This window comes from Schistocerca nitens, chromosome 11 (assembly GCF_023898315.1).
Source record: "Schistocerca nitens isolate TAMUIC-IGC-003100 chromosome 11, iqSchNite1.1, whole genome shotgun sequence".
NCBI classification, from domain to species: domain Eukaryota; kingdom Metazoa; phylum Arthropoda; class Insecta; order Orthoptera; family Acrididae; genus Schistocerca; species Schistocerca nitens.
The window spans coordinates 211,812,553-211,884,641 of NC_064624.1; the positions used below are offsets into that span (position 1 = coordinate 211,812,553).

A 72,089-nucleotide genomic window follows, 5' to 3' on the forward strand; every position below is an offset into this window, starting at 1 on the left:
ATTGTTCACTACGAGCAGACGTACGTCAAAATTAACTGGTGCAAGTCTCAACGTGATTAATCCAATATTTTGGTCAGAATCTGTGTCTTTAAGAAAAATTGAAGGCGCTAAATATTGGACTTAGAAATATGAAAATTTGTATGAAGCTTCACTTCAACACAAAAACATTAATTATGTAACCCCATTAAGCTTTCTCTAACAGTTTTTGAGTAATTTGCAGAAAACTAAATTTGGAACTGTTGTTGTTGTCGTCGTCGTCGTCATCGTCTTCAGTCCAGAGACTGGTTTGATGCAGCTCTCCATGCTACTCTATCCTGTGCAAGCTTCTTCATCTCCCAGTACCTACTGCAGCCTACATCCTTCTCAATCTGCTTTGTGTATTCATCTCTCGGTCTCCCTCTACGATTTCTACCCTCCACGCAGCCCTCCAATACTAAATTGGTGATCCCTGGATGCCTCAGAACATGTCCTACCAACCGATCCCTTCTTCTAGTCAAGTTGTGCCACAAACTCCTCTTCTCCCCAAGTCTATTAAATACCTCCTCTTTAGTTATGTGATCTACCCATCTAATCTTCAGCATTCTTCAGTAGAACCACATTTCAAAAGCTTCTATTCTCTTCTCGTCCAAACTATTCCTCGTCCACGTTTCACTTCCATACATGGCTACACTCCATACAAATTGGAACTAAAACATTCTTATTTGTAGTAGTATCTGTTATATTAATGCTAGAAAGTTTTGTTTACAGCACATCATGAAACCTATTAATTATAGAGCTGTAACAAGTTTCAAGGTCTGGATGTAAATAATAAAAAGTACAAGGTCTGTTAAAGTTGTAGTTCAGAGGTCAGGTTCTACTGTCAGTTCCGTTCTGAAAATTCTAGACGGCAAAGTTTAAATGCAGGCAAGCTAAAATTTTTTCTGTGATTTTAACCAACTTACCTACATGCATACAAAAATTCAAAATTAATAGAAAACCGTCTCGTAAAATATTATAGGTCTGAGTAAGTGGCCATTTGGAGGCTACTACCGCGGACACAGAGTGGATGACAGCAGGTGTCCCCTCAGCCCTCCGCTGCGCCACATATACAAACACGGCCCGGGAGGCGAGACTGGGCCGTACTTCGCACCCAGCCGCCGTACGATCTGCGTCAGTCGAACACTGGAGTGCACGTCGCCTAGGATGACGTTACAGGCTGTCACTAAACCCACACTTACGAGGACTGTACACCGTCCCGGATCGCTCAGACTTCACTCGAGTAACTGTCAGTGTGGCGCCCCTAAGGTCGACAAACCCACACGGCTGGTGGCCAAACTTATTTTCCACTTTTGTGGCCAGCAATTATTGTGATTAGCAGAAGTCAGGGCGAAAGACAATTTAATAGAAACTTACAGTAGAGGTCGCATCTAAACTGCTCGTAGTGCTGTTTGGGATAGAGAGATTTACTGTCAGTACGAACGTAATGAATGTTACAATGTTGTGCACGTGAAACATTACCAAATTTACGTATCTATTAGAAATCAGAATCTCCATTTATAATCACGGTCCCGATCCCGCTGAGCAAATAGGGAATAGAAACATTTCTGTCGGTGGGCCGGACAAGAACGTGGACTCGCAGACCGGAAACTACGGCCAGTACGTTCTCCGTCGCTTCCCGGTCGATCGCAGAAACAGTTTCCGGGCTCTCGTAACAGTTATTAACCCGTCGCCCCACAGAGTGGATATCTCAGCAGAATCACTTTGTATTTTAACATTCTGTAAAAAACCTGCACACACAAGTGGTCGAGCACACTAAGAGTTCAATCAAACGTATCCAACTACAAAGCTCGCCTTCAGTGAAGTCGCACCGAGTCAACCACCCGTATAACGGCAAACGAGCAGTAGTTTAATGAAGTCGGACTCCTCGCAGTCTTTGCAAATTGATAACCTTACGAAACGTATTATCGGTGAGCCGATTATAGTCAGCGTACGTAGTGACAAATACGAAGCACACGAAAATTACCTCCGGTCTATCTGACAGTGACGTGAAGCACTCACCAGTCGTCCACTGGATGTCACAGGAGACGAAGGCCAGTAACCTCACGAATCAATTTCAAATTTTTCTCTGTTCTGAAGGTGGCGAATGTGTTTGTGCATTAAAAGTGAGAAGTGAATAATGCTGTTATACTATATGTTTACACTCTTCTCATATACTTTCCATTAAACTTTGTCACAATAACTCTGCAGTTTTGCTCTCAAATGCAATGCTTATTGACAAACATTAATTTTAGTAGTGCATATATTATCCGAAACGAATTTTAAGTAATCGAGATAAGCAGGAACTCGGAGAGACACTGCACACAATTCCGAGCGGACCCTTCGTGGCGTAGGGGTCGCTTTCGGAAAGGGGAGCAGTTTTCCACACGGAATTCTTCACTCCTCACGCAGACACACGTCGGCCGTGCCCGCAGACAAAATGCAGCTGCGAGCGAGTCGAGAGCTCGGGTCACGACGTGCGGGGCGCGCGGGCAGACCCCTCGATGGCGCGCGGCGGCTGCGTCACGTCGAAACGTGCGGCAGCGTCCTCTCCGGGCCCGAAGATATCCGCGACGGCGCGCGCCGCAGGCCGCGGGGGCCCCTCGTCTGCCGGCGTCCAACTGCGGTCCGCCTCGAGCCTGAACGAACCGCGGAACTCGTGCCCCGCCGGCGGGCCCTTCGGACCCCACTCCTGGAAGGAGACGTCGGAAGTCAGGAGGTGCGACCGCACGGGTGGTGACGGGACAGGAAAGTCACAATTCCTCTAGCATATTCGGCAGAGACCCGTATCTACCGTCTACGTCCGTCGTCACAGCTGTAGCCCTCCCCCTTTCCTCATACACTCCTGGAAATGGAAAAAAGAACACATTGACACCGGTGTGTCAGACCCACCATACTTGCTCCGGACACTGCGAGAGGGCTGTACAAGCAATGATCACACGCACGGCACAGCGGACACACCAGGAACCGCGGTGTTGGCCGTCGAATGGCGCTAGCTGCGCAGCATTTGTGCACCGCCGCCGTCAGTGTCAGCCAGTTTGCCGTGGCATACGGAGCTCCATCGCAGTCTTTAACACTGGTAGCATGCCCTGACAGTGTGGACGTGAACCGTATGTGCAGTTGACGGACTTTGAGCGAGGGCGTATAGTGGGCATGCGGGAGGCCGGGTGGACGTACCGCCGAATTGCTCAACACGTGGGGCGTGAGGTCTCCACAGTACATCGATGTTGTCGCCAGTGGTCGGCGGAAGGTGCACGTGTCCGTCGACCTGGGACCGGACCGCAGCGACGCACGGATGCACGCCAAGACCGTAGGATCCTACGCAGTGCCGTAGGGGACCGCACCGCCACTTCCCAGCAAATTAGGGACACTGTTGGTCCTGGGGTATTGGCGAGGTCCATTCGCAACCGTCTCCATGAAGCTGGGCTACGGTCCCGCACACCGTTAGGCCGTCTTCCGCTCACGCCCCAACATCGTGCAGCCCGCCTCCAGTGGTGTCGCGACAGGCGTGAATGGAGGGACGAATGGAGACGTGTCGTCTTCAGCGATGAGAGTCGCTTCTGCCTCGGTGCCAATGATGGTCGTATGCGTGTTTGGCGCCGTGCAGGTGAGCGCCACAATCGGGACTGCATACGACCGAGGCACACAGGGCCAACACCCGGCATCGTGGTGTGGGGAGCGATCTCCTACACTGGCCGTACACCACTGGTGATCGTCGAGGGGACACTGAATAGTGCACGGTACATCCAAACCGTCATCGAACCCATCGTTCTACCATTCCTAGACCGGCAAGGGAACTTGCTGTTCCAACAGGACAATGCACGTCCGCATGTATCCCGTGCCACCCAACGTGCTCTAGAAGGTGTAAGTCAACCACCCTGGCCAGCAAGATCTCTGGATCTGTCCCCCATTGAGCATGTTTGGGACTGGATGAAGCGTCGTCTCACGCGGTCTGCACGTCCAGCACGAACGCTGGTCCAACTGAGGCGCCAGGTGGAAATGGCATGGCAAGCCGTTCCACAGGACTACATCCAGCATCTCTACGATCGTCTCCATGGGAGAATAGCAGCCTGCATTGCTGCGAAAGGTGGATATACACTGTACTAGTGCCGACATTGTGCATGCTCTGTTGCCTGTGTCTATGTGCCTGTGGTTCTGTCAGTGTGATCATGTGATGTATCTGACCCCAGGAATGTGTCAATAAAGTTTCCCCTTCCTGGGACAATGAATTCACGGTGTTCTTATTTCAATTTCCAGGAGTGTATTTAGAGCACATTCACTAATTGTCACAGGAAGATAATTTGTAGTATATATCACTCGAATTTTGAGGCTTCACTGGTCGATTAAGAAGCGCTCTGATATCAATACTTTTTCATCACGCAGTTTCATATCACACACCACTAAAGAACTGTTTAAGAACAGGGAAACTTTATTCAGATTATTTACACTGGACAAATGTTAAACCGAGAGCAGGCACCGTAGTTACCGTGCGCACATACCTGCACTGCTGACACACCGGTCTACTTCCTTCCTCGCTCACCTAAACGAACGTGCTCTCCCGTGTCAAGTTACGACTGTAGACCTCCAGCTACCTATCTAACACAGTCTACTGTGAAGTACACGACAGAGGGTTTTTCCCCTCGTACCTGTCGCGTAGCTATAACGGTGGCTCGTACAGACACGTGTCGTGTTTGTGTGAAAAAAGTGAAAATTATACCAGTAACGCAGTATGTGCACAGATAGTAACAATGAAATCAGAAAGTTAAATGATTGTATAAGTAGTCTTCAATTAACAATTAACATCATAATGAGTGATATGAAAAATCTTACAACTGGAAAGTCTGAGCACTCACAAAAATCGCGTACACTTCCGGGTGGTAGCCAAACTGCTCCAAAAGTGAACGCGAAAAACACATAAAAAGTGTCGTGAACCGTCATTGCTACGAAAATCGCACACATTTCTGGATGACAATCAAACTCTTCCAAATAAGTGGACTGCAAGTACTACTAAACCGAGTATTCGCAATAAACGTGAAAGTGTGAAGCGTGATGGCAACGAAGTTTGTAAATAGTGCAGTGGCGTAACAAACTAAAAAATAGTGAGACACAGTGACAACAGAACCCAGAATCCGTCGCAGTGTTCTTTTCTTAGCAGACAGCCGCAGCAGAAATTTGGCGAGTATTTTACGAGCCGATCACAAAGACTTCCGAGTGGTGAGAGTAGTAAAACCGGGTGCAAGTACGAAAAACGTTACCGATGTTGACCTGCAGGAAAAAAGGAAAGGTGAAAATAAACATGTGTGCACAGCTGGTGCCAACAACGTCACAAGAAACTAGGCACTAAATTGCTTAGCACGCCTGGAAAAGTTCTCAGAAGCTAAAAAATCTCAATACACAATGATTACAATGCTACCTCACGAGCATGACGTAATATACTATATTTAATTGGATAGATAAAAAATCTACTCAGTGAGTGGAGGCAGAACACACACGTAAGGCAGTTGTAATTGGCAAGCTTTCGGAGCCAGTGGCTCCTCCTTCACGCAGAAGGGTTGAAGAGGAAGGAGGAGTGGTGAAGGGAAAGGACTGGAGAGTCCAGGGAAAGGGGCAGAGTTCGGAGAAGTAATCCGGAACCGCAGGTCAACGAGGACGTACTGTACGGGATGACATCCTGTACGGTGGCTTTTCTTTTCCTTCACCCCTCTTCCTTCCCCTTCAATCCTTCTGCCTGAAGATGTAGCCACTGGCTCTGAAATCTTGCCAATTACTACCATCTTATGTGTGCGTTCTGCCACCACTTGGTGAGTAGATTTTTTATCTACCCAATTAAATAATTTTGTCAATAATTGGTTGTTTTCATTGTTAATATACTATTTATATGCCAAGATACATACCGAGCTCAGGACGCATCTAAATTTCGAGTGCAATGAACTTATGTGAGAAAGTAAATAAAATTATCACAGAGAAAGACGATGTACAAAAAAAAAATATCAATCACGAAGGACATAAGGATGTTTTAGAGTAAAATGAGCAAATTAACCCTTACCTTCCAGAATGTTCAGTATATAATGAACAAAATAGATCACTTTGTGACATATACCTAAATGAGTCAAAACCTCTCATTTCTTCATACCAAGAAAATTAGGTTGCAAGGAAGAGGAAGCATATGGATACAGGCTAAGAAATTACAAACTCAAAAAGTTGTACTGTAGAAAGACACACAAATGTGGAGCGGTGGGCATTTGTAGCAGAAATTGTGTAGCACGTGAAAATGTCAAATGGATTGATGATCAGCATAAAGAAATGGTGCCGAGGTTGTGGCAATAAATTTAAAACTAGGGAACAACAGTCTGATTATAGCAGCTCTCTACAGGTCACCTGGAAATAGTATTGAAGAATTTTTCAACTGTCTCGAAAACCTGCTGTAGAAGAAATCAGTGCACGGAAAACACTTGCTGCTACGTAGACTCTTTAAATAATAGGATAAATAATTTGTGTTATGTTGACTATTACCACAAACTCTCAACCTACAGGAATTACTGTAGAAACACAGACAAACATGCATTGACCACATTCTCAAAAACATAAAGGAGAACATAAACATAACCACTGTAGATAACAACATATCTGACTGCAGAGCCCTTACTATGAAAATTTATATAGGGAAAATAAATATGACAAACTGATACGTTTATGTATAAAAGAAAATTTAATTATAATACACCTAAGAGGGCATTAGGCAATGAAAAATGGGAAGCAGTTTACAATGTCACAAATCTGAATGATAAATGGAAAAATTCCATAAACTATTCAATAAAACTTTAAATGAAACATGTCCTTAGGTAAAACAAGTAAACAAAGCTAATCACAAACTGTGAATTTCCGTCCTGAAATCACTGGACAGAGAGGACACGAAAGACTGTTTGATACTCTTTAGAGATATTAAATTATAATACTATTTAACAAAATACAAACTGTTCAGAAAAAAAATAGATTATTTGACTAACCTTAAAGCTCATAAATATGCGTATCAAATAAACAACTTCACTTGTGTTAGCAAAATGGGCTGGAAAACATTGTATAAAAATGTGGGAAACAGCAGCCTCACGAACACACCAGCATAGCACTTTAAGACAATGAATATTTAAGAAATGATCCAAAAGAAGTGTGCAAGAAATTCATACGGATGTTTAATACAATTAACACAAATGAAACATGTGACTGGGCACCCAATTTAAATGACACAAATAGTAGCCGATCTTTTTTCATCCGTGACATTACCGGGAGGGACCCCCTAGCAGTCATTTCGAAACTTCAAACTAAAATGTCTTTTAGCTGGGATGACATTTCACCTAAGCTGCTAAAAGAATGCAGAGGAGAATTAGTGAAGCTACTGACACACCTAATAAATATCTCCCTCTGCCACGGAGAATTCCCCGCCCTTCTGAAACTCACCGAAATTGTGTCGGTGTACGAGAAGGTAATAAAAACTGACACGAAAAACTGTAGGCCAATAGAATTAACTTCAGAGCTCAAGAAATTACTAGGGACAGTAATATTAAATCAATCGGAGGCATATTTCATCAAACACAATCTACTTAACAGTCTACAAGGTGGTTTTACAAAGGGAGGATCTACTGTAACAGCAGTCCCAATTTTTATACGTGAAATTGGAGAAGCTAGACGGAGGAGGTTCGGTAACAGGCATATTTCTGGACACGACTAAAGCTCTCGGTACAGTGAATCGTACAATTCTATTGCATAAATTAGAAGTGTACAGGTTGAGAGAGGCAGCCTTACAACTACTAACCTCCTATTTGAAGGACAGGGAACAATGTGTCAAACTAAGTTATAAAAGGAACGAACATTTGGCAGCAACCAAATCAGCCCACAAGATACTTCAATGCGATGTGCCCCGAGGAAGGCCTTTTTTGCCTCTGTTGTACGTTCACAATTTAACCGAATACCAAAACTGTAAGGTCGTAAGCTGTGCTGACGGCACATCTCGTCAGCTGGGGTCGCGGTATGCAAACTACTACAGACAGTACTGCGACCAATTCTAATTTTCTGTCAAGTTATCTTAAGCTACCTGAATAAAAAGAAGAAATACAAGTTTTTGGGTATAATTTGTTAAGGAACACATATCACAGGAAGAACATATAGATTATATTTGCAATAAAATCGGTACAAACGTGTACCTACGGGAAAGGGTCTCGGCGCTCGTGGACTACGACAGCTCGAGACAAATACACGATCCGCTCCACACCTCCGGTACAGTATAGAGATACTGGTGGGCCACCGGCTTCCTATACAGACAGGCTCTCCAGGCAGTAACAGTGGTAGCTAAGGAGAGAGCCCCGTAGAGAAAGCTTCAGAAAGTACAAAATACTAAGCATCTACTCTACGTACATCCTGTAGGCAATAATATTTGTGAAACAAAATCTAGAGTATCACGTAACAAACAGTAATGTACGTAGGCACAACACGGTGGGAAGGAAAAACTTTCACAGAATTGCAAATAAAAGAAAAGGCTGCAGGCTACCATCTGACCTCAAGACAGCTAATTTAAACATCTTAAAGAATAAACTTAAGGATTTATTAATAGAAATGAAATGAAATGATCGTACGGCACTGTCGGCCCCATGCGGGGGAAGTTCGGCCGCCGTATTGCGAGTCCTTTTTAGTTGACGCCACTTCGGCGACTTTGCGGGTCGATGATGCTGAAATGATGATGAAGAACACACGACACCCAGTCATCACGAGGCAGAGAAAATCCGTGACCCCGCCGGGAATGTGACCCGGGACCCCGTGCGCGGGAAGCGAGAACGCTACTGCGAGACCACGAGCTGTGGACTTATTAATAGAGAAAAGCTGTTATTTAGTAGACGATTTCAAATTATAATATCCCTTTCTAAAACACTTTATACAGCTTTAGTTTTTTTGTAACAAAAAAATGATATTTCTGATCTTCACAACTTATATCAATGTCCGCATTTACGTATATTAACTAAACCTTTGTATTCACAAACAGAGATCTGTGACAACGCCCGAAAATTGATTGTTATTAGGACAGCAAATAAACAGAAATAAATTAGGGTTTCTTCCCTGTCCATTCGCACAGGGAGAACCCGAAGAGTGACTGCTCAAACGCCCCCGTCTGTGCGAGCTCCGATCGGTCCGATCGCTCCTTTCCCGTCCTCTCGGGAGCGATACGTGGGGGACTGCAGTACCTTCTGAAGTTCTGCTCCCTATACCAGTCTCTGGACAGTAATGTTCCATTTTCGGGAGCTGAAGATTCCACTTTTACGCACGACATTTTGCCGACCTACCCCGCGATCTCGGGGTGTAGCTGTCCGTGCCGCTACGCTTCTTCGCGGTCTCGACCGACCGAACTAATTGCCGTCGGTACTCCAATGCCGTCCGTACTCGCGTTCGAGTACCGGTGCCCGCTACGTCCCGGATATCTCGATAAACAGATTGCCGGAACCCAAGCTTCGTTAAGTTGAGACTGTAATCTCCTTACCGTTTTATTAGGTTTTTTGACAACTCTTATTTCGGTAGACCCATTACTCGGACTGTCCGAGAAACTTTGCGTCCGCACAGCGAAACTCGTCTCATTTCATTTCACAAACACAGAAATTTACGGCACAACCTGACTACAACAAAGTGTCAGTAGGTAAGAGACACACTGAGGCATCAAGGAACGGTCAGTCTGGCAACGGAGGGGTGTGTGGGTGGCTAAAAGCTGTAGGGGGTGAGCGAGGTTTGGCTACAGTAAGCGGGTTAAAACACGGGCAGGAGGCAGCAGTTATGCGCAGGTGGAGAGGCCTGCACAGGATTTACCAGTGCGGAGAGCGGCATCGAACCAGTCTCAAGATTACAACAACAACAGCAACAACAAGAACAACAAAACAACAATCAAACAATGGAAAATTCAGGATGGAATGTTACAATATTATGAAAAGAAAAGACACCACTCACCATATAGTGGAGATGATGAGTCACAAAAACACACACACACACACACACACACACACACACACACACACACAGTGTTGGGAAACTGTAGCTACACTGTAGTGTGGCTACAGTTGCAACTCAGCATCTCCACCAATATGGTGAGTGGCAACTTTTCTTTTTACAAGAACAGCATATTCTTACCTTCCTCCACCCTTTGGACTTACTTACACAGCCAGTTATAGTACGGAGTCCCCACACTTTAACAAAGACTCTGAACTGCAGAGCAACCCAATGTGTTTTCTAGTAATATTCATTGTCAGGGCTGAAAGAAGTTGAATGTCTCAGTTAAAAATCCTATCTAATTTGAAAACCAGCTTATATATGGTGATTTTTTCCACCACATACAGACTCTAGGGACCGATCGACGAGAGCATTCGGAACGAGAAAGGTCCGACGCACTTATGTCCGGAAATGCACGGTTTCCGTGCTAGAGACCATTTAATCAATCGTACGTCGTTACAGAGACTGCACTTTAATACACACTGTAGCGTGCAGCCACAGTTACAGTCCGTGTGCCTCGGCGCGTGCACGTCCTCTCTCACGTGTTCGCATCGGCCAGGCTGCATCCGAACAGGGGAAAGGCGGTACAAATACGCTTCTGTACTGCTTTCACATCTGGAATCGGCTCTGCATAAACGATACTTTTGAGGTGGCCGCACATAACCAGAAATCACACGGATCGAGATCCGGCGAACGGTCAACCGGGGAAGACACTACCGAGATGCGTCCGGACGCTGACGGCGAACCGAGTCGGAGCGCCACCGAGTAGCGGCCACGTAACTTTTCGAACGATCGGTGGCACTACTTCTAGCGGGGGAGGAAAAGTCACTCGCAAGAAACGGAGATAGTTTCGACATGTAAGGTGACGTAGAAAGGAGACCGATCCCGACACGTGGTCGCCAATCGTCACAGCCCACACATTCCGGCTGCACCGGTGCCGACGATTCGCCGTCACCGCACGGTGGATGTTCTGCATACAGTCCCACTGGTAACTGTTACGAAAGCTGAAGATACCGTTCCGTGTAAAGGTGGCCCCGTCTGAATAGTACGGAGGACACAAATCCCAGAACCGCGGTTGCCCGGTAAAGAAACCTGTGACAAAACTGCTCCCGATACGGGAAGCCTGTCGCAAGTAGGCCCCGCACACGCTGTAACTGGTAAGGGCAGGTTTACCCTGTACTGGTGGGCCAACTGCCCGGTACTGGCACGGCAGTCAACTTCCACAGTGTCAATCACATTTTCCTCAGAGTCTGGATTTTGAACATTTCGGGTACGTCCTTCACAATTTCCTGCTTCCTGACACGACCTTGCCTCAGACAATGGGCAAGACAATGTTGTAAACATTGAATGCTGTACTCCAGCAGTCCAAAGGTGTACTGCCGGTACAGAGAGTCCGACAGGCACCGTATTTCGGCGACCGGACGTATCACCACCGTCAGCTGCGCTGACAAACTGAGCTCCCGAGGGAGGGCGGCCGTCCTAAATCCCCTTCCCCTGCGAGGCGTTCTATCCGCGGCCGCGCGTCGGAAGCCGGCGAGAGGCCGGCGTCGGCGTCTGTGGTGGCGTCAGTGTAACTGCCCCGTCCGCCCTGGTCGCTCGTTCGTTCGTATTCTTTGCCGAGCCTCTCGTCCCCGGTACAAATTTCGATAGCCTCTCTGACGACGCTGTCCCAGTATTTAGGTGTCTGTGCCGAGACCCCGGTATGTCGGTAGTCCGTTTCGTGATTTTCGGACAAACGGTGCTCTGCAACTGCCGACTCGTTTGGGTGCGTAAGTCGAGTGTGCCTCCGATGTTCTCGCCGACGATCTTCGACGGTGCGCACTGTCTGCCCAATTTAAGTCTTCCTACATTCGCGGGGAATCTGGTAAATACCGGCCTTCCGCAAACCGAGATCGTCATTGACACCTCCCGGTAATGCTCGTGTTTTATCGGGCGGGCGAGAGACAGTTCCTACTCGGTGTTTCCTCAATATTCGTCCTATTTTCTGCGATAGTGTGCCAGTATACGGCATATAGGCGGTGGCTATCTCTTCCTCCGTGACTTCGTCCGTCTCCACACGCTTTACTGTTAGAGGTTCCACGATACCATCTCTTCAAATGTCAGGTGGTAACGGTAAGACTTTTCTCAGGAGCAGCGAAGCTAAAGCAAAGCCAGTGACGGACGTTACCGTGTGTCTACGTCGCAAGGAAAAGACGCACTGATATCCACAGTACACTAGGTGGTGATGTGACAACTGATATTTATTGCAATTAAAGAATGCCATGTGGAAGCTACCAGTGCAGAGAGGCCAAATGGAACTGGTATTCAATATACACTGCATTCCGTACAGCCTCTTGACCCCTTCAGGCAATGCAACAACTGGACTTCCATTTGCACGGAACGGAAAATTGTTTGCAATAGAAGAACACAGTTATTTCACATTGTTGTTTGCGTGCTGACTAACACACATCACTTCATGTGATACAGCTTTTTGATCCACATCCTCAGATTTGAACTCTACTATCATGACAAACTTATCAAAAATTAAAAGACTGCTTTTTGAAGTGCATTATTAAAATTTTGTGGGTAATTTCTACGAAAAGTACCAGAAAATAACATTTAAAATTTTTACTTTATGTTTAAGTGTTTTATGTGTGACACAGTTGCTAACAGTGTGTTTATTGGCGTCACTGTGTTCCGCATCAAATTGTCATCTTGTGTGATACTCAAACAATGGGAAGCGTACATCCTAATATCAGAGAGCTAATCTTTCTTCGAGGCCTCACATAGTTGCTAAATTCGTTAACAGCAATTTTGTATGGAATAAATGTTTCAGTTTAATTACATCAATGAGAGAATAAAAACACCCCTTATTGCTTCACTAAATTAATGCACTTATCAGATACAATTGAGGAAAGAAATGATAATTGCAATTTGTAAATAAATACCATAACAAGACTGGTGACTGCTTTTAATTGCCACAAATTACATAAACTGTGTTTCTTGTGAGTAAAGTCACAATGAACTTGAGGTATTGTGTAGTTTTATGCACTTATTCATTTGGAATTGCCCTTCACAGACTGTGATAGTGAGATGGTATTGCTGTCAAGTTGCTTCTTCAATGTAACTGAAGTCCAGTTTTCCTGATCAAAAAATCAAGGCAATATGCACAGTGTCCCGAAAATCTTTTAAAGTTGTAGAAGCAACAAATAGGCAGAAAATTATACAGTACAGTAAGTTTCAGGTTTTTTTTTTCCACCAATAACAGTATATGCAAAAGCCAACAGAGAAGCCTGACAAAATGAAAAACACAGAAAATTCAAAAGAATATTACAAACCCTCAAAAGTACAAGCGAGAAATATGGTAACAGCTCTCACGAAGCATTTACAGCAAAAAGTGTTTTCCTATAAATAACAGAATTCATCATTCCAAATATGTGAGACAGCTTAGTGTGAGTACATATGTCAGTATATTATCCTCTGTGAAGGAATAACAGTCAAAGGAGAGGTTCATCTTACTATGTCCTAATTACAAGAATGGGATCTACATAACCAGAATCCAAACAACAGATAAAGTCTAGAATGATGTAACATGCAAACAATTTTGTGGCCACATTTGAAGGATACATGACTAAACCTGATAACTGTATCTTCAACATTTTTGACTAAACAGAAAACAAAAATATTCTGGCACATTCATATAAAAAAAGATACAGAGAAAATGGGCAGCTAATCACAAGATGGAGAGGGGAGGGGGGGGGGGGATGGACTAAAGTTTATTCATTGCATTCGGCCACAAAGAAGCACTGCCTATACTATACGGCATTATAACTTACATAGAAATTTGCAGGTTTCCGAGATGACGACCGGTGCCGAGTGGTTGAACAAATGCCTTAGACACGGCAGGCCGATGAAAAACATTGGGCATAAAAACAAATGAGAGAACAGGAAAGGAAAATGTGGGGCCCGTGCAAGAAAATGAAACTCCTCAGAGAAATGAAGAATGTGCACAACTTAAATGGGAATGATCACGTACATAATGTTGTTAAGAAGACAAACCATACACTGTGTTTTATTGGCGGAACACTTAGGATATGCGAGAAATCCACTGAAGAGGTTGCCCACTATACTTGTCTGTCCTCTTTAGAGCACTGTTGCAGGGTATAGGATCTGTACCAGATAGGATTGACAGATGACAAGAAGGGTCTACGAATGACAGCTCAATTTGTATTATTGCAAAGGGGAGAGAGTGTCACAGATACGATATGTGAATTGGGGGGGAATCATTAAAGCAACGGCTTCTTTTGTTGTGGCAGGATCTTCTCACAAAATTTTAATCACCAACTACCTCCTCCAAATGCGAAAAAGCTCACCTACATATGGAGAAACGATGACCGTAAAATAAGAGAAATCAAAGCTGGCACAGAAAGATTTAAGTATTCATTTTTCCCTACAAGCTGTTTGACAGTGGAACACAGAGGAAACGTGGTTCAATGAACCCTCTGCAGGGCACTTAAGTGTGAACTGTAGTGTTAACGTGCAGATGTAGGAGAGATTGTTTGCGCACTGCTCACAAGATAAACCCTAAAATACAGCTCGAGTGTGTCAAACCAGTAGCAAATAAGACTACCAGGGGATACCGGACACACGCAAAGACAGACGGCTCGAACAGTCACAGGTTCGTTCGATGCGAGACAGTATGTCACGGTAATGTCGAAAAATCAGTAATGGCAGACGTGAGATAGATACCAGTTAAATGACAAGAGCCCAGTGTTAACTGAAGACTAGCAGTATATTACATGACACTCTGTACCACTCTCGCAGACTGACTAAAGTAGACACAGAGGTGTTTAATTAGTCATTCTTCAAAACAGTGTACGCAAATGGAACAGGAAGAAATACCGAACGAATACATCGACGAACGAGTGAGTAAACGAACGAATGACGACCCCACACTATTGGCCGGGAGACCTGTCCGATGTGGTTTGGCCGACTTTCTACGTGCAGTCTCTCCGGTGCCTTTCACACATTTGTGACGGAGATGAGGAGAAACGATGAAGACGACAGAAACAACCAGTCTACGAGTAAAAAAAAATCTCTCCGACCCGGCCGGGAACCGCACCCGCGGCACGCCGACGTAGAGGCGGCGGCGCCGAGCACCGGAGCGGGAGCCGCGGAGGGGCAGAAACGCTACCGAGTGGCGACGTTCGAGACCCACTGTTTCACAGACCTGTGGTGCCAGCATGGAGAGGTACTCCTGTCCCGAGGGCCGGCGGTAGAGGTGGTAGACGGAGCCGGGCGCCTTGCGGAAGTTGCAGGCCGCGTGGTGCAGGCGGTGCGACTGCGCCGCCTCCGACAGCACGCGCTCCGCCTGCCGCCGCAGCACCGACACCTGCGACAGACGGCTGGTGGTGGAGTGCCGAAGGCAGCTGACGGAAAGGTAAAGGTAAAGACCCTCACAGTGGAACTGGTCAGTGGACCATTTTTTAACGTACCGGAGTACTCCGTACGATGGGAAACATTCCACGTAGGAAAAACATATCTAAAAACAAAGATGATGTGACTTACCAAATGAAAGTGCTGGCAGGTCGACAGACACACAAACAAACAAACACAAACATACACACAAAATTCAAGCTTTCGCAACAAACTGTTGCCTCATCAGGAAAGAGGGAAGGAGAGGGAAAGACGAAAGGATGTGGGTTTTAAGGGAGAGGGTAAGGAGTCATTCCAATCCCGGGAGCGGGAAGACTTACCTTAGGGGGAAAAAAGGACGGGTATACACTCGCGCACACACACACACACACACACACACACACACACACACACACACACACACACACACACACACACATATCCATCCACACATATACAGACACAAGCAGACATATTTAAAGACAAAGAATTTGGGCAGAGATGTTAGTCGAGGCAGAAGCAAAGATGTTGTTGAATGACAGGTGAGGTACGAGTGGCGGCAACTTGAAATTAGCGGAGATTGAGTCCTGGTGGATAACGGGAAGAGAGGATATATTGAAGAGCAAGTTCCCACCTCCGTAGTTCGGATAGGTTGGTGTTAGTGGGAAGTATCCAGATAACCCGGACGGTGTAACACTGTGCCAAGATGTGCTGGCCGTGCACCAAAGCATGTTTAGCCACAGGGTGATCCTCATTACCAACAAACACTGTCTGCCTGTCCGTTCATGCGAATGGACAGTTTGTTGCCGGTCATTCCCACATAGAATGCGTCACAGTGTAGGCAGGTCAGTTGGTAAATCACGTGGGTGCTTTCACACGTGGCTCTGCCTTTGATCGCGTACACCTTCCGGGTTACAGGACTGGAGTAGGTGGTGGTGGGAGGGTGCACGGGACAGGTTTTACACCGGGGGCGGTTACAAGGGTAGGAGCCAGAGGGTAGGGAAGGTGGTTTGGGGATTTCATAGGGATGAACTGAGAGGTTACGAAGGTTAGGTGGACGGCGGAAAGACACTCTTGGTGGAGTGGGGAGGATTTCATGAAGGATGGATCTCATTTCGCATATAATAGAGGGAAACATTCCACGTAGGAAAAATATATCTAAAAACAAAGATGATGTGACTCACCAAATGAAAGTGCTGACAGGTCGACAGACACACAAACAAACACAAACATACACACAAAATTCAAGCTTTCGCAACAAACTGTTGCCTCATCAGGAAAGAGTATGTCTGCTTGTGTCTGTATATGTGTGGATGGATGTGTGTGTGTGTGTGTGCGCGAGTGTATCCCCGTCCTTTTTTCCCCCTAAGGTAAGTCTTTCCGCTCCCGGGATTGGAATGACTCCTTAACCTCTCCCTTAAAACCCACATCCTTTCGTCTTTCCCTCTCCTTCCCTCTTTCCTGATGAGGCAACAATTTGTTGTGAAAGCTTGAATTTTGTGTGTATGTTTGTGTGTCTGTCGACCTGTCAGCACTTTCATTTGGTAAGTCACATCATCTTTGTATATGATATGCTACAATTATTCAGTTATAAAAATTATAATGAATTGTTCTTAATTAAAATACCAAAGAGTTGCTTTCTAAATTTTGAAGATACAAATAGAATAAATAATAATTATTACTGTCATTATTGTTCTTTCTGTAATTTATCCCGCGTAATAGTTTAAAAGAATCTGTCAGGCCAATAATCATACACAAACTATCCAGGTGTAAAAAAAATTCAGCACTTTGTAAGATCACTGTACAGCAAGCTGTTGTATCTTTCCTCGACTTAACAGGTTACTATAGTCCGATTAAAATTAATCGAGAGCTGACACCTGTCATTTGGCGCTGAAATGCTGCCACGTCGGCTGTTACTCGGGTAAGGGTGACAAGCGTACACGGCACGTCACTCCACAGGTGCCAAAGCGTCAGTGTCCGAAGCAGTCGCCGTCGGGTTTGGCGGCAACACGAGACGCTCTGTCCACAGCCGCAGCTGATTTTAAGTGACCGATGACTGGACTGCAGCAAACGACACGTTCTGTAACCGTGAATTTAAACTCGTGTCCCAAACTAACCACAACCTCGTGAACTGCAACATATCCGAGAAAACAGCAGTCGACAACCTGCACAGAACTATTTACCACATTCCCTTTGTCCACGGCGATTAATGCTGATTTCTACAAATAAACTCTAGACAGAAAAATTTGCTTCAGCGTTAAAAGCTAACTGTAACTTCTCACTTTCACGAGTTACGTGAAGCGGTCCTCTCGACGGCTACAGGAGCTGACACGATACCGACCAGTGACCAGTACCGGCTGGCACTCTGTTCCACGTTATTGACACCACAAGCAGATAAAAAAAAAAACGAATGATAGGAAGAAACAATAAGAGCAAATAAAAAAGACAATATAATGTTAAAATGATGTGAAAAAGATTAATAATAAAAATTAAATTTAAGCCAATTGATTGAAAATATAACAATAATCAGAGCTTTAACAAACAAACAAAAATTATGACACCTGACAAGATTTAAACCCAAGACCTTCTGCACATCCAGATTCTACTTTAACCACTGCGCTACGGCACTGTTTCACGTTATGGTGGTTTATTTATTCCTCCGTACAACCAGTTGCAACTATCATTTGCTACCTTCAAATAGTTCAGCCTCGTGCAATGTTTTAGTCCGATCTCTGGGGTAGTAATAATTGAATGTGTGGTGCCAAATTGCATCTTGTGCAAAATGATCCAGTATTATTTGGCTAGTGCTTTGTACGAAACATACGTATTTTGTTATTACTGTTTTGTGTGCTTTACTTTTGGAGCAGTTATCATATCTGACAAAATATGAAATAAAAGAGCCAGGCCTAGGATTTGGAGTTGAAACACATCAAGGGAAAAAAGCCAGACACGGAATTAGAAGTGAACTGACCATTTGTTGTGGCAGTTTGGAAACGCCGAACAGCTTGGGCGTGGCGTGTGCTCCGAGTGGAGGAAGGCGGCTCTGATGTGTGAAGTGTCAACTATCAAGTAATTTTAACCGGACTATAGTAGGAAGTTGGTAACCGTTGTCGGTGTGTACAGTGAACTGTAGTAATGTGAAGATTCATTTGTAATATTATATAGAAATGTAAAATGAAGAAAATAAAATACTGGATGGAAGAAACTGGAAGGAACAGTGTTGGAATCTAAAGTATCAAACCAAATCCTACTTCCTAGAAGTGAAATTTATTTTTATTGAAAGCCACGTTTTTCAGTCAGCTATGTTTTTGACAGGGATTTACAAGAAGCAGGTAAGTAAACTACGTTTTACTATTATTCGATCTTCCTTCTCACTAACAAAGCACGCACCACAACACTAGCGTCGAGACAACTACAAAAGTGCATTCTATCACATATTTTTGTAGCAGTAGAGGGGAAGGTTATAATATACTAGCGGCCATTGTTGATAAAACTGAGACAGCAAAATGAATGAAAAATGTTATAATAAAGTCTAAGTACGAATCACTGCCAAGAAAACAAAATTTATCATCAAAATAAGCAAATGCACCACTTTTAACATCCTCTGTCGAGACAGAGGTGTGGTAGCGGTTGCGAGTCTTAACTGATACCTCACATTACTGTATTAATCCACATTATATTCTTCTCCCGGTCTAACTAAACGTTTTCAGAGATCAGGCTCCCATCTTCGGGTTCAGTGCAACAGAACTACATTAACAGTTTTCCCCAAAGACGGAAGTCCGTTCCCTCAAAATGCGAAGTTCGACAAAGAGAGCACGTAGAGTAACCAAAATGACACTTACAATAAAAAGTGTGTACCGAGAATTGCGAAAATAATGCATTACGACATTCTAGTGCAATCAAATTCCTCCTACAGGCAAATGCACAGCGCCGAATTATACAATGTTCAGTCTATAAATAACTGGAAAAGATTTATAAAAAATACAAAAATCTGGGCAAGTTTGCACTCCTCTGTTATTTTTTGACGGAGTCCGAGACGTGCTCAGTACGCCTGCCTCACGAACGGGATGCCGGGAACCCGCAAAGCGAGACGGCGACATCCTCGACGGGGAGCAGTCGAGTGTCACTCGATTTCAGTCAGCCGAAGGGTCGAAAACAATCTAAATTCTTTGGCAGATGGCAGTGCAGTACAGTGAAAGTGGTTCGAGTCTAACACAACTGTACGAGTGGACAGATAAGTTCAAACCGGCCGTAACAAATGTCGAATATTCGCTACGCCTTGGACGCACCGCGTGGTCACGAAGAACGACACTGTCAGAGCTGACGAGTTTGTACGGGAAAGCGGGCATATTACAGCGGGTGACGTTACCGCAATGACAAACGTAAGTGTCAGATCGGCCCACCGTATTGTTCGAGAAAGTGTGTGTGAGGTGGGTTCCAAAATTATCTGACATCAGAAATGAAAGAAAGGCATACGGACGTGTGGAGAGAGACCTGAAGTTTGTCTGCTACCTGCCCACATCTAATATAGAACGTCCTTCCAAAACTCGGCCAAAATCGGTGACCCCACGCGAGTCCCTCCCCCCCGTAGCGAAGTGCAGGGTCCAGTAACTGCAGAGGGAGACCGAGGCTCGGCTCGCACGGGACAGATTAGCGTGGAGAGTCTCCCCAAACTGTTCTTCAGACCAGAGAACCCGAGTGATAGTTTCAAAGACAGGTCGTCAAATGGACACAGTATCTCAAACACAGAGCGGGGGGCGAGTAGGCCGGTGCCGGGTGAGGCAAAGAGCACCGGCAAGGAATCGCGTCTCATCGCCACGTCGCGCACGACAGGCGCCAGACGGACCACAGGTCACGGGCACAGGCGCAGGTACCACTACACTACATAAATAACTTCCCACTTTGTCAACATTTATCTGGAGGCGTTACACGCGCTGTGGGAGGGCTTGCACAGAACCAAAATGACGACCTATAAATCTGTACAGCTGTGAAGCGAGCAAACATTGGGCTCCTTTCTCACTCTCGTATCACAGGTTAACGCACTGGGTAGTGCCACATTTTTAATACTACTAGCGAACCTGGCATACGCAAAATACGTACGGGAATTAGAAGTACGTCGTAATCTGGGGGAAATCCCTGGAATTGTGTCAGGACACAAATTCCAGCTCCTCATTATGACATTGCTTACTTTGAAGCTGTGAAAATAAATCATCATAAAACACACAGAAAATTAATGAAAAAGACTCCTCCGTTTTCATTTTCAGTTGTCAGTGTTTTTAAGTTTTGTTTTTTTTTTTTTAATTTTTGTACACAATACAACTACAAGACTTAGGAATATACATTTTTTGTTTTGCTGGATACAGTGAGATAAAAATTACGAAACGGTTCTCCGAATTACCGATCTGCGAAAGGGGAATGTGCGACTGACCGTACAAAAAAAACCACTCACTGTAAATCAATTCTGTCATTTGAACATCTGTTACTGTAAATCGAACATCGATCGGGAACTGTAGTCCCTTAAACTGAATAAGGTAACTGGCAAGTGATGTACGAAAGAGAACTCTCCAGTTGCTGGCTCTTTCTGGTTAGTACCTTTAATGGCATTACTTTGCACAGTTTTAATCTGTGAACTACTTGCACTACAAGGTTTTGGACGATCCAGATTTATTAATGTACAGATTTCCTGCTTGTTGTTGTTGTTGTTGTCGTCTTCAGTGCTGAGACTGGTTTGATGCAGCTCTCCATGCTACTCTATCCTCTGCAAGCTTCTTCATCTCCCAGTACCTACTGCAACCTACATCCTTCTGAATCTGCTCAGTGTATTCATCTCTCGGTCTCCCTCTACGATTTTTACCCTCCGCGCTGTTCTCCACCAATACTAAATTGGTGATCCCTTTATGCCTCAGAACATGTCCTACTAACCGATCCCTTCTTTCAGTCAAGTTCTGCCACAAACTCCTCTTCTCCCCAATCCTATTCAATACCTCCTCATTAGTTATGTGACCTACCCATCTAATCTTCAGCATTCTTCTGTAGCACCACATTTCAAAGGCTTCTATTCTCTTCTTGTCCAAACTATTTATCGTCCATGTTTCACTTCCATACACGGCTCCATAGAAATACTTTCAGAAACGACTTCCTGACATTTAAATCTATACTCGATGTTAACAAATTTTTATTCTTCAGAAACGCTTTCCTTGCCATTGCCAGTCTACATTTTATATCCTCTCTACTTCGACCATGATCAGTTATTTTGCTCCCCAAACAGCAAAACGCCTTTACTACTTTAATCGTCTCATTTCCTAATCTAATTCCCTCAGCATCGCCCGATTTAATTCGACTACATTCCATTATCCTCGTTTTGCTTTTGTTGATGTTCATCTTATACCCTCCCTTATATCCTTCCTGCTTAAACAGAAATACAACTGCACACTTTCACAGCACAGCCAAGCATTTTCTTTCTCGCAGTCAGTTTTAACAGAAAGGCCGAACAATGTCTTTTCGACAAATATTCGAGGGGGTCCGGGTGAAAAAAATAACACCCCGTCGCCACGGGCTGGCCTCGGGGTAGTACGCACTTCTGCAACTAGGCCTGTACAGTACAACCTATTGCCAGTTCAGTGACGTGTCTTGTCGACCCGCTCGTTCGCAGCGATCGTTTTTGTTAGTGTCATTTTCTCCTTTTTGTAAGATGGCAAGTTTAAGTGAATGACGTGCAGCAATGACTTTTTTCCTACTCGGTAAAAATGCTGCCGGAACTGTTTTAATGTCGTAAACATCTCACCGAGATGACGGTATGGGAAAAACTCACGTGTACGAGTGGTTCACTCGATTTAAAAATGGGAACGTGTCGACCGATGGTAAACCTCATTCTGGGCGTCCGTCAACTGCCCAAATTGACAAAAATATTGAAAACCCATCAATCGAACCTTTTATTTGGAAGTTTTAAGACAACTGCGCAGCAGTGTTTGTCAAAAAACACGCGATTTGTGGCAGACAGGAGGCCGGTTCTTCCACTACGGGAACGCACCTGCACACACAGCCGTCTCTGTTAGACAGTTTTTGGCTAAAAATTGCACAGTTCTGCTGCCTCACGCACCTTATTCGTCCGATCTGCCTCCGTGTGTGACTTTCTTATTTTCGTGCACGCGAAGGACACCGATTTGACAACATTGCAAAAGTCGAGAAAAAAACAAGGGAGAGGCTGTCAGCCATTTCTAAACATGACTGCAAAAATGGTTTCAAACAGAAGAAGTACCAGAGGGCCAAATGTGTTAGTTGTAATAGAGAGTTTTGATGGGTATGAGGTTTTGTAATCAATTTGAAAATATATAGCTTTTAAAAATTATTCCTTTTTTTGAGTAACCCCTCACATAGGCTATGTCTGTCCAAACGTTAAGAGGAGTATTGCATATGTGAAATAAAACAGTCAAGAACTTTTGAAATTTTTTGCTACCAATGTTTCCTCTTTATATGTGCAGAGAACAACATGATGATAGTCTACAACTTGAGCTACTCAGAAATTGTGAGAAAGTTAACATAGCAGCTTTTCATATTCTGAAGGAAACAACAGTTCCCACCTCAGAGCACAGGATGAGGGGAGAGGCGAGGTAGCCCAATACCTCGCCTCCTCGACAAGAAGGAACCGACACCTCCGAAGCCTCTCTATACTTTTATTTTCCCCTATCGACAATCTCGGCATTTCACCTTCGGAAGGTAAGTGGATTAATTCGGTGTCAATTTAATACGCCACTCAACCCTACCCACTCAGATTTCCTCCAATTTTGATGCATCCGATAATGCAGATAAAAGATGGAAAAGTACCAATTTGCAGATGTGCGTGAAGAAAGCTACAAGTCCCCAAAGTTCAGAAATTGTATGAAATTTACATACATCTATCTCAACATCCGAGCAGCTACGCCTCTGGTTTTTTCTGGAACAGGAGACAATAGCTGTCACTATTATTCTAAAAAGTTTGTGAAAATTTCTTGCTGTGAACAGCCAGTCCAGAGAGACCTTTTATTTCAATCACTTATTAGCTTGTTTCTTGAGTGTGGATTGTTTACTCAAACTGCAGTGTTCATGTGCTGTGAAGTAGTATTGATTAGTTGTTTGGGGGGGGGGGGGGGGGAACCAACAACAACAACAACAACCAGAGAGAAAAAAGTAAAATTGTACTGTTGCAAGCTATTTAAAAAAGACGACCACGCAAGATTACAGAAGAATGAGGAATGTTGACGAGTGGATGGTAAACGAGAGTCCTCATGTATTCCTAGGTGGAAAAATTTACAACAATTAGAAAGCAAATATCACAAGACCCACTAGCTCCTGCAGGTGTTGCCTCTGCTGTGCTAAGTACTTCCAGAGATTATGATAACTGGAGATGAAGTACCATTGGATCTGGCACCGGATTCTTTAAATACTAGTCCTCAGTTTTTAGGTGAATCTCCTGTGGAAAAGAAATTATAGGTTTTAGGATGAGAAAAAGTGCCCGAAGCAAGAATTTAAATAATGCTGTCTCAGTATTGGAGCATACTTATTTTGCACAAATGGAATAAGAAGACTGTAAAAGAAATGGAGAAAGAGAAATTGTTACCTGACTGAAAGACAAGTTCCACACTACAGTACCTACAAGTGACTAAACACAAATTTTGACAGTACTTCCGCAGAGTTGTAGTTAAGGAAAACCGTGAAAGCATTTTCCACTTCAGATTACATGGTGCAAAGAGCAAAACAGTTAGCAGCAGAACATGGTATATCAATGACACCCTGCTTGTGTCTGCATATATAATGTCTGCTTGTGTCTGTATGTGTGGATGGATATGTGTGTGTGTGTGCGAGTGTATACCTGTCCTTTTTTCCCCCTAAGGTAAGTCTTTCCGCTCCCGGGATTGGATTGACTCCTTACCCTCTCCCTTAAAACCCACATCCTTTCTTCTTTCCCTCTCCTTCCCTCTTTCCTGATGAAGCAACCGTTGGTTGCAAAAGCTTGAATTTTGTGTGTGTTTGTGTTTGTTTGTGTGTCTATCGACATACCAACGCCTTCGTTGGTAAGCTACATCATCTTTGTTTTTAGATATATTTTTCCCACGTGGAATGTTTCCCTCTATTATATACACCAGATCCATAGCTAGGTAAGACCTCTTGTGAGAACACTGAGCTGTATGATTTTTTTCTGTGATCATATGGGGGCCATGCCATGTTAGAAAGACAAAGATACAGACCCAGATGTAAATGTTGGATTATTTGTTGGGCAGGAAGAGTCAGTGATTGCTATGTGGAAAGAAATGCTGTTAACACACATACACGGATCTGTCGCCATTTTGTACAACAGTAACTGGCCAGTTGCACACGTCTGACGAAAGAAGCAGACAAAGCACGTATTGTATCAGCTTCTCGCATCCACACAGACCGTCCCCGTCATTTGTGTTTCCTGCCATTCCGGACACTCGTGTTATCAGAAGGTGTGGCGTTCTCGTGAGATTGGATCCGACAACACCTAGTGGAAGGACATACTCTCTCCTTGCACCGTATCTGATGAACACCGACAATTTAATTATGGGAGACTTGTGAAACAAGATGCAACCACTTTTTATTGTCTTTTCACTGAAGCTACACTGTAAATGGTTCATAATACCACTACAATTATATAAACCATATTTTGCACAACACTGCTTACGAAATGTACTTTTTAATTATTTTTAGTTCATATTTATGTGCTTCCTTTTCTATTTTGACAGTGTACCGATGTCGACAAAGTAAATTTTTGTTGACAAAATTAATTTTCGATCACGATGTCTCTGACGTACTCTCTCGATATTTACCACGTTTATATTAGCATACTGGGGCAATACAATACCAGGTGGTTATAATTAAACTTTCCCTATTTAACACATCGTAAGAGTACAAACTCGGTGGCACTAATGTCCAGAGTACGGGGTGCACGATTTTCAGGCGTCACTGCGCCACCGCCCAGTTCCGACTAGGGCCGACGGGTGCCGCGATCGGTCACCGTCATCTGTAGTCTCACAGACCCGACCGGTCGTAGTGGACTCGTCGACACGAGCTCAGACTCAAGGAGCGGGCACTGTCCACCGAGCAGTATTATCGAAACGACAGTAATGCCGCACCTCCACTTCGAGAATATCACCGGCTGAAAGGGTAATCCTCCTGCTCCACCCGCCTCGTGGAGCAGGACAAAGTTCGAACCGACCGGAGAATTAGGTGCCACCCTGGGAAGAGGCTGACGACCCGTCGCACCGCAGGTGGTTCAGAAAATTGCCGTCGCTACGACAGACGACACTGCGGGCATTTTCCGACCGTCGGGCAGTGTGCGTGCCGTGCCACGACAGTCAAAAATCCCGTGGACCACCGTACGGAAGGTGCCGCGAACCATTCTCGAACGGTATCTGTACGAGATCCGTACCGTACGCCGGCTCGCACCACAGGAAGCACGACAGCGTGTCGACTCTGCTCTCCACTTTCCCACGAGGAACGAAGTCGACGGGGACTTCCCCCGAACAGTCCTACGGGTAGGTGAAGCTCATTTTTCTCTGACAGGTGAGGTGAACACGCAGAACTGCGCACGAAGTTATTCCGTACGGCGAACGTATCACCGTACGGTGTGACTTCGCGGCTACATTCGTCACCGGCCCATTCTTTTTCGAACGGGACGGTGCTCGAGGATCGAAGGTGTTACTGTGATACGCTTCACCGGTGTGTCGTACCCAGCCTCCGGGAGGGAGACGCGTCAAACCTACAGTTTTTGTGCGAGACGGGGCCCCGCCGCGCGTCACTTGTGCAGTTCACCCGCTTCTCCGAAACGCGTTCGGAAAGGATCGAATTGTCATCCGGTCGTTTTCAAATGCTCGGCTGGAACAATCACCTTATCTCAGTCCCCGTGATTTCAGGTTGTGGGGCTACCCGAAGGACAGGATTTGTCTGGGGAGCGTTCACACACGTGCCGATCTGAAGTGCAGTGTATCGAGAGAGGTAGCCGGCATACCTACAGAAGTGCTTCGTTCTACTGTGCAAAATGCAATCCTGCTCTTCCGGACTCTTCTGGGCACTGATGGATGCCATACTGAGCCCCTTCTGTAGCAGTAATGGTACCGGCGTGTAATGGTGTAGTGTACTGTAGCAGCACATTAAAAGCGTGTCAAGTGAATTCCTTCTGCATTATCTCTCTTCTCCATGTCCTTGACATTAATGCTACTAAGTCTGGTACTCTTACAGTAATTAGTTTCGTTTTATGACATGTTAAATTGGGAAAGTTTAATTATAACCACCTGGTATATTAAAATAAATAAAATATTATTATTATTATTATTATTATTATTATTATTATTATTATTGTTATTATTTAAGGTGGGGTGTTATGATATATTCAAGATCAAAGGTTGAGGCCAATGACCTCAAATGTAAAAATTCTTAGAAACCCACATTCTTTCATATCAGTGTAAAGCGCTACTCATTAGGTATTCAATTATACAAGTTTCACTGCTGTCTCTGGATTAGAACCGTGATTATAGAAATTTATGTAGGGATAGATGCACGTAGATCTCACGAAATTCTCAAATTTTGCATTCCTGCAACTTTCTTCACAACTGTCATATGCCTCCGTAAACTGGTAGTTTTCCATCTCTTATCTGGATCACTGGATACACCAAATCTGAAACAAATCTGAGACGGTCTGGTTGAAAAGTTACTTTCTGCATTGACACGAAATTACCCGAGTACTTCTCAGTCAGTCAAAGGCCACAGGCTGGCCGCTGTGCTATACTGAAGCTAGTAATAGAGATTCAGTTCGTATAGTCAAAAAGTTTTTTGCTCCTACAATATAATATTTGTATTACTTTTCAGACACATTCCACATTTTTTAACAAACAAAAAGGCACCTTCAGTATCTTTTTTTGAGTTACTTGTCTCTCCTGCCAAAATCTGTGACTCCTCTTGTGGGATCACAGCTCAGGATGTGCATTGCCCCTTATAATAGGCACACACTTGTCTTGAGACCTTTCAGTTTTGTCGTTTCTGCACTTTGTTTCTCATTAGATACAAAATGTGAAACACTTCTCATCCGACCCAGCAATAGCTTCAAATCTTTAAGTATGACAAAAATCGTCAGTTATATCGCACTAAAGACCGAAAATTGATCGACAGTGACACTTTTCTCATAATGTAGCTAATGAAAAACAAAGTGTGAAAAAAAAAAAAAAAAAAAAAAAAATCAAAAGAGCTAAATGCAGCTGTGTGCCTAATTTTTACAAGTGGAGTGCGCCCTCTAGTCTCTGATCCGGACTAGAGGAAATACAGATTCTCTCAGGACAGGCAAGTGAATAAAAAAAATCCACTGAAAATACCTTTAACAAAAATAGTGGAATGCCTCTACGGTGTAAATAAATAATATGCAATAGAGACGAAAAGGTGACTGAATTTATAAAACAACTGGTTATTTACCTGCTGCTGAAAATACTCCACACCACCAAACTTGGCATTAATAAAGATTAATAAATCTGAATTCACGAGAAAACCACTTTAGAGACAAAAATTTTGGAAGGAGGTGTCCCTATTTATGAAAAAAATTGTTTACTTTGCAAAAGCTATGGGTCCTTTTCTATTTCCTACAGCAGTACGACAATTTTTATCACCACCTTCAGAACTCTCTCACTGCCGTTAAATACAAAACTGGTAGCTCAGATTGTAGCAGGTAAGTTTAGTTCTCCTGCTGCTTTAGGAACTTCTTGTCTGAGAACTGACATCAAAGTTCTATAAGCACGTAGAAAATAGAAGAACACATTCGAGGTAGCTTTCCGAGACGAAGCAAAGAGTGAGCGATTTAAATTCGAATTCCCAGAGTGTCCGAGAGGTACAAACGACTCACTGTAAGCTGTGAGTGGGAGTTGTCTAAGACCGAATAGTTACAAAACTTTACTACTCGAAAATATATGCCTTTCTCAGAAAGTTTCTGCCTTTTAGATCCATCTGTTCCAAGAAAAAAGAACAAAAATTTATAATCTTTCGGAATTAAGTTCAATAATACACACGTGTACTGTGCAACTGTTTATTATATAACGCCTTTCCAAAAGTTCGTGAAAGCCATTCGACACCACCTGCACAACATTTTGATTTAAAGAATAGCTGCACAATTGATGACACAGAGGAATTATTTTACACCATCCTATTTTCCCACAATCTGTATTCGCCTTAGTCCATTACGCACACAGTAACAGTAACTTTTGGAAAATGGTGTTGTTTCTTTACAGGAATACATTTTGTGTGTGTGTGTGTGTGTGTGTGTGTGTGTGTGTGTGTGACAGCGAGAGCGAGAGAGAATATTAAGCCAACCAAAGAGAAGAGAAAGCGGTACCTGCTCTGCTATCAGCCGCAGCTGTGCCCCGGCTGTCGACTGCACAAACTCATCTGCCTGCACACATCAAAAGGAAAGAGTGTCATCACAAGTTATACTGGAAAACAACAACAACAACAACAACCACACACACACACACACACACACACACACACACACTCTCTCTCTCTCTCTCTCTCTCTCTCTCTCTCTCTCTCTCTCTACAGAGAGTACAAAACACATCACAACACATACAGGACTACTATAAATGATTGATTCATTTCCAGAGTTCTACATTTTCCGAAGTGTTACATGTACAAATACGATTGGTGTGCAAATAGAACCATAAACTCACCAAGTTTGCATTCTGCCTGCCACGTGGTATTACGAGTGCAGTACCTCGACAAAATGGCGACAGAGCGAGAATAGAGTCTTCGCGTGCCGGAATAGTCGAGACGTTTATCTCTTACGACAGTGCCGTGTGCATTCACGGGGAATTACGCAAAAGGTACACCGTGCGTCCGTATCGACAATTTGGGGGCACCGGTCGTCTCTGTAAACAGAAAAGAACCGGTCGACCGAGTGTGCCGGTGGCGACGATTGCGGAGAGGGCAAGGAAAAGTTTCGCACGCAGTCCGTAAGAAGTGACGATCCTGACGATCCGTGCGAGCCGAGAACTGAAATCCTGTGGCGAGCTCTAAACGAGATTTTGCGACGGTAGTTACAACTCGAACCGTACCTGCACCTCTCGCGACAATTAAAACCGGAAGATTGTGATCTGTGCCTCCAATTTTGAATCGCAATTCGGGAAGCACTCGACGACAGACATTTTGCCTCTGTGCCGATATTTGACAGAGGTTATAGCCGCAATGTGAAAGTGTGAAGCACTGAAAATCCTCACAAAACTGTGGCACACAAACGAGATTCGACGGACATTAACGTTTCGTGTCGAGTTTAACAGACGAATCTGTGCGGGACACTTCTTCCGAGAGAAGTGTGCGACAGGTGACTCTCACCTCGAGATACTGCAGCCGGGGTCGTTTCCCCCACCCGACTATCGAGGGTCTCACCTTCAGGCACGACGGGGCACCCGCTCGCCGGAGCACCCGTGCCGGTCGCTACCCGAACGACGGACTCTGGCACTGCCGGAGTCGGCGAGGCAGTGGAGACGACGCGTCTCCGTTCCCTCGGCCCCCCGGGTCGCTCGACCCGACGCCTCGTGGCTTTTTCCTTCGGGACTACACTGAGGACCGTGTTTATTTGTGTGTCCTCCTGCCCCTTCCCCCCCCACTAACGGGAACACTGGGACAGCTCAGAGTGCACTGACACTTCTGTGACGACCGCCGACAGGATACTGCCGCACAGAATGTCTCGAACCTTTCGGGTCACATTGATAGTGGGTCCTCAACCGGTTATATTGAGATAGGGGACCGAAGGTCGAGAATGAATATTTATCGTGTTGCGGGCACAAGTAGTGTGCACCGCGTAACGACAGTGTAGCCGACAGTAATTGTTGGAAGCGGCGGCCACCAGTTTCGGTGCCGCGATCGCAGTTCTGACGCACTCTCGTCCCAGGTGTCTACCGTACGCTGGAACGGGCGCGTGTGATTAACGGCCCACATCCCTGACTACAAAACTGACGTACCGTACACGACTCGGCTCGTAGCGCGTGTGCCACGTGACGAGCTCGAGCGTCACACTGGCAGATTAACTTACGCCGCGTGCACACCACTACTGCGACATCGGTCGTCTGTCGCATCGCGTAGGTCGTCACGTGTCCACAGGGAGACGTGTTACCGTGTACTGTGCACGACACGTGTTCGGACGTCGGACGTTACGCGTCGCGAGAGTCGAAAGACGCGCACCTGGCGTACTGTGCGGTAGAACGCGGTGCCCGTGAAACTCGCACACTGGAGCACTCGGTTTGGAGAGTGGTGGTGGAACAGGTATTATACATCCTTACCGTCAAAGAATTTGTACGACCACTGGGACCGACGAATTTTGAGCCCCGCAATCACTTCTGCCAGTAGATTATCCACTGCGGTGCCTCAATGCCACACACTGTACAGTACGTATTGTTCGTGGATGCACCCACGTTCACCCGCGTCTGTGTTTTCGACAGCCACATCTGGAATGAGGACAATCCGTCACACCACTCACATCGGTGGACACCCGTAACTACTCTGTCAACTTGTGAGCCGGCACTGTCCGAGCTCACTCGTAGGACCTCATTTGCCGATTTCCCGTTTGACCGGTCGACATTAGCCACAGTTCTCGGCGACCGTACCCCTCCTCGTCCAAAAAAGGTAGCAGTTTTGAGACGACGGTGCACTGGCCAACTTCGATGTAGACAGCTGCGGGCACTCGGATGACACGTATCCCCACTGTCTTATCGGACGCGGCGGTCCCGTCTCGAGGTCAGTGTGATCGCCGGATTTCTAACCTCTGGACATTTTTCTCCGGCATTACGTCGAGACGTCGGTGTACCGAAACCCCGTAGAAACGGACGCAGACCCGCTCGCTACTGTCCGAGCTGCCCGTCTTCCGGTACAGACACCGGGGACCCGCGAGAGAGTGCGGCAGAACTCCACACGCCGCTGCCGTGTGGGGGCGTAGACTGGCGGTCGTCACTTGGAACAATTCTACGAGCTACACTGTCGTTCCACAGTGTACACTGTGTAGGTCCGTAACACCAATAAATATACATTTCCGACCACTGGTTCCCTACGTCAATACAGTCGGTTGTGGACCCACCGTTACCTGCTTCAATCTGACCCAAAAGGCTTTGAGGCATCCCGTATAAGGACGGAACAAACTCTACCGCCACTCGGGCGTGTGTCACGTGTCCCGAGGGGCACTCACAGAACACCTGTAGAGCATAAAATGCTGACTCTGTGAGTTTACGCCTCTATTGACACGTCAATCGTATTTGTACACGTTATACTTTGCAACATATAGAGCTTTGAGGACAAATGAATCATTTACAGTAGTCCTGTATTTTACAAGACTTAATTATGTTCAGAAAGCTTAATTAGAATTATTGTATATATTGGTGTAGCTACTTAGAGGATTCAACACATCTGAAGATGGCAATCAAATGCCGAAACCAATGACACGAACATCAAAGTTTTTAAGCGACTTTATTATGTAAACATTTAAAACGTCACACACTTCTCTTCTCAAAATATTTAGCCCACACATTACAATTCAAAACAATTGGTAAAAATCATAATATGATCTTATCTCTCGATTGGTATTCACATATTAAAGTTAACTAACTCCAGTAACTACAGCACAGACCTACACCAAGAACACGCAATACATACAACAGTTTAACTATAGTCGGCTTACAGTATTATATTCATAAATTATTTCACACACAAGTCTGCAGTATATAGATAAAAGAAGCTAAACATTCCCATTGTTTACACGTATGCTCCTGTACACCGTTAAATTCCTTTTTAAGTAAATAATGATCAATAGGTTCCTGGAATGTCATCTCTCTCAAATTTTCAGGCAGACACTTAACCGCTCGTGCACCCGAGAAGCGAGGAGCTTCTTTGACAGCTCCCAGTCCGTGTGGTGTGCTTCTCAGCTGCTCTTTGCTTCTTGTGTCCTGTGAAAGGACCTATTGCCTTTCATTAATGAAACTATCACTGTGTGTGTGTTATTGCTTGTGCTGGCAGCAGTTACATTGCCATTCTTCAGTTTACAAACAAAGCAGTAACAAACGTACTCTTAACAGCGACAGCAGTCTTAATGCTGCTAAGGTGATTACACAGAGACCTTGTGGGGCGGCGGTTGATAGGGGAAAATATAATTGCAGTACAAATGTTTGTTTGTCGAGTCAATTTCTAGCTTTTAAAATGTTGTTAATACTGTCTTTCGCCGTTCTCAACACTGGCTCCCTATTTACTTAGTAGGTCCCCAGAAAGCGATTAAACAAACCTGAAACCTGTAAACAAGAGTTCCTAGTGCCCACTTCTCCTGAGATGATTGTTATAGCTGCAGCTTATAGCTCTGTAAAGTCAGGAAGTTGTTCGGGATTTCTAATCAAAGACGACTTTCCAAAATAGTTGAGTATATTCTCAAAATCACAAATATACACACAAATATCCCTCCAACCTAACTAACAGAACAGTTCAGAGTCTATTGCGCCAATGCAACTATAAATGTCCGAAATAATTGATGAAATGAATGCTCGCCATAATTTGATGAAATATCTCATCAAACGCCACGCTATAGTAGTAGTAGAATGTCTGTCCCGCGACGGCACGTGAAAATACGACAATACGCACACTGAGGCTAGATAATGAAAATCATTCCCGAATTAACACTTTACTTGAAACGCTTTACTGGTTACGCGCATCTTGAATAACAGAATACGGCACCCGAGGCTGTTAGTAGCACTGATCCTGGCGCGGTGCGATTCCCGACACAGATGGCGTGTCATTCAGCGTCTGGAGAGAACTGGGGCCTTCCTTCCTCGCACAGCGCTCTTATATATATATCCGCGGTGCGGACCGCTGAGGAAATGCTCGATCAAATCGGCTGGCTCGACTAGCCACTGTGCTAGTAACGCACCACTTCAAGTTGCATAATAAATTTTAGCTTCTCTTGCTGAAGGCCGATGAAGCTCCTAATTTAACTGTGCATTCAGCACGCAGGGAAGTATTAATAATAAATTTTTGACGTGGCTAACTTTAATAACATAGGCGAGAGAATTAATTTAATTGCACTGCACGCAGCAGATGGGCTCTGAACTGTCCCTTCTGAGATCCGCTATTGCTATAATTTAATAGATATTTGAAAGAAACTTTTTACAGCTTCATCATCATAGCGGACCTCCAACCTATTAAAATCTAAACATCCTAGTATGATTTATAAGCTCACTTAATCTATCTTGCTTCCTCTAGTTTTGAGATGAAAACCACAAAATCATGAATTTACACTAACATCTTAATTTATGAAATCCAAAGTACTATTTTTATTAAATCATTATGAAAGCTGAATCTAAATACAAATTTTGCAGTCTCTAGCTCTTTTCTGTGCCGCCAATTATTTTTATAGAAAAACGTCCAAATAAAGGAAACGGCTGAAGTTATCAAGCTGATATTTAACACACATTAGTTTATCATTATTCCAGACATACTAGGAAAGTTTTATGTCATTTGCTTGATTTTTAAGGTATTGCGCAACATCTATGACGTCAGAGCTAGCAGACTGACTAACACACAATGGAAACTGATGTGAATTTGCTGCAGCGTGAGTAAGCTGCTTCCCTACAACCTGTACGGAGACTGGCCGGCAGAGGCAGACCGATTTTTTTCCCGTGGCTTCAGTGTCCGTGTGTGACGTAAAGAGTGGCCGATAGAAAAAAAAAAATGTATTCTGTCATTTACTTGTCATTAAATTGAAGAATTAGCCTCGAGGTTGGCTATATTACCTAAGGACAAATGAAGAAATGTATGTCTGCCTTTCTGGCACTATTAATTCTCAAATGACAAACAAGATACAGGTACAGGAGAATCTGCAACAGTACACTAAAGATTGGCAGCGACACTGCCACTTCTCACAGTGGGAAAGAGTTACTGAGACTTCAAATATTCAGCTGTCTACTCACCACGACGACCGATTCAGGCAATTCCTCAAACCTGCTATCCTGTACAACTGGAACCTAAATAATATCGTAGCACACATTTATACACTACGTAATCCAATCTTCAACTTAACACGTATCTTCTCCTTTATTCCTTTTTGTCCTAAAATCTGTTCTGAAAGCTTCACATTTTCTCGACAATGTGTCTGTCGGCATCGGGATCGACAGTTCGGACTTCGGACACCACCTCGAGCTGCACGATACTCGATACGCGGTCGGTTCGCGTACGCTCGAGTAAACTCTCAGACCGGATCGCGATCCTTCGAGTAACTTACCGAACGGAGCCAGGTCACACCCTCGGCAACGACAGACTTTTCGAACAGTGCACGTGCCGTCATCCTCGACACACAGACGAAACGAGATGTCGCCTCACGTGGCAGCTCAAATCCGTGATGGACAGGGCTGTCCAAAAATGTAGTCCATCAACAAACGAGGTGGCTTACAAAACACTCGTTCGACCTATACTCGAGTATTGCTCATCAGTGTGGGATCCGTACCAGGTCAGGTTGACAGAGGACATAGAGAAGATCCAAAGAAGAGCAGCGCATTTCATCACAGTGTTATTTGGTAAGCGTGATAGCGTTACGGGGATGTTTAGCAAACTCGAGTGGCAGACTCTGCAAGAGAGGCGCTCTGCATCGCGGTGTAGCTCGCTGTCCAGGTTTCGAGAGGGTCGGTTTCTGGATGAGGTATCGAATATATTGCTTCCCCCTACTTATACCTCCCGAGGAGATCACGAATGTAAAATTAGAGAGATTCGAGCGCGCACTGAGGCTTTCAGACAGTCGTTCTTCCTGCGAACCGTACGCGACTGGAACAGGAAAGGGAGGTAACGACAGTGGCGCGTGAAGTGCCCTCCGCCACACACCGTTGGGTGGCTTGCGCAGTATAAATGTAGATGTAGAACTGGGAACCACAAGGTGCCGACTGCACAGGGGCAATGTACACTGTAGGCAACTGGCGCCACCACACAGACAGTGTATCGAAAAGTGAACCGACAACTAACTCTGATCTGCTACGTCTGACCCGGGACAGAGGAAGAGTACAGGCACAAACCTCTCTCTCCACTTACGAGGTCACTCGCAAGTTCAATCTCGACAGCTTCTTGAATAGCTGTATCGCAGTAACGAAGTGCGTGACAGGAGCTCTGCATTCTGTCAGGTGACCGGTACTGAGGAAATGTTGCAGAAGAGCAGATCACTCACCTGTGTGTAACGCTTACACTCTACACGGTGCCAGATATCTGTCTGATGTACCACTTCTCACAGCTGCACAGTATACAGTAGACATCCACCTTATGTGGAGATAATCCTTTCAGATCCCAAAAGGGCCGCACACTTAGACAGTGGTAGAAAACACAGTTCTGTCGGAACACAGTCCGAAGTGCATTTTTCGACCAGTTTACACGTTGTAACATTCCAGGCTCATGGTTATCACCCCTGCATTATGTATTACTAGTTCAGTACTCATATCTCTAGCTATAATTAATTTGAATTACTTTTCGATAATAGGAAAAAGGCTTTTAGAACAATAATAGCAATACCAAACAATAGTAGTTACCATACCCTTTGCGCCATAATCAATCAAAATCAGATTCAGGAAATTAATATATGGAAAATGTTTAGATGAAAGAATAATATATTTCGTTCTCGTCATCTGTAAATGGTAGGAATTAGATCTCGACCCTAATTAGCAGAATAGAGATAATTGATCATTTAGCACTGTTAGCGTGTTTATTTCTGGAATTTCAATATTAATGTGATTTTTGTGTGTTTAGAAAATGTCTTGAACTTTTTCTAGCAAAGTAGTGACTAATATAGAGTGTTTGATAATGGTGTTAAACTATCTCGTATTATAAATTACGTTTTGCGATATTATAACCAGTAGTACATTGCAGGAAGAGTATAAACACTCGGTCTCGAGTATTGTTAGGGTTGATGAGTGTTGGACCCACAAGAGGACAGATCTGTGCGTACAGTTGAGACAAGTTTTTGGTGCACAATTCGGGTTTTGGATTTACAATAGAGCAACTCGTGTGTTGAACATTGTCTAAAACAGTACATTAGAACAGTGCAGTGACGGATTATTTCGGAATATTAAGGAGTTTGATTTAATATCACAAAAGGCAGAATGGTATGTGACTTTATATTCTTACTTTGTTGAGTATTAGTGTTGAACAATGCAATGGACCTCACATATGCATTTCTATCAAATTACTGCATCTGAGCAATATAATATCGCCAGTGTAGTATGTTATACCATTGGTTAGCTGTAGTAGTAAGAACGAGGCTTATTACACCGAAGATTTGACTGTGAGCTCATAAGATACAGGTTTTGAAGTGAATAAATCTACGCACTTACTTTACTTCAGCTGTGGCCTACATCACTGCAGTGAAATCCATTACGGTATCCTGTATTTATCGAACAAGCATATTTTAGCTCGTGTATGCAGTTGTCGAGGACACCGAAGGCAAGATATTCACAGGTATTTAAACCAATTTTAACTATTCATTAACCGGCGGGACGTTACAATGTACCCTTCGTATAAAAAGTGACGAGAGCCGTACTACACAGAATTGACACCGGCAGTACTGAATGCCAGAGATAACTACTGGCAACAATTTTTTATAGATGGCAAGGAAGTGGTGATCATTTTGGCCCTATGCTGTTTCACTAGGGATCCCATGCTGCGTTAAAACAAAAACCCACAAACCAATTTGTAAGTCCAAACTCTAATTTCATCTTCACACATTCCCTTGTAATACTGTCCAAACAGTTTTAAGTGGAGGCCAAAATCCCCACGTTTCACAATATTCTACACGCAGTATCCAGACCCTGTACAGCAACTGCAACCGACTCCGCAGTTTTAAGCACGTCTAACTATTACATTCTACATGACGTATTCCAGGTCGCAACCAAAACTGCTGTGACAAACACCCCCCCCCATATACACCCAGGTTGTCTTTCATGTGCCCTAAAAGGAGTGTGACCTCGTGTTGGGGACTGATGACATTATCAAACGCCTTCTCTGAGAATAACCTACAACAGAGTTCAGAAGGCCGCTCAATGAGAGATATACATTGCAGCCCGTGCTGACAAATGGACCTAACCGCCTCGGTAAATCGCACAATGGAACTCTTGTCAGTGACTGAAGCAGACAAGAGATTACTGCAAAACTGGTGCAAGACAAAGTATTCAGTTACGTATAGGGAGATGCGGAATTAAATACATTTGGTTGTGGAAAGCGCAATGTGTAGAACGTACCACAACAACCACAGCAGACTATTATAGAAAGAAGTCTCACAAAACCCAAAGACATTCTGGTCAAATTTAAAGACATTTACTGGCACCAAAGTTAGTGCCCAGTCCCTGGTGTATGAGACAGAAACTGAAATTGAGGGTAGCAAAGTAAAAGCAGGAATGATAAATTCTGTTTTCTAACGTCCCTTCAGAAAGGCAAACACAGAACAATTGCTACAATTTAATTCTCGTACCACTGAAAAGATGAGTGACAATGTCAGTGGCATTGACAAACACTTAATAAATTTAAAATCGAAAACACTCCAGGGCCCAATGGAATGCCTGTCAGATTCTATATCCCATTTGTAGCCGAGTTAGCGACTATCTTACCCGTAAGCTATCACGTATCCCTGCAACACAGAGGGCTGAGCCGAGTGATTGGAAGAAAGCATCGGTCACAACCGACTACAGTAAGGGTGACGGAAGTGATCCACAAAAATACAACTACATCTACACGATTACTCCGCTATTCACAATAAAGTGCCTGGCAGAGGGTTCAATGAACCACCTTCAAGCTGCCCCTCTACCGTTCCACTCTCGAACGGCACGCGCGAAAAACGAGCACTTAAATTTTTCCGTGCGAGCCCCGATTTCTCTTATTTTATCGTGATGACCATTTCTCACTATGTAGGTGTGTACCGACAGAATGTTTTCACAATCGGAGGAGAAAACTAGTGATTGAAATTTCACGAGAAGATCAAGTCGTAACGAAAAATGTCTTTTGTTTTAATGAGTGCCTCTCCAGTTCACATATCATATCTGTGACACTATCTCCCCTATTTCACGATAATACAAAACGAGCTGCCCTTCTTTGTACTTTTTCGACGTCATCCGATGCGGATCCCACCTTGCACAGGAATACTCCAGAATAGGGCAGACGAGCGTGGTGCAAGCTGTCTCTTTAGCAGAAGTGTTGCACCTTCTAAGTGTTCTGCCAGCGAATCACAGTCTTTGATTTGCTCTACCCACAATATTATCTATGCGACCGTTCCAATTTAGGTTATTTGTAATTGTAATCCCTAAGTATTTAGTTGCATTTACAGCCTTCAGATTTGTGTGACGTATCGCGCAATCTAAATTTAGCTGATTTCTTTTAGTACTCTTGTGAATAACTTCACACATTCCTTTATTCAGGATCAATTCCCAATTTTGGCACCATACAGATATCTTATCTAAATCATTTTGCAAGTCGTTTTGATCATCTGACAAATTTACAAGACGGTAAATAACAGCATCATCAGCAAACAATCTAAGATGGCTACTCGGATTGTCTCCTATGTCGTTAATATAGATCAGGAACAATAGAGGGCCTATATCACTTCCTTGAGGAACGCCGGATATTACTTTTGCTTTACTCGATGATTTTCCGTCTATTACTACGAACTGTGACCTTTCTGACAGGAAATCACGAATCCAGTCACACAACTGAGGCGATACTCCGTAGGCGTGCAGTTTGGTTAGAAGACACTTGTGACGAACGGTGTCAAAAGCCTTCTGGAAATCTAAAAATATGGAATCAATTTGACATACCCTGTCAATAGTACTTATTACTTCACGAATATAAAGAGATAGTTGTGTTCCAAAAGAACGATACTTTCTGAAACCGTGCCGACTATGTCAATAAATCTTTTGCTTCGAGGTACTTCGTAATGATCAAATACAGTATATGTTCCAAAACCCTATTGCAAATTGATGTTAGTGATATAGGCCTGAGATTCAGTGGATTACTCCCACTTCCCTTTTTGGGTATTGGTGTGACTTGAGCAATTTTCCAGTCTTTAGGTACAGATCTTTCTGTGAGCGAGTGGTTGTATATAATTGCTATATATGGAGCAATTTTATCAGCATACTCTGAGAGGAACCTGACTGGTATACAATCTGGACTGGAGGCCTTGGCTTTATTAAGTGATCCGAGTTGCTTTGTTACGCAGAAGATACCTATTTCTATGTTTCTCATTTTCGCAGTTGTTTTTGATTGGAATTCAGGAATATTTACTTCGTCTTCTTTGGTCAAGGAGTTTCAGAAAACTGTGTTTAATAACTCTGTCATCAGTGACTTCACATTTGCTATCGCGCGTGAAGTTATTGATTGCGTCTCACCACTGGTATGCTTTATGTATGACCAGAACCTCTTTGGGTTTTCTGCCAGATTTCGAGACAGAATTTTGTTGTGGAAATTATTAAAAGCATCTCACATTGAAGTACTAGCTATATTTTGAACTTCTGCAAAACTTTGACAGTCTTGGGGATTTTGTGTTCTTTTAAATTTGGCACGCTTTTTTCACTGCTTCGGCAACAGCTATCTGACCCGTTTTGTGTACCATGGGGCACAGTACGATCACTTATTAATTTATGTAGTATATATCTCTCAATTGCTGTTGATACTATCTCTTTGAAATCATTCCACAACTTTTCTGCACTTACATGATCAGATAGGAAGCAGTGAAGACTGTCTCTTAAAAAGACATTAAGAGCAATTTTATCAGTTTTTTTTAAATAGATATAATTTGCATTTCTTTTTGATGGTTGTAGATGTTACAGAATTCAGCCTAGCAGCAACTGCCTTGTGCTAGCTAACCCCTGTATTCGTCACGATACTCACTATTTGTTTAGGATTATTTGTTGCTAAGAGATCAAGTATGCTTTCACAACCACTTGCGCTGCGAGTGGGCTTATGAATTGATTGTTCAAAATAATTTTCTGCCAAAGCATTCAATACAATTTCAGATGACGTTTTATGCCTGTCGCCGGCTTTAAACGTACAATTTTTCCAGCATATCGAGGGCAGATTGAAGTCCTACCGACTATAACTGTGTGAGTGGGGTATCTGTTTGATACGAGACTCAAGTTTTCTTTGAACTGTTCAGCAACTATATCTCCTGAGTCGGGGGTTGGTAAAATGATCCAATTAATACACTCCTGGAAATTGAAATAAGAACACCGTGAATTCATTGTCCCAGGAAGGGGAAACTTTATTGACACATTCCTGGGGTCAGATACATCACATGATCACACTGACAGAACCACAGGCACATAGACACAGGCAACAGAGCATGCACAATGTTGGCACTAGTACAGTGTATATCCACCTTTTGCAGCAATGCAGGCTGCTATTCTCCCATGGAGACGATCGTAGAGATGCTGGATGTAGTCCTGTGGAACGGCTTGCCATGCCATTTCCACCTGGCGCCTCAGTTGGACCAGCGTTCGTGCTGGACGTGCAGACCGCGTGAGACGACGCTTCATCCAGTCCCAAACATGCTCAATGGGGGACAGATCCGGAGATCTTGCTGGCCAGGGTAGTTGACTTACACCTTCTAGAGCACGTTGGGTGGCACGGGATACATGCGGACGTGCATTGTCCTGTTGGAACAATGCAAGTTCCCTTGCCGGTCTAGGAATGGTAGAACGGTGGGTTCGATGACGGTTTGGATGTACCGTGTACTATTCAGTGTCCCCTCGACGATCACCAGTGGTGTACGGCCAGTGTAGGAGATCGCTCCCCACACCATGATGCCGGGTGTTGGCCCTGTGTGCCTCGGTCGTATGCAGTCCTGATTGTGGCGCTCACCTGCACGGCGCCAAACACGCATACGACCATCATTGGCACCGAGGCAGAAGCGACTCTCATCGCTGAAGACGACACGTCTCCATTCGTCCCTCCATTCACGCCTGTCGCGACACCACTGGAGGCGGGCTGCACGATGTTGGGGCGTGAGCGGAAGACGGCCTAACGGTGTGCGGGACCGTAGCCCAGCTTCATGGAGACGGTTGCGAATGGTCCTCGCCGATACCCCAGGACCAACAGTGTCCCTAATTTGCTGGGAAGTGGCGGTGCGGTCCCCTACGGCACTGCGTAGGATCCTACGGTCTTGGCGTGCATCCGTGCGTCGCTGCGGTCCGGTCCCAGGTCGACGGACACGTGCACCTTCCGCCGACCACTGGCGACAACATCGATGTACTGTGGAGACCTCACGCCCCACGTGTTGAGCAATTCGGCGGTACGTCCACCCGGCCTCCCGCATGCCCACTATACGCCCTCGCTCAAAGTCCGTCAACTGCACATACGGTTCACGTCCACACTGTCAGGGCATGCTACCAGTGTTAAAGACTGCGATGGAGCTCCGTATGCCACGGCAAACTGGCTGACACTGACGGCGGCGGTGCACAAATGCTGCGCAGCTAGCGCCATTCGACGGCCAACACCGCGGTTCCTGGTGTGTCCGCTGTGCCGTGCGTGTGATCATTGCTTGTACAGCCCTCTCGCAGTGTCCGGAGCAAGTATGGTGGGTCTGACACACCGGTGTCAATGTGTTCTTTTTTCCATTTCCAGGAGTGTAGTTTAGTTCGATTGTTAGATATAACCTCTACCCATACTATTTTGCAGGAACTGTCTACTTCAACTTCACTACAAGGCAAACTAGTTCTGACAGCAATAAATACTCCACCAGCAACTGTATTTGATTTGTCCTTTCTGAACACTGTTAGATCGTTTGAAAAAATTTCAGCTTAACTTACTTCCAGTTTTATCCAGCTTTCTGTACCTATAACTATTTGAGCTTCAGTGCTTTCTATTAGGGTTTGGAGCTCTGGTTCTTTCCTAACACAGCTATGACAATTTACAACTACAATACCGATCATTTCTAGAACTACCCTACTGTGTTTTACCTGCCCCCCTTAGAACGGACACGATTTCTGTGGTTCCCCCCGAGACCCTGTAACCTAAAAAACTGCCCAGTCCCTTCCACACAGCCCCCGCTACCTGTGTAGCTGCCTCCTGTGTGTAGTGGACTCCTGACCTATTAAGCAGAACCCAGAAACCCACCACCCAATGACCCAAGTCAAGGAATCTGCAGCCTACACAGTTACAGAACTGAATGAGCCTCCGATTCAGACCCTCCACTCGGCTCTGCACCAAAGGACAATAGTCTATTCTATCAACAATGCTCCAGGTGGTGAGCTCAGCCTTAACCTCAGAAGCAACACTGGCAGTCTTTAACATTTCCACTAGCCGCCCGAAACCAGAGAGAATCTCCTCCGATCCAAAGCGACCTCATTGGTACCGACATGGGCTACCACCTGCAGTCGGTTGCACCCTGTACTCTTCACGGCATCTGGAAGCAGCCTTTCCACATCCGGAATGACTCCCCCCGGTATACACACTGGCTTCCTTCCAGCCACGTTCCTAAAGAGCCCCATTACACGCCTATCGTCGGAGCTCCCAACTACCGGCAAATCCACCCTCTGTGAATGCCCAGACCTTGCGGGCCGAGAAGCTTCCTCTGCAACAGGGGGGACGACTGCATCCGGCTCAGAGACATCGTCAGCGACAGATAACACCCAAAACCTGTTCATCAAACGAACGGGAAGGCCCTACGATCTGCCCCTCGGAAAGATTTTGCTGCCTGCCAGACTTTGGAATGATCTCCCACTCAACCACAGGTGAGGGGTCAACCTCAGTAGAGTATATTTGTGGATTATTGAAACTTTGTAAGCAGGCTACTTTGTAAGTAGATAGTTTACATCTATCTTCAAAAGTCTGGCCGTTTATTTTTTTCAACATCTCTGTGATGCTCTGCTGTCAGTCAAACAAACCTGTGACTGTTTGTGCTGCCCTCCTCTGTATACGTCCAGTGTCCACAGTCAATACGGTAGGAAGTATCGCACCGAGATTTTCTACTCCTCTGTAGACTGACTGGATTTCCCCCGTATCCTACCAATGAACTGAAATTGCCAGCTGCCTTACCTATAAATGAACTTATGTGACCATTCCCAGTATTATGGCTGGGTATCTGTTGAGCTGACTGACTCCAGTTCTATCAGCGCTGATGTAAAGTCATGTAAGAGATAAGCGCCCATTTTTACGTAATTTAGAGGTTGTATCAGTAGTGTAATGGATGCTATAAAAAACACGGAAGTAACAGGTTCAGTGGTGGATACTTTCTTCAATGACGTGTTTGATTTATATGTCGCGATATTAAAATTCTCGCATTGTGCTATGGATAAAATGCGTGACTCTATATCTACCGGTATGTATGGCATGATCTCCTTAACCTGAATTAATTTGATGATGTATAAATCAAAATGTGTCCTTAAAGGTTTTTTTTACAGTGTCCATAATAGCTCCATATTTAACAATTATATACAACTGCTCATTCACACAAAGATCTGTACCTAAAGACTGGAAAACTGCTCAAGTCACACCAATGCCCATAAAGGGAAGTAGGAATAATCTGTCGAATTACAAGCCCATATCACTAACGTTGATTTGCAGTAGGGTTTTGGAACATTATGAAGTACCTCGAAGAAAAGTTTTATTGACACAGTCCGCACGGATTCAGAAAATATCATTCTTGTGAAACACAATTAACTCTTTGTACTTGTCAAGTAATGAGTGCTATCGACAGGGGATGTCAAACTGACTCCATATTTTTAGATTTCTAGAAGGCTTTCATCACCGTCCCTCACAAGCGTCTTCTAACCAAACTGCGTGCCTACGGAATATCGCCTCAGATGTGAGACTGGATTCGTGGTTTCCTGTCAGAAAGGTCACAGTTAGTAGTAATAGATGAAAAGTCATTGAGTAAAACAGAAGTAATATCCGGTGTTCCCAAGGAAGTGTTGTAGACCCTCTATTGTTCCTGATCTATATTAACAACATAGGAGACAATCTGAGTAGCTGCCTTAGATTCTTTGGAGATGATACTGTCATTTACCATCTTGTAAGATCATCAGATGACCAAAACAAATTTCAAAATGATTTAGATAAGATATTTGTATGGTGCCAAAAGTGGCAATTGATCCTGAATAAAGGAAAGTGTGAAGTTATTCACAAGAGTACTAAAAGAAATCTGATAAATTTTGATTACACGATAAGTCACACAAATCTGAAGGCTGTAAATGCAACTAAATACTTAGGGATTACAATTACAAATAACCTAAACTGGAACCATCACATAGATAACATTGTGGGTAGAGCAAACCAAAGACTGATTCATTGGCAGAACACTTAGAAAGTGCAACAGGTATACTAAAGAGAATGCTTACACCACACTTGTCCGCCCTATTCTGGAGTATTGCTGTGCGGTGTGAGATCTGAATCAAGTGGGACTGACGGATTACACTGAATAAGTACAAAGAAGGGTAGCTCGTTTGGTGTTATCACGAAATAGGGGAAATAGTGCCACAGACAGATACGTGAACTGGGAATGGCAATCATTAAAACAAAGTCTTTTGCATTGCAATGGGATCTTCTGCCATTGCGATAAATGTTCTGTTGGCACCCACCAACATAGGGAGAAATTATCACCATGATAAAATAAGAGAAATCAGGACTCGTAAAGAAAAATTTATGTGCTCGTTTTTCCCTCACGCCATTCGAGAGTGGAACGATAGAGAGACAGCTTGAAGGTGGTTCGTTGAACCCTCTGCTAGGCACTTCATTGTGAATAGCAGAGTAATCACGTATATGTAGATGGAGACACAAAGGCATTTAAACACTCACTCGTTCCACACTCCGTATGTGAATGTGACTGGAAAAAGGCCTTGTAACTGGTAGAATGGGATGTACACTCTGCCGTGCACTTCAAAGTAAAATCGAAGGTACTTCATTAACTGCGAAGTTCAACCCTCACAGTCGAGAAGAAGTCAAGACAAGCAACAAAAGGCTTCTATTGTGTACAACCACAGTAGTGGCATAATACAAATAGGACTTATTCAAAATTTAACTTCTGCAAAACAACAGTTCATTGACACATCCATCCACAACTGCATTTACTTAAATTTGATAAAAACCAATAGTAGCTGACAGTCACAAATTGTGTCAACTTCCTGTTTTTCCCCCTTTTGTTTTCTATGGCTGGCAGTAACACAGATTTTAATGAACTTTTATTTCAAAAAATTTTTAATTTTGAGCAAATGGCTGTACACTTACGAAGCAGTGGTTTGCTCGACTGTGACTTCCCCACATTACCTGCTCCCAACAGTGGGAGTTGAGCTCTGCACTCACATTTGTACATTAGTTTCCCACACACTGCCATCTGATGCTTTTCTCACTCATTACCTTCTCGTGTTTGTCAGATCTCGAGATGTTCACGACTTAACAAAATTAATCACCACCTTTAGAAAATTCTATCAATATTCAAATAATAGAAATAAATTAAGGGCTAAATATTTTTGCCAGAATGTTACTCGCAAGGCATAATGGCTTAGTCAGTAGCGATGGGACACTGCAGAGTCCTGCAGTGTAATAGTGACTCCCTCAACATCAATGTTGTGACAATCTGACATGTAGTTGTAAGCTAGCAGTTGAGTTGTGAGCTAGTGAAGCCAAAGAGCATGAATACAAAATACAGGTATTGAGCTGGTGAAGCCAAAGAACATGAAAACAAAATAAAGTTATTGGTAAGTGCGTGAGCTGTGATGTAGACTCGGTCTGTGTTCACCTCCTACTAAATGCAGTTTTCATTATAAACAACGCAAGATGCTGCACAAATAAATAGAAATGAAACATGTATGGCACAATGCAAACAGCCTTACTTTTAGTTGCACCAGACTAACCGTGTACCAAGGAATGCAGAGGCAAGTAAAGAATGACAGGAAAAATAAAAAATGACAAAATAATTTGAACTGCAAAGAAAATACAGGAAAGTAATATTATAGGATAAATAAACATGTGACAAACAAAGGAAAATCAAGGATAGAATAATGAAAATATTATGAAAAGGATAGATTGTCACTCACCATATAGTAAACTTACACACACACACACACACACACACACACACACACACGACCACTTTCCTCAGCTGCCGAGGCCATAATTCTAGTGCAAGTATTTTGGCGCATATTATGTTTATCGATATATCGACAATGATAAACCCAAGAGGTGGACATGACTGTGGGTTGCAGATGGCAACACAGGTTAACTGAAGCATACGACACTGCTACGTCAACTAACAATCAAACTGCCGTCACATTCACATCTAACACAGACCTCTGATTACACTACACATCAGTATTACCACAACCTACATTCCAGAAACTATTACAGATGCAAAAGAAAAATGGTCAGTATTCTGCTTCTTTCTGTCTGCAAACGTAAATCGTCACACGCCACATCGTCATTATGCAACAGGACAAAGCCGACATCTGGTATCGTCAGATTCAGTTGACCTGGCATCACCCATGTATCTGCACTCGTATGGTTGGTATGTGGTATCACAAGATCCAAACTATGAAGTTTTATTTTTTACATTCACTTATACAGTTTATTTGCCAGAAGATACAGTACATCAAGTTCCAAATTTCATAACTTTATCTTATTCTGTTAATTTTTGCTATAAATAAAACTATTTTTCAAATAGCAATGTGTGTGCGCGAGCACTATAGTTAGTTATGGAACTACCTTCTGGCAAAACTAATGTGCAAAGAATATTTAAGGTAGAAAAGAAGGCATTACAGATTATAATAAGAAGTAAGCAGAGGCCTCACAGCAGTAATAGCTTACAATTGTGGGAATTCTGACAGCCCCACGTAAATGCACTTTGCACTTGGTCAGCTACATAAAGAAGACTCCCATCAGTACCAGACAATCAAGTCTATATAGGAATCCGAGAGCCGACCCTGCCAGAATTTCTATCTCTCCGGAGACAGTGGAAATTCAAGGCACTGTATATTAGAATTAAACTGTACAACTGACTACCACAACAGATTAAAGATGTTACGATCTACCTAAAACAAATGTTCGTTACATGGAACCGACAGTCCCGTGCACAAGTACTGATCTGCGTGGCAGCACTAAATAACTTACAAATTTAATTTTGCAAAATTTTTAGTGAAAACATAGGAATGTACCCAAATAGTTTCGAAACACGCCGTGGTTCAGTTCTGTTATCACAGTTGTAGCATCTAACCAATGGAATAACCGTGGTGCCATTTGTGTTAATACATGGTGGTATCCATTAACCTGAGGACGTACAGTTTCGGTAGTTACATGATACGCGATATGAGCACGCAGTACTTCCAAAGTCTTGTTTGTTAACTACGCAGTGAATCCCACATTTCCACGATCGGGGCCTACATACCATTTCAATCTCCTGCGCCAGTTCGATGAGGCTGGCTCGATCGGTTCTGCCTACGGCGATGGGGCTGACCAGCTGCAGACCCATCGGCTGGGGGTTCCTTTCCACAAGGGAAACTAAGAACAGAGTCGGAAAATCAATATCTTTCGAATAAAATTTGAACAGCAGACAAAAGTATTAACCGCTTACCTTTCGACGATATGAAGGCATCTGCGTCCATTGCTATACTACGCCGCTTCATACGAACACCAATATGTTACGCAACAGCTTCGAATCAATTTCAGTATCAGCGCGACTCTGCAGACAAAAATACTCTCAAGTTTTCCTTGAACATATCACGTCATTACACAATACTAACACACAGGCAAAACAAAAACAAAGTACAAACTGTACGAAGATCTTTGCACGAAGAACCCACAGCAATAGATTCACATATCGGAATGACAAGACCGTAGAGTAAATTCTATGGACGAAACCAAGGATATTTAGGGGTCCTCACGGGAGTGTCTCCCGACAGTACGCACTTGGCTGTTTTGACTTTTGACGTTTACTGACTGTAAGTTGGTTTCACGTGACGAGGCATCCTGTTCGAAGACGCTATTCATGTTGGTGTTTGCCTTGTGCTCCATTTAACTGCTTTCGTTGTTTGTTGCTGCTTCTTGTTATTTCGTTGCTGCTGTTCCGTTTTGTTATTGTTTCTTGTTATTGTTTAGTTTGTGTTGGCAAACATGACTGATTCACACGAAACGCTCTATAAGTGTGAGGAATGCAGGTCAGAGTTTAAAATGCGAAAGAACCTCTACGCTCATAAGAGGAAAGTTCATGAACTTGACATCCATGTGTCTAAAAAAGTAAAAGGCAGTGAATTGTGTCCCCAGTGCGGAATTGCATTTATGAGATGCAGTTCATTAAAACGGCATCAAATAACTGTGCATGGCATGAAGTCAGAGGAAAACAGTCGGAAATGCCGCATTAGTTGCCCACAGTGCTCTCTCTAGTTTCTCAGCTATGGCACATTGAGAACACATATTCAAGAGAACCATGATGTTAGTTTTGAGTGACTGATGACCTCAGATGTTGAGTCCCATAGTGCTCAGAACAAATTTAGTTCTGAGTGCCAGGAGATAGAATTTGGTTGTCTTGCAGGTTTGTTTTTTATATTTATTGTGTTAGCCACGTTTTAGTATATTTTGTTGGTCTCAAGTACATGACTTAAAAATACTGCCTTAACATTTTTTTCAGACTTTGAAGAGTGGAAAATTTCTTACGAGAAAGTAAACCATGTTCGTTATGTAATGAATTGTTCGGAGCAGAAGCGACTAGAAAAACGTGTTCGATATTACCACTGACATCGCTCTTTCAATTTCAGTTCTAAAGGAACAGGTGCCAGGTGTGTCAAAAGTATGGGCACGAATAAAATAGGCAGTACTTGTCCATCCAGCATGCAAGTGACAATAACCGACGACAAATGCTGCTTAAATTTTTTTCAAAAACATATGGGACACACCCAAGATGTTGGAAGAACATTTCTGCATAGGAACGAGAGGGCAGAGTTGGCAGGTAAAATGGATAATGTGACACTTATGTACATGAAACATGAAATTATCAAATTTATTTGTGTGAACAGACGTAGGGTCTATCAATGTGCTTCATTTTTATTTCCTTTTTTTTCTTTTTTCAGGACGGCTGTCACAGGGTGTTCCTGTTGGACGAGTTCTACAAGATGTGCGAAGTGCACCAATCGCTGCAAGTGTGGAGAGAATCCATCTCATTGAGAAAAAAGATTTGCATAATATAAAAAGTGATATTGATATTGGTTATGCAACGAAGAAGCATGAAAATGATGCATTGAGTGTGAAATTGTGGGTTGAAGAAATGAAGAGACAAAGTGACAACCCAGTATTGTATTTCAAGCAGCAAAAACAAGTGGATCCTAATTTTCAAGATGAAGACTTCATTCTTATTATAATAGACTTTCAGGCTGAACAACTTCTAAAGTATGGAGAAGACAAAATATGTGTGAATGGCACTCGTGGCATGACTGCATACGATTTTCAACTTTTTTCTATTGTCGTTGTTGATAGATATGGTGCTGGATTGCCAGTTGCATTTTGTTTTTCAAATTGGGGAGACATGTGCTTACTGTCTTTTTATTTCAAATGTGTTAGAGAAAGGGTTGGCACTGTAAAGACCAATGTGTTTATGTCTGACGATGCACCAGCATTTTATAATGCACGGTCAGCAGTAATAGGATCTGTGCCAAACCAGTTGCTGTGTTCTTGGCATATACAACGGAACTGGTCTCAGAATTTAAGGAGAATTGCTGGGGGTAGTGAGAAAAAATCAGCAGTGTTTAGTTCACTAAAGCAGCTTCAGACTGAACTGGATATAGATGTTTTTAGTTGTAGTCTGGAGAAAGTGGTGGAAGACTTATTGTATGATCCAGATACTGCAGAATTTGGCAGGTACTTTCTTAAGATGTACTGCCAGCAAGTGGAAAAGTGGTCGTATTGCTTTAGGCACCGATTGGGCATTAATACAAACAATTACTTGGAGTCCCTACACAAAGTAATCAAATACAGTTACCTAGAAGGGAAAAAGTGCAGAAGGCTGGACAAGTCATTAAATGCTTTGTTATGTTTAGTGAGAGACAAAGTATATGAGGGCTTAGTGAAACTCTCAAAACGTAAACAATGCTCTAGGGCGTCAAGAGTGAAAGCAAGCCACAACGATAGCTCAGATATAACAAATGGGAAGATTTTATGCAGGGGTGAAGGGTTGTGGGAAGTGCTTTCTTCCACTGGTTGTGAAGTGTATGTTGCCATAAAAAATTCAGAACTGATATGCGACAGAAAATGTTCACTTAAGTGTAACATCTGCAACATATGTGTGCATTCGTATAAATGTAGTTGTTTAGACAACATTTTAAATTTTAACATATGTAAGCGTATACATGCATGTGCCAAATCATTGTCTGGTGCTGTTCAGGAGAGTGAACAGTGTTCCTTGCCGTCTAGTGCAGACAATGAATATGTGTCAGCATTGCTTTCTGGCAATTCAGAAAAATCTGCTGACACATTCGAATAGGATGTGATGTCTCACTGGGAAACTATAGTTGCACTCAGCAAAGGAACACAGTGTGGACGTGAGACTAAGGCCAAAGTATTGAAGGATCTGAAGAAGATCATTGGCAATCTTAATAAAGATTTTTCTTTCTCACAAGAAAATACAGTAAATGTGACTGCCAAGAATGAATCTCAGGCTAGATTTTTTTCCACAAAACAGAAAAGGATTTTGTGAGGGGTGATGAAGTGTTAAAAAAAGGTAAACTCCAGGTTGGACTATCAACAATATTAGGAAAAAAAATAGTTTGCTACTCATTGTAAAGGTGACATGTTGAGTTGCAGACAGGCACAATGTAAAGAATGTTACACATTTAGTTTTTGGCCAAAGCCTTCTCAAGAGAACAAAACACGAACAGATTAACACTAGTAAGCAGTATCTCCCGCTGCAGATAGTGGACATGTGTGCCGGGAGTGTGCTTGCGTGTGTAAATCTGTTGGTGTTTTCTTTTCTTTTCTTTTCTTTTCTTTTCTGAAGAAGGCTTTGGCCAAAAGTTTAATGTGTAACAGTCTTTACATTGTGCCTGTAGAGTGAATAGCAAAATTTGCTTTTCCTAATATTGTTAATGCACATAAAGGTCTTCGTGTACATTATGGCAATTTTGTTGGCGTGTGTGTGTGTGTGTGTGTGTGCGCGCGCGCGTGGGCGTGCGCACGCGTGTGTCTGAGTGCGCGTGTGTGTGCGTATGTGTGTATGAGAGAGAGAGAGAGATTCCATGTAGTTGAAGGTAAATAAAAATTTGAATTTACTTATGCATTTTTTGAGTTTTGTTAATCATGGTATACTAAAATAATGTTATCCCATTATCTTGGCTCATTCACACTGTATCCTATAATTCAGTGATATCTAATTGTGTAAATAACACTGAATTGCACAATGAAACATTATAATTGGTCTGTATCAGTGTTTGGTAAAGGATTTGAGTTAACAGAAGACAACAAAGAAAGTAATGGAATTTGTCATGAGTTTACTACTGAGTTTGAGAACAAAAATCAAGGATTTAGTGTCATGCTACAGCAAGTCCTAGTTTCTATGTAAAAGAAAACTGGCTGAAATTCTCAAAAGTGCTTAAATGTCACGTCTGTTATGACAAAATACTTTACCACACACAGAGTTTGCCTGTGTTGCAACATTTTCTGGTCTTCTGTGTATAGCTATAATCAAATTTTGTTTTGATGGTCTAAAATAACTCTTTAAATGCATTAATCACAGCCATTTCTTGTAATCCCATCTGTTAGTCTACTGCAGATAGTGCTGTTTGAAAAGAGTGTAATGTTTCCTTGTTAATGATCCTTTTTGTGAATACATAATTAGAATGCTAGGAAACAGCTGGTTGATTATTAGTTCTCTTTGTATAAAGTCCAATGAATAGTGCTCTGTTGGCAGACGTCATTGGGTCAACTAAAGTCATCCCAGATAGCACAGTAAGCCGGTTTCAAACTTGTTTCCAGATGTAAAGGAATGTGAGAGAGATAAACATTGATCTTGTCAAAAGCCGAGAAGCGATTCTTCTTAGAGTTGTAGCTCCCTTCAGTAGCTGATAAGTGTTTTTTGGCTTTAAAAAAATCGTGAGAATTTTTTTTAAAAAAGCCAAAAAACACTTATCAGCTACTGAAGCATCTGTATCTTAGGATCAGTTTATTATATCTCGTGAGATTTTTTTTTAATAAGCCAAAAAACACTTATCAGCTACTGAAGCATATTGGTGGAATAAGAAAGTGAAATATGGCAAAATAGTGAAATATAGATAAACGATCGCTTTTAGATTCACATTCAATTATTTTAATGATAGCGCATATTAGAACACAGAACTGCTTTATTATCTATGCCTCGAAGTGAAGACATTACTATCTACGACTAAGGAATGACGTCATTGTTCAAAGCCGACGGGTTGTATCCCCTGCTACACTAGACCCGGAATATTGGCGACTCTCTGGCATAAAAAAAAACGATACATCACAATATTTTTGGACCATGTAGCATTATCCATTACATTATATCTAAGCTCAGAGTAAACACTTTAAAGCTTTTCAGCTGACAAGTTGTTTTATTTAGGGAAGTTTTTTTTGTTTTGCTGGAAGCTAATGACGTTTTCTAGAGATGTACAAATTATGACTCTGTTCAGGTGCAGCCTTCCTTATGCAGCATTCCTTATGCAGATTTTCAACAGGGCTGGAAATATGCTATGGCTACTTAAAAGCCGCTTTTCGTCGTCCAAAATATTAAAAATACTTCATATTCCCCAGTTTGGTCCTCCTACATGTGAATGTGAAATAAACCAAGGTAGCAGACTTATGAGCAGTATAGCCTTGTGTTAACTTTTTAACCACATTTATTTTCCATATTTAACTCACATTTCGTTATAACAACTAAGATCCACAGAAAAAAAAAAAAAAAAAAAAAAAAAAAAAAAAAAAAAAAAAAAAACCTGACACTAATCGGCAGAATATTTCGGCGTATGTGTACGCACATATATCAATTACGTAAATTTCAGTGTGGTCCTACAGCGGAACTTTTGCATTATTCTGTTTATTGAACATGAAGCACTAAAACATAAGATGGAAATTACTTCATGCTTAACTAAAGGTCGGGACACACATGTCCGGACCGTATCCGTGCCGAGACACTTCCGAGTATCGGCCGTCACCCGGACAACGAAATACATCATCAAAACAAACGTAGCGGGCCCCACTTGACCGGGCCGTGCACGGGGAGCGTCAACGGGCCGGGGCCGGGCCGGGCGGGATTCGCCGTGTTTAATTTTTCACGTGACGGACAAAAGGCCTGATGGTAGAACTGTATTGTGAGCTGTGCAACTGCGCAAGACTGTTCTGGGTACAAAACACGGATGTGGAACGACTAATAGAAGAAGTTCGTAAGATTCCTGTTCTTTACGATCAGGGAAGTGAAAACTACAGGAATATCGAGTACAAAGACAGAGTTTGGAAGACACAGGCAAGAAGCCTTGTTATTTGTTAAATACCTGCCAGGATATGGTCGCATCAAGTATGTTTTGAGAGGAAAAGCTTCATCGCCTACAATTACCATTGGAAGTTTAACATCAGTTCCGGGTAAAGTTTTACTCTTTGGGACGCTAAGCGTATTGTTTTCCAATGACTTTCCAAGATTTGAATTTACTAGAATGCCTCCATCAGAGTTTTTTCCGAACGCTCCCACGTCTATTGCAATAAAATTATAACATGGGTTAACCAGAGCAAGAAGCACAATGAAATATGTTTTTTTGTAATTCCAATAGAGAATTCTGTTTGGAGCCTATATTGTTACGTGCTTTCCATCTAAAGATGAGATGAGAAAATAATGTTCGAAACTCTCCCTGTACTGGTCTTGTTTTCCAGGCACTGTGGATCCATAATTTTCTTCTTCTTGTTTGCCTTTGTTCTTTTTCCTTTTCGTCTAAAGCAAGTGCTATAAGTCCTAATTCAATATTACGAAAATTACAGAACATGTTTTACAGCTTTCACAAACAGAAACACAGACCACTGCGTCCGAGTCACTAGAAGGAACAACACAGGCACGGACGTGCCCCGGTCACGTGTGGCCCCTGCAGGAACGGACCGCAGCACAGCCGTCACTCGTCCGACACTCGGTCCTGACACGGCTCGGACGTGTGTGTCCCGACCTTAATTCCTTCAGTATTCACGGGTGCAACTGCGTGAAAACCGTCCTCGCAGTCAAGTGTTTACTGAAGGGACAGTCACGTGACTTCCGGCAGCCAAACGTCAAAACAGCCAAGTGCGTACTGTCGGGAGACACTCCCAGGCCCTCACAAGTTCAATAATATTGTGAAACTGTCAATGCATTCACCATCGTAAGGCGCATACTGACGTACTGCGAGTACCAGAGATATTAATTAGCAGTACTCATGGAATTCAAAGCATTCTGAGTATTGTCAATACATACTGAAAATGTGAGGTCAAATATTGACGGTTTGACAATGTTCTCCATTCAGATGTTGACAAAGTTTCGTGAACCAGTCACGTGGCGTTAGTGTGCACTATTTATTTTTTCAACTCTGCATTGTGTGCATTACAACTCAGATTCAATTTTTAAGGAGTTTTCTATCGCAAAAGAATCTTTAGGATAATCATTTTATATGCCGCTTTAGGATGGTTAATGGAGGATTCTCTATGACATTGCTTACTTCATTATTTTGAAAATATAGTATAGATCGTTGTGTTACAAAGCAGTTTTGAAAAACACTCCCATTTGGAAAAATACGTAATATACATGCAATGAACCACGGACCTTGCCGTTTGTGGGGAGGCTTGCGTGCCTCAGCGATACAGATAGCCCTACCATAGGTGCAACCACAATGGAGGGGTATCTGTTGAGAGGCCAGACGAACGCGTGGTTCCTGAAGATGGCAGCAGCCTTTTCAGTAGTTGCAGGGGCAACAGTCTGGATGATTGACTGATCTGGCCTTGTAACATTAACCAAAACGGCCTTGCTGTGCTGGTACTGTGAATAGCTGAAAGCAAGGAGAAACTATGGCCGTAATTTTTCCCGAGGGCATGCAGCATTGCTGTATGGTTAAATGATGATGGCGTCCTCTTGGGTAAAATACTTTGGAGGTAAAATAGTTCCCCATTCGGATCTCCAGGTGGGGACTACTCAAGAGGACGTCGTTACCAGGAGAAAGAAAACTGACGTTCTACGAATCGGGGTGTGGAATGTCAAATCCCTTAATCGGGCAGGCAGGTTAGACAATTTAAAAAGGGAAATGGATAGGTTAAAGTAAGATATAGTGGGAATTAGGGAAGTTCGGTGGCAGGAGGAACTAGATATTTGGTCAGGTAAATATAGGGTTATAAATACAAAATCAAACAGGAGTAATGCAGGAGTAGGTTTAATAATGAATAAAAAATAGGAGTGTGGGTAAGCTACTACAAACAGCATAGTGAACGCATTATTGTGGCCAAGATGGACACGAAGCCCACGCCTACTACGGTAGTACAAGTTTATATGCCACCTAGCTCTGCAGATGACGAAGAAATTGATGAAATGTATGATGAGATAAAAGAAATTATTCAGATAGTGAAGGGATATAAATATTTAATAGTCATGGGTGACTGGAATTCGATAGTAGGAAATGGAAGAGAAGGAAACGTACTAGGTGAATGTGGATTGGGGGTAAGAAATGAAAGAGGATACCGCCTGGTAGAATTTTGCACAGAGTATAACTTAATCATAGCTAACACTTGGTTCGAAGAATCATGAAAGAAGGTTGTATACATGGAAGTAGCCTGGAGATACTGCTTCGGTATGGGGGAAAGAAATACAGTAGAAGAAGAATGGGTAGCTTTGAGGGATGAAATAGCGAAGGCATCAGAGGATCAAGTAGGTAAAAAGACGAGGGCTAGTAGAAATCCTTGGGTAACAGATGAAATATTGAATTTAATTGATGAAATGAGAAAATATAAAAATGTGGTACATGAAGCAGGCAAAAAGGAATACAAACGTCTCAAAAATGAGATCGCCAGGAAGTGCAAAACGGCTAAGCAGGGATGGTTAGAGGACAAATGTAAGGATGTAGAGGTTTATCTCACTAGGGGTAAGATAGATACTGCCTACAGGAAAATTAAAGACACCTTTGGATAAAAGGGAACAACTTGTTTGAATATCAAGAGCTCAGATGGAAACCCAGTTCTAAGGAAATGTGCAACCCTAAGAATTTTGTTGTAGGTACATCATCTATGGAGATGTTATTTAGTTTTAAATTTAAGGGACTCTGTTTTCTGTTCCTCCTAAAGCATATTGCATTTGTTTTCTTTATGTTGAGAGTTACTTTGTTTTCCTGAGACCATTTGTGAACATCCCTCAGCACTTCAGTAGATTTTTCCAGCATTTGTGCTGTTGTCTTACTGGCCATTACTATGTTGCTGTCATGTTCTCTCCATGGCTGATATGTTGTGGGAAATAATTTATGTACACCAGAAACACTTCCTTGAGAGACACCAGTATTTATATATTGTGGATCAGATATATGTTCCTCAATGTACTCTGATCCACTGGAGACGTGAGATCTCTACTGACTGTACTCCGTTTTCTAGATGTGAACGAAGCCATTTGAGAACCACTCTCCTTACTCCTAGTGCCTGTAACCTATGCGACAGCTTCTGGTGGTCAACTATGGTCAAATGCCTTAGACAGGTCTAGAAAAAGGCCATTTACATACCTGTTCTCGTCTAGTGCTTCTAAAACTGTTTTTGTAAATTGTACTATTGCAAATTCTGTACCTCTACCAGGACTGAAACCATGCTGGTCATTGCAGAGGTGGTTGAATTTACTTAGATAGCCTGTTTTTCATTATTGTTTCTATTAATTTGGAAAAGCAAGACAATAGGGCTATTGGTCTGTAGTTCTCAACGTTTTTTATGTCACGTTTCTTGTGAACTGGTATGATTTTGGCATGCTTCAGATATTCAGGGAAGCAACCAGTTTTGAAGGATTCATTTATGATTTCTGTTATTGGAGCTTTGATACCATTCATACATTTTTTCAGCACACACATCTAAACTTGCCGAGTTTTTGTTCTTTAATTGCCTTACAACATTGCATACGTCCTCCTCAGTAGTTGGAAGCAATACTGTTGAGTTTGCTATATGCTTCTGTATTGGTTGATTAGCACTTTTTGGAAAAATTTTCTGTACCTTCGTTGCAATGCTGCTAAAGTAGGTATTCATATAATATGCTAATTCTTTCGGGTTACTCCCTAAGTTTTCCTTGTTCTTGATTTGCGTGTTTGTACCTCTCTGCTTCGCAGTTCCTGTTACTTGTTTCACTACAGTCCATGTAGCTTTACTTTTATTATCAGCTAAATGTATGAACCTATCGGTGGCTGACTTTTTTGCAGTGTTTGATTATCTTCCTGTAGATCCTTTTGTAGTTTTTGTAGCAGTGCAAAAAAACTGAACCATTATTGTCCTTTTTAATGGAGTTTAGGTATTTACAAGTTTGAGCACATTTTCCAATTCCTTTAGTAATCCATTTATTGTTGGTGAGTGTTCCAATAGGAATTAATACTTTGGGGAATGTTTCTTCAAATTTTAATTTAAACTCAGGTATAAAATTGGAGAATTTGCTATTCACTTTAGTTTCTATATATACTCCTTCCCAACTTTCATGTGTTAACTATAAGGAAAACTCTTGCAAAGCTGGTGGAGAGTAGGCTCTTTTATATACATGCAGTTTTGATTCTTTTTTACACAAGCTTTTACTTTTATAATCTGACATAGATGGTCGCCATTTTTGCAGACGAATTAAAGGAGCAGCTTATTTTATCCTCAATTGGTATATTCACTGCAATTTTGGAAGCTATTAATTTGAAACTTCCTGGCAGATTAAACCTGTGTGCCGGACCGAGACTCGAACTCGGGACCTTTGCCTTTCGTGGGCAAGTGGTAGAGCACTTGCCCGCGAAAGGCAAAGGTCCCGAGTTCGAGCCTCGGTCTGGCACACAGGTTTAATCTGCCAGGAAGTTTCATATCAGCGCACACTCCGCTGCAGAGTGAAAATCTCATTCTGGAAACATCCCCCAGGCTGTGGCTAAGCCATGTCTCCGCAGTATCCTTTCTTTCAGGAGTGCTAGTTCTGCAAGGTTCGCAGGAGAGCTTCTATGAAGTTTGGAAGGTTGGAGACGAGGTACTGGCAGAAGTAAAGCTGTGGGGACGGGACGTGAGTCGTGGTTGGGTAGCTCAGTGGTAGAGCACTTGCCCGCAAAAGGCAAAGGTACTGAGTTCGAGTCTCGGTACGGCACACAGTTTTTAACTGCCAGGAAGTTTCATATCAACACACACTCCGCTGTAGAGCGAAAATTTCATTCTAGCTATTAATTTGTTTATTTTCTTTGAAAATGTGAACCTGTAAACTTTTGGAAACGATCGAGTAACGATCTGTCTGCATAAATGTGCTGTGATCACATGACACAGGTTCCGATCTACCGCTCGCTGGCCATCTGTTAGTGCAGAAAAGAAATTTTGGTGGCAAGCAACTGGACTCTTGCACAGTAACCTCAAAGGTTATTTCATTTATTCAGAAATGAAGGAACTTCTATAACGATCTGTGTTGCAAATAAAATAAAATAAAAATAAAAGATGCAGACAAGAAGTCAGAAACAGAAAGACTGATCAAAATCGTCTACACAAAATTTACTTCACGAGTAGCAGGGCGAACTTGATGACTGCTGCAATTATTTGAGGATGGATTTAGGAATGTACTATAATTATCTTTTTACGCTTATAGCTCCTAGTGTAACACGAAAAAAGCTTGCATGATAGGATCATGGTGAAGTTAAGTTTCCCAAGCATTGAACGAAATCGTACCATACACATGTGAGCTGTTCGCTCCATGCTGACCTGAAGGCAAGAAAAGTACTGAATTTGTACCTCAATTCTAAGTTACAGATAATATTTTTACATTTCTGGACATGTCTGAGATACAGTGTACTCTTATAAGCTATATAAGTACCCAATCAGCAATCATTCAGTTTTTTTTGTAAGTCTGTATTTTCAATTCTCAGCAACTTTTGCACTAGAATATAAACTTCCGCATTCCACTCCAAACTCTAAACAATTCACCTTTAAATGACTCTTGCTATGAACTATGTATTACATTAGGAAGTTACAGAAGTGTTACAATAACTATGACCGTGAAGGTATTGTTCCAACACCTGCCATTATCAACTTATCACAGTATTGTGACTGCACTCTTCTTTAGAGCAAATATGAAGATGCACATCAAGTAGGACCTTCTTTTTTCTGTGACGTTGTCACAATTCACATTAGATGATGACATGGGAGAGTACAGAGAGGAAGTACACTAAAAAACCCCTGCACCAGATTGAACAGATTTCGTTACTTTGCTAAAGACCTTTGTGATAATCCGGCTGCAAAGAATTTTTCTTTTTTATGTAACATTTCTCTGTTTGTCATAGGGTTAACCACTCATAATTTTTCTGTTAAAGAATTATAAGCAGCAGCCATGTTAACCCCATCACTTTATCCCCTACTTTTAATTTTCAACAAACATATATGACCTCTATACAATTCAATAAGGTCGGCAGTAAACTATCTAGAACATTAATGTGTTGCTACTATTTTAAAATACATTGTGTACACACAGACGATAAACACCTGAGTGGACAAACAGATGATTCAAACATGTTTTAGCGCTAGATATGTTGTGACCTCGCGTCCACACATTCCAGTTTGCCTGTGCAAATGTGATCTGAACTAACTGATTTGAACAGTTTCGTTCAAACCTCTAACTCCAACTGCCAGGCTTACGCATATTTCATGTCTGTGTAAATGATGTTTGATGTGCACAAAAACTTGTGCAGACGGGTCGTTACATGTGGACAGGGCTTAAGAAGTTGGCTGAATTCGTGCCAGGGGAATCACATAACAAAATGTAAAAAAAAAAAAAGTTAATTACAGGAGTATAACATCACAAAACAAATATAATTCTTTCACAAATTTCAGCAACAGCTTCGGTAATTGTGATTGTTGACATTACAGCACTAAACTCCAAGCAAACTTACCCAACAGAAATCTCAAAGTTGTGCCTAAACTATCGCCGCCTGTAAATGTCATTCTCATTGACACATTTGGCCTCTTTACTTCATGTTGTAACAACGTTAATAATTCGTTGTATGATTCAAGACTCATCCAAAAATAGTTTATCGCACCTTTCGGGTCTGCGGTGATAAATTTAGTCAGAAAATAAGCACCCGACACGCTACACCTTTTTCTGTCATTCTAGGACTCACTTCGTCTTTTTCATAGTTTCCTGTTATTTACGACTTACAGCCAATATAACTAGAGTACACATTTTCGTTGGTTGTTCGACGTCTTCACCTTGTGGAATTGTGTTGCCAACAGACGATATTTCGTGTGAGAGGCTCAATGTATAGAAAGTCTGACAACCTAACTTTGACAATTTATATAGAATGTATGCAAGCTCCTTTGGGTCGATTCACACTTCACAGGCCGGCACGAAACGCCAAAACTTTCCACAGCGCGTCTCAAATGGCGGAGTTCACACAGGCTGCCAACGGAACTGATACCAAAGTCCAGGTTTCACAGAAAGCGAGTTTTGACATTGATGGTGGCGTTGGCAACAGTGTTGCCGTTTTGTAATAAACAACACTAACCTGTTATCGCCGCTCCCACCAGTTAAGACCCCTGTAAATGATCAAGCAATTTGTCAAATTCCACTATTTGGCAGTGTAAGGCTTTGTTTGCTGTTTTTGTCAAACATAGATCCTGTTAGACATGTTAGGGGAGAAATTTTGATTGATGGCGGATTTGACAGGTTGTAGTACATTGCTTGTGTTGATGTTTCGCCAGGTACGCATAGCGAAAAAGAGTTTTTCTCAGGGTACCGTGACTTTCCACAACTGCAAAGAAAACAAGGAGACTCTGGCAATTACCAAGCCGGTAGAGACGTTGCATCTTTCACAGCGATATATAACACAGGAAGAGGTAAGAGGAAAAACCAACATTCTATGCATAACATTCAAGTGGCAGTGCTGCAAATAAAAAATCCAGTTCTCTTGCAGATGATGTGTATGCTCCCATGTTCTTGTATTTAAATTAATTTTCATTAGATTTATAATTTCACTCATTCCCTTGACCAGCACCGTGTTTTCTTTTTCTTTTTTTTTATACACAGCACTCTTATGTCAACGCAAAAATGTTTTATCTGCCTTGATAGGCACTCCTACATACTCTGCTCATCATAAGAATAAACCTAATGTAAACATCATGCCATGTTTTTTCCACGTTTGCTTGAATCTCATTGGATTTCGTTTCACGTGCAGTGGAAGCCAAGTTGTGATCAGTACTCTACCGTATCTTCCTTCGCCGTCGGCGTTGTCGCTGTTACCGTGAGACACCGTTATACCAAGAGGAAAGGCGCGTCGATCTTTGAGCATGAGATATGATGACCTTAAGCCATTGACAACACACAACGGTCACGGTAGCACCTGATTCCAGAATAGCTGCAGTAGTTAAGATCTACGAACTATCCCCTCTTGACCAGGTCCCCAAAACTTAACTCGTAACGAGATCCCTTCAAAGCAAATTGTCATGACGATCGTCTATAAAGGCTTCGTACAACGAGAAGAAATGTTACAGTCTATGGAATAATAACAGATACGACCAAACTGTCTTGTCTCTTCTGCTTTATTTAACATAACTTCGTTCACAGTTTCATTTCGCATTCACCACTCATTCACCGAAACCCTTTGATGAACAGTTTTGGTTGCTTGACACCAACAGTCAATGATAATGATACAGCTTTTCTCCTTTTTATAAATTGAAGCCCGCTCTCCGGGATGTAATAAAAAAAACCGGTCTCAATACCGCGTCCCTCGTGAGATGCGAATATACTTATCCCGGAATTTACCGCCCTGTAGGTGTACTCAATTTAGTGACCACACTTCACTGTCCACTATTTTACGTAACTGAATGTCCATTTTTTAGTCTGATTATACACTGTAGCTATTTAAAATTCGCCCCTATATGTTTCACAACGCACAATTAGCACTTCGTTACTTGTTTTCTTTTTTTTTTCTTCTTCTAAGAGTAAACGGAAAAAAAGACGCCGTATCATCGGCTTCGTCGATATAAAGCAAAACACCTTAATATGCCCAATTTTACCTCTTCTTATAGGATCGGCTACCTTACCCATGAATTTATTAGATATTATTTCCAATAACGCTAAACAGATATCGCCGTTATATTTTAATTGTATTCAAAAGCATGTTACTACTATTATGACCGACCAAATCGTAACAAATCGCGCGGCGTGCGTTTTTAACGATAACTTTACGCTATTCAAGTTCCGTTACAGCTGTCTTGACTCGTAATGTTACACGGCCCCCCAGACTGTGATGTCTTGAAGAGGGTTCCAGACAGAACAGGCTTTTTTTTTGTGTACTGTGACAGGAGAGGGTATTTGTTTCGGCGAATACACTCACTCTCAGATTCACTCAACAAGTCAGTACATACATTCTACAATATTTAAGTTGAGTTAATGGGCCTAGACAAAATGCCCTTAACTAAATTCCACATTTGTTTATAGGTTGTCTTAGGAACACTTCGCACTAATCACTTCATATTCACACCACATTTTTTTTCTCGGATGAAGCCCTCAGTTCTCCAACCGACTGTGCCAGGCAGGGATCAGAGCCGCGTTCGACGATTGGCATCCTAGGCCAAAACCCTTATCAGGCCACTTGTTTAACCAGAGAGGATTTGGTCCTTTTCTTTTCCTCTTAATTCCACTTTTAAATCATCCATCCTCGCTGTTCGGTGAGAGGATAAATCGTATTTCAGCGTGACATTGTTGCTGATACCAAGAAGGTATCTCATGGAAATCGTCGGTACATTCTTTAATTTTCTTTGTAAGGTAGTATAAGTACATATTTATCCACGAGTGCTTTTATTTAGTCCACTCTGAGTGTAGTCTTGGTACCATTCAGTGTTTCTTGAATCTATATTTTGCTCATTATTGATAATACTTCTTCAGGTCTATGTGAGGGAACAAGCCTTTAATTACATCAGTATCACAGTCTGCCAGGAGGTAGCCCCCTTCATGAGGTATTTTCATTATTTTGTATGGACCTGTATATGAATATTGCCATTTCTTATTCAGTATTTTCCTGGTTGATGCTTTTGGGTGATTTCTCAATAAAATTTCTTCCCCTACATCATATGTGACTACTTTCTTCACATTTTTATCAAAACGGGTTTTTCTCAATTGTGCTTGATGCTTGAGGTTTTCGTAGACCTTCTTCACCATATCTTCTTTCTTGGTAATCTTTTGTTCTATCGCAGGTAATTTCTTCATCCATTCTGGCACAATACTTTCACCAAATACTATTTGGTTAGGTGAATAACCTGTCGATAAGTGTGGTAAGTCATTATACACTTTCTCAAATTCATAAATCCAATCGATCCATTTATAATGTTGTTTGGGTATATACGTCCGTAAAAATCGGTTCAACTCTCGGAAGATTCTTTCAACCAGATTTCCACAAGGGTAAAATCTTGAGATGTAAATGTGCTGGATTCCTTGTTCTTTCATAGTGTCTCTCCATACTTTACTTGTATAATAAGCAGCATTGTCTGTCAAGATCATTATAGGTTTGCCAAGCTCAGTTATATAGTTGTTGATAAATTTGCGTAACATGGGTCGAACGTGGAGATTTTTCAAAGGATATAATTTCACATATTTTGAAAAGAGATCATAGAAAGCCAATACATATTTGAACCGTCCACGTGTCACGGGACATGGCCCACAGACATCACATGACACCAACATTAAAGGTTGTTGTGGGATGATAGGATGTAATTCTATCTTCCGACAATAGTTTATGGGTTTCGCCTTCTGACATATTTTGCACTTCTTAATAATATTTGTAGCTATACATCCAAAATTTGGATGATAGCAGTATTGTGCTATTTTGGCTGTACATTTAGCGGAACCAAAATGACCCCAATTCAAGTGAGTGTACCATACTAGTGATTCTAAATATTTATTTGGAACACAAAGTTTCCAAACATCTTCTTCATCCTTCCTCCGATACAATATTCCGGATTTTAATTGATACTGTTCTTGAGAGTGACTTAGCGTTTTGCTTTCAACAGCATGCCTAATGGCTTTCCACAACTTATCATCTTCTTGCAGTTGTGGAAGACTTCGAGATAGCTGTGAAATATGCCTCTCACAATATTGCCTTGATAAATTCATGACTTTAAAGTCAATAGTCCGTTCTTCACACTCGTTGTTATTCTTTCTTTTCGGTAGTCTTGAAAGAGCATCAGCTATGATGTTGTCTTTCCCTCTGATGTATTTGAGCGTAATATCATATTCTTGCAGTAGCAAGGCCCACCGGGTTAAACGTGAATGGAACATCCTTCCTGTTAAAATAAAAGATAAAGCTTTGTGGTCGCAGAATACAATGATCTTCTTTCCATATACAAAATAGCGAAACTTCCTAAGGGACCAGACCACGGCCAGTACTTCCAATTCAGTAGTACAATATGCACGTTCACAGCTAGAGAGTGTTCTGCTGGCAAACCCAATTATTTTGATGGTACTGATATCTTCTGGATTGTCCATCTGGAAAAGAGTGGCACCCAATCCTGTTTCAGAAGCATCCGCAGCAATATAAAAATCTTGATCAAGTCTCGGATGATGTAGCAGTGGAGCATTAGTCAAAGCATTGCGGATGTTATCAAAAGCTTGCGTGCATTCGGAATTCCACTCCCACATGACATTTTTTCTTAACAGCCGTAACAAACAGTCTTGGCTTCCTAACTGATTGGGTAAAAATCGTCGAAAAAATGAAACTAAGCCGATAAATGACTTTAATTCCGTTCTATTCTTTGGATAAGCACATCTGTTAATCGCATCCATCTTTTTAGGATTTGGTTTTATCCCTTCAGGAGTGATTATATGTCCAAGAAATTTCAATTGGTTATGAGCAAACTTGGATTTTCTCAAATTTACAGTAACTCCGTATTCCAAAAATTTCGCAAAAACTCTTCTTAATAAGTCCAAATGTTCCTCCCAAGTTTCAGAAGCAATTAGCAAATCATCCACATATAAAGTAACTTCATTCAAAAGGTCTCTGCCCAGTACGGTATCTAAGGCCGATATGAAAACACCACCGCTTATTTTCAACCCAAATGGCATGACAGTAAACTGGTAACTTCGGCCCAGAAAAACGAATGCAGTATATTTTCTAGATTCTTTCGATATTCTAGTTTGCCAATATGAACTACGCATATCCAAAGAAGTTAAGAAGTGGGCACCACAAAACTTTTGTACTAACTCTTCTAGGTTCTCCGGTCGCGTTTGTACAGGTATAATGATCTTATTGATCTCTCTGGCATCCAACGCCAATCTGATGTCACCATTGGGTTTAATTACCGCCACAAGAGGGTTCCAATATTCAGAATCTGAGGGCTCAATAATACCCCATTCTAACATTTTATTGATTTCCTTTCTGACTACTTCTTTCTTTGTCCATGGGATAGAATAGGAAGTACGACAAAAGGGTTTATGTGCATACGTCTTTATATGGTATTCAAAGTCTTTTATTATACCCGGACGTTTACTAAAAATCGACTGATATGCTTCCAACAAGTAGTACAGTTCATCCCTTTGGATAACAGATAAATATTCTGATTCTAACACCTTTTCCTGCAATGATATTTTATCCATCATTTCTTCAGAACATTCAATAAGGCATATATCATACACATTTTCATCATCAATACTGACATATTTTACCATTAGATTCATACACTATTGATTTGGAATTACTCGGCCCTTTCTCAGGTTGGTTGTCAAAACATTACCATTGGAATTAAATATACATTCACCTTTCTCTAAATTAATGATTGCACCGGTCTCACATAAAAAATCCAAACCCCAGATACATGGTACTGTCATTTTAGGAACAACCAGGAATGTACTTTCAATTTGAGCCCCCTGTATTGTAACGTCAACACGCACCTGTTTCACAACTTTTTGCATTTTTGCGCTGAACGCGCCAGACACGGTACATCCTGTGATAGGAAAATTGGGCATTTTTACCCCTCGGCTTATCTGTTTTAAACAGTCCATCGTCATGACACTAATAGTTGCTCCAGTATCAATTAATATTTCAACATCAACATTATTTATACTTGTTGGAATTATTGCCTGTAAAATTTGTCCACATTTATTAGAAACTTCAGGTTTTTCTTCAATTAACTCATTCCTTATATCCTGATTATTATTGTACCTTAATACTCTCACTTCAAATTGATGCCTGCCTTCCTTCTCCTTTCCAGTCATCCTAGGAAGGCATTTGGTGACTGGTATTAGTTTAATCTATCTCGTTGAGTCATCGGTGGGGGTTCATGAACTTCCACAATCAGTACAGTATGATCCGAGTTATGGTATTCACCCCGTCGCACATTGGAGGCTCCTTCGCCCATTGGTATAACTCCTTGTGCTGGATGAGGACTCGAGGCATTTGTTCCATCCTGCCGATGAACATTATGCTTCGAATTATCTTCCCAAGGTCGAATGCAATTGGGTTCATCACTTGGGTACCTGTTACTCTTATTAATATCACTACTATGCACATTCGCGTCACCATATCGAGGTTTACCTCTAGCACAGTAAGTACCTCTTCTATATTTATTATAATCATTGTTTTTATTGCAACCATAGGATGAAGATTGTCCACGCTCCTGTGATGCGGGTTTGACCTGGTTTTCGGTATTATTATTATCATACGTTAAATTATTATTATAATTACTCGTATTAGTATGAGTGTGAGTCGACATTTGATTACTACTCATTTGTCTTGCGTCTTCCATAATCATATCTATAGAGTCAATCACCGACATCGTGGTCAGGAACATTTATTAACTTTTCACGTGTATTTATGGGCAACCTTCCCTTCAAAATTCTGATCACTTCCTTGTGAGAAATTGGATCACTCCAATAACGTGTCTTATTTATGTACTTTTCAAAATATTGCCTTAAAGTACTCCTTTTACTGTTAAAATACTCAGGTTGGTAAACCTCTTTTCTTAATTTCTCCTGTTTACTCGACGACCAGTATTTAGCCAAAAAATGTTGTTCAAACTCAGCGCAAGTATGGCAACTTTCACTTACTTCGGCGGCCTATAATGCGGCTTCTCCGGTAATTTTGGATACTATAAAATGAAGTCGGTCGTGTTCTGACCAGCTACGTGGAAATATTCTTTTGAAATTATTGATAAAGATTTTCGGATGCAGGTTGTTCTTTTCAGTGGAGAATGTTGGGAATTGTCTACTTTTAAAAATGCTGTTCTCCACCTTTAAAGAAGACAAATATCCTCGCTGACCAAAAGAATCATCATCTTTACCAACCGAATCATCAACTTCCCAATGCAAATTTGCACCACAATTGTACTTCGTATTATCACATGTTCGGTTGTTTTTCGACCTATTCTCCGAACGTTCGTCCTCTGTCAACAAATTTTGTGATGACTTTCGTTCTAACTCCGCCAATTTATGATTGGTTTCCTTTTACCATTTAGGTAACTCATCAACTATTTTGTCTTTTATTTTCTGAAATTCGCTAATGAAGAGCTTAATTAATTCATCATTTCTACTTAGGTGATGATTGATATTTTCATTTGGCTGGGATCCAATAGTAGTCTTAACCTTGTCTACAATTTCATTTCCTTTTATTTCTATCCATTCAGATAGATCTTCGTCAAGTCTTTTAGTTTGATCTACTAAATACTTGTCAATCCCCTTACGAGCATCGGACTCAAACTCGACTATTTGTTTAGAAAGCTCTTCTATCTGTGCGCTAGCATTGAAACAGCTGCTTTCACACTTTACCATCCTATTGGACAGGCCATCATAACTCTTCGAAACTACCTCATATTTCTTTTCTACGTCATGAAGTTTTCCCATTAAATTATTATATTGCCTTTCTAAGGTGTTAGAAAACTCTACATCTAGTTCTCCAAATTTCGCATTTAATTGAGTCTCCCAGTCCGTCTTTAATTCTTTCTTAGTATTTTCTAGTTTATAATCAAAGGTGTTCAGCTTGCTTTCCAAAGAATCCATTTTAACTTCTAATGAACCAAATTTGGCCTCAAATTTTTCATTTAACTTTTGATTGTCCTCTTTTAATTGCTTATTATCTTTTTCTAGTGAACCAAATCTTCCATTCATTACACCCATTTGAGTATTTATTGATACCAGCATATCAAATATTTTTTTTTAATATTTCCATTTTGAGGATCAACTTGCTGATCTACTTCCGAAACCTCAATATCTTTATGTTCTCCCACGCTGCTTACCTTACTTATCATTGTATTTGAATCTCCTAACGGCTCTAAATCAATAATTGTATTATTATCTGTACATGTCTCCTGTCCCACATTGAGCTCATGGGATGCATCATCCCTATCCTCTTCACTTTCCTCTCTCTCTCTACTCATTACTCTACTCAACTGCACATTATCATGTATTCTTTTCGTTCGTTTTGACATGATTATTCACTACCAAGACATACACTTATTTTCACTATGTATTTATATATATTTATCTACCGAAATCACAAGTCTCAACTTCCTTTTTTTTTAATTATACAGTTATTTTAATCATACCTGGTAGTATCGCTCACTTTTAGCGATTATTGAAGAATACCTCTTTCATTGGACAGACTCACTGGCTGCTACAATATTTTCTAACTCTAGGGTTCGTGAATCCGGATGACACTCGACTCGATGCAGCAATCCTCCTCGATCGAGCCGCACGTTGTGGCGCCACTTCTACCGTATATTCCTTCGCCGTCGGCGTTGTCGCTGTTACCGTGAGACACCGTTATACCAAGAAGAAAGGCGCGTCGATCTTAGAGCATGAGATATGATGACCTTAAGCCATTGACAACACACAACGGTCACGGTAGCACCTGATTCCAGAATAGCTGCAGTAGTTAGGATCTACCAACTACCCCCTCTTGACCAGGTCCCCAAAACTTAACTCGTAACGAGATCCCTTCAAAGCAAATTGTCATGACGATCGTCTATAAAGGCTTCGTACAACGAGAAGAAATGTTACAGTCTATGGAATAATAACAGATACGACCAAACTGTCTTGTCTCTTCTGCTTTATTTAACATAACTTCGTTCACAATTTCATTTCGCATTCACCACTCATTCACCGAAACCCTTTGATGAACAGTTTTGGTTGCTTGACACCAACAGTCAATGATAATGATACAGCTTTTCTCCTTTTTATAAATTGAACCCCGCTCTCCGGGATGTAATAAAAAAAACCGGTCTCAATACCGAGTCCCTCGTGAGATGCAAATATACTTATCCCGGAATTTACCGCCCTGTAGGTGTACTCAATTTAGTGACCACACTTCACTGTCCGCTATTTTACGTAACTGAATGTCCATTTTTTAGTCTGATTATACACTGTAGCTATTTAAAATTCGCCCCTATATGTTTCACAACGCACAATTAGCACTTCGTTACTTGTTTTCTTTTTTTTTCTTCTTCTAAGAGTAAACGGAAAAAAAGACGCCGTATCATCGGCTTAGTCGATATAAAGCAAAACACCTTAATATGCCCAATTTTACCTCTTCTTATAGGATCGGCTACCTTACCCATGAATTTATTACATATTATTTCCAATAACGCTAAACAGATATCGCCGTTATATTTTAATTGTATTCAAAAGCATGTTACTACTATTATGACCGACCAAATCGTAACAAATCGCGCGGCGTGCGTTTTTAACGATAACTTTACGCTATTCAAGTTCCGTTACAGCTGTCTTGACTCGTAATGTTACAGTACACTTAGTACGACCGTAAGGACAAGTTTTATGCTGTGTTACACTCACATAGTGTGAGCGATATTGTGGGACAACAGCTTTACCAGTGCGTAAACTTGGACAGCACTGGCCAGCCAGTGGTCCGAGTAACCTGCAATGGTGTGAGCAGCTGCAGTTCAGATGTAAAACGAGGTGAGCAGAGAAACAACATAGCCTCGAATGTCATGTAATTTTTAAAGGGAACCTCAGTACTACCATACATTTCTTAGGAGACCCGACAGAAAGCATAAAAAGATCTCGTTCTCACCTAACATAATATTCTAATTGCCAACAAAAGTCATGAAAGTTCCCAACTTATACACAGGGGAATTTTTCTGAGCGAGCTATGTGTGATGCAGAGCACATTGAAGTGATTTCACAGTACTGTAGAATACTGAAGCCACTCAAAATATTAATTACACTCAGTTGTCTGGTAATCTCTCAGCTCCTTCGTTATCCCAATCCCAGAAATACATTACAGTTCTGGAACTGTCATCTTCTATGCTGATAATGAATCGATGAACACGGAATTCACGAAGGCACCCAGGCGCCACACCGTCCCCTCTTCTTTCGTGACGTGACTTTCTGTATCCCACCAGCATTCGGCAGTGACATGTGAAAAAGCTGTATGCGTTAGTTCCAGTATGTCTGGCAGCTTAACAGTCTTGTGCTTTCCCTGGCTCAATCCCTCAACTTTGCTCCAGGTCAGTTCTGCTGGGTTCATATTGTAATAGTGCAGTGGCAAATGTAAAAATGCAGCATTTGCATGATGTGCTCAATGCTGTGAAAATGATTATGTTTCCTGTTTCTATGACACTTATCACTCTGGTTCATGTGAGTCTATATCTGAGGTATAAAACAATTGACATATTCCAAATAAAGAGTATTTGGTTTTTCATTTTTGCCCTAAAAAATTAAATTGTAATATTTTCTTAGTTTAAGCAACACTCTTTCATAAAATATCGATAATTAAGCATTTATATTTGAAATGAAACAGGAACTACACATGCAATATGTAATTGGAAAGAAGGAGACATGTATTATTCATAAAAAATGATGATGAATTTAATAATTATGAGATGTAGGTATTTAAAATTGAACGAAAAAAAAAAAAAAGATTACTTAAGGTGAGACCTGAACCAGCTAAATAATGGGTGGCACTAAGTTCTCAATATTCAACACTACCGAGTCCACTGTTCAGGCATTGCGTGTTTGTATCACAACTGTATCAAATACAGTCACTTGGAAAATTTCAAAGCCGATTTTGTTCTGTAAATTTATGAAAAACATCAAAAACAACCTGTTTATCGCCTCCTTTTTCGTGTTCCACAGGCGTGTCTCACTATGGAGTGGGATTCAATTTCAGCCATTTTCATACTGAAACTTCCTGGCAAATTAAAACTGTGTGCGAGATCAGGCAGAATTGAAGCTGAGAGGACAGGTCAGGAGTTGTACTTGGGTAGCTCAGATGGTAGAGCACTATCCCGCGAAAGGCAAAGGTCCCGAGATCGAATCTCGGTCCGGCACACAGTTTTAATTTGGCAGGAAGTTTCATATCAGTGCACACTCTGCTGCAGAGTGAAAACCTCATTCTGGCATTTTCATTCTGTGCATTAACAGCGCTACAATCAGAGCACAGTAGTACAGAGACTGTTACTGTACACGATTATTGAAATAAAAACTACATATCTAAAGTGTGACTAAGAAAATCGTTGATGGCTGTTAACACACTAGA

The 72,089-nt window shown here is 42.3% G+C and overlaps 1 protein-coding gene across 1 annotated transcript; it reads right to left on the reverse strand.

Annotated features, from left to right (window-relative positions):
- Positions 1-2,161: 2,161 nt before the first annotated feature.
- On the reverse strand, positions 2,162-48,233 carry LOC126213002 (uncharacterized protein C1orf50 homolog). Its single transcript, XM_049940550.1, has 5 exons — positions 48,008-48,233; positions 47,822-47,934; positions 28,799-28,855; positions 15,245-15,406; positions 2,162-2,707 (listed from the first exon to the last, which is right to left on the reverse strand). The coding sequence occupies exons 1-5, from the start codon at positions 48,057-48,059 to the stop codon at positions 2,486-2,488; spliced, it is 606 nt and encodes a 201-aa protein (XP_049796507.1). The 5' UTR covers positions 48,060-48,233; the 3' UTR covers positions 2,162-2,485.
- Positions 48,234-72,089: the final 23,856 nt, after the last annotated feature.

Excerpts from the sequence above, each read along its gene's own strand:
- LOC126213002 (XM_049940550.1), bottom strand. The coding sequence starts at position 48,059 with ATGAAGCGGCGTAGTATAGCAATGGACGCAGATGCCTTCATATCGTCG. Across the intron at positions 28,856-47,821 it reads TGGCGCAGGAGATTGAAATG|GCAGATGAGTTTGTGCAGTC; the intron begins GTATGTAGGCCC and ends TGATGTGTGCAG. Across the intron at positions 15,407-28,798 it reads TGCGGCTGATAGCAGAGCAG|GTGTCGGTGCTGCGGCGGCA; the intron begins GTACCGCTTTCT and ends CGTCTGTCGCAG.